Consider the following 72089-nt stretch of genomic DNA (forward strand, 5'->3'; position numbering starts at 1 on the left):
CGCTGCCCCCTTTTATGGACAAGGTGCTCTTAAAAGTTTTCCAAAGAGCACAGAGTAAGTAGAAAGTGGCTGAGTTCAAAATCAAACACAAATCTCTCTGATTCCAAAGCTCTTCCTTCATTTGTTGAAAATAAGTGAAGGAAGCCTACTTTGCTTCCTCATCAGGAATCTTGTGAGGGGGGCGGGGGGGGGGGGGCGGCGGATAACCAAAGAGTGATTGCAACATGTTTTGCAAAGTAAAATATGTCAGGGAAGAACTGATAGTATCAACAAGCTCCATAGGAATTGTGTAGATGATGAACTTTAAGACTCACTAAACTAGTTTTTCTGTTGTGTAATTCCTTTTCTTGTCACTCTCCTAAATATGCAATGTCATCATCTCTTATGTACTGTAACCTGTTCAGTGATAGCTAGTTCTAATTTTATTGCTACTTGGGTAAATTATGTTTAAAATTAAAGTTAGTAATTTTTAATGAAGAGAACATTTTCTATGACTAAGTAAAATATCAAAAGAGCATGTAACCTGACAAACACTACTTCAGCCAGGTGGTCAAGGTGATTATCAACAGTGATAAGTCATGGGATTAAATTGGCACTTTATGTCTGTGGTCTTGCTTCCAAAGATTGTAACTTCCATCCAATTGAGAAAAAAATTAGAAAAATCTCATTAGAGGGACATTTTACAAGATACCTAATATAGATATAGCTAAAACCGAAAGTACTCCTCAAACCTGTCAAGGTCATCAAAAACCAAGAAAGCCTAAAAAATTGTCACTGTCAATAGAGGCTTAAGGAGAAATGATTAAATGTAATATGATATCCTGGATGATATCCTGGAACAGAAAAAAGGACACTGGGTAAAACTAAAAAAATCTGAGTAGAGTACAGACTTTAATTAAAAACAATATATTGATATCGGTTCATTAATTGTGACAAATATACCATACTAAGGTAAGATGTTAATGACAGAGGAAACTAGTTGTGGGTTATATGGGATTCTCCATACTATCCTCATAATTTTTCTATAACTCTAAAACTGTTCTAGAAAACAAAGTTTATTAGAAAAATAGCTAAAATGAAAGATTATGTAAATAGAATTTTGCTTTGAATAAATTCCTTAAAATATATATTCTCCTCCCATTCTCATGGTTTTGTTATTTTGTTAAATTTTTTCTAATATTTTAGAATATTCTAAATAAATAAATATTTATTTTTGGGAGAGTGCAAGTGGAGGAGGGGCAGAGAGAGGGGGCAGAGGACCCAAACTGGGCTCTGCTCTGACAGGCTGACATCAGTGAGCCTGATGTGGGGCTCAAACTCATGAACCGCCAGATCATGACCTGAGCCAAAGTCGAATGCTCAACTGACTAAGCCAACCAGGTGCCCCTCATGGTTATTTTTTTTTTTATTGCAAGCACACAGGAAAAATAGCATTTTTTAAGTTCACAGTAAATGTGTTTATCATGGAAGTGTAAAAAATTACTTTTCCCTTGCTATCATGAACAGAGATTAAGAAACTCAGGGCTATTTTTCTTTAGCTTATCATTGATTAATTATGATCTTTAAAAAGTCATTTTTCCATTTGTAAAATAGATAAAATTCTACTTTATGGGAGGCTTATATAGTTTAGTGAAATGAAATAGATAAATAGTGCCTAAAAGAGAATTACTTTAGGGCTAAAGTTATAATATCAGAGCTTTTTAAAAATAATCAATGATCCATTTCACCCACTGACCAGAATATTTGACTTTCCTGTCAATGAATATGACTATAATGATTTTATTCCTTTGTTGAATTTTCTTCACACAAATCAGATGCACTTAAACTTGGCTTAAATACCAAAACATGCTGACACAAGTTGAGGACAGAATTGCATAGACAGTCCACACCCTGGCTCCTGCTCAGTTTTTAAAATCCAAGACACAGTATAACCCAGCAAGTCACTGTTTCATGAATCAGCCCCTCGATGTGAGGGGGAAAGTCCTTGGCAACCTGACTGTGCTGTTCTAAGGTAAGAGAAGTGATTGCCTAGGGAGAAGACATCAAGGCCACCACATGTACAGACTTGCTCTTCCCAGGATATGGGGAATTTTGCTTTGCTTGGAATCAGCCCCAGAATTCAGAAGTAAGCTAACTATAGCTTGCTTCTCTAATATCCTAAAAATTCATGCTTTTCATAAGACCCTATGTGCTGGTTTTCATATCTGTGCTTGCTTTGCTCTGCTCACCATCTCTGAGCCCTTGGAGTTGACACACCATTGCTTGATCTAGTCAGGTAATGTGAACTGGAGTGAGGCAATCAGCCATTCAATTCAGTCACAGGTGTAAGTGTAGAAACAACCTCACATGTAATCAAAGGAAGTCACAAGACAGCAAAGGCAACTGCAGGTTTTGAAAAGAGACCTGATTAGGTCTATACCAGAATCTAGGTAGCTAGAGTGGGGTATGGTCACCACTTCTGTGGTGTCTGTTGTTGTTATGGTCTATGCTATCACTGCTTAATTCAAGAGAATCTCACCTGGTGGGACCAACAGGAGATAGAGAGGCTACTCTTCTGTGGGGTCCAGTCTCTGACCTAAGGTTATTTCCAACTGCTCCTTTTATTCCCTCAAGTAGGCCCATGGAACTCATGTGATTAGACTTATGACTCATGGTAGTTACTAACAAGAATTTTATGGAACATAAATTCACCACATGACTTTAAAATTGTAAGACTGAATTTCATAGCCCGCATTCCTTTTCTCTTTATTGCTGTGCCTACTGCATCTATCCCTAGAGATTCCTCTTTTTTCTCATCTCCAAGACTGGCTGTGAGTGTATCATGTACTCTCTAGTACTTAGTTGTTAACAGTATGGACATGCACACCATTTCTGCTTTAGAAGTTTAGACCAAAGTACTATAGGAATGCTGACACCAGAAAAGAAAAGAATGTAGTAAGCATGGGGGAAGTTGTAAAACCAAAACAAAAACAAAAACAAAACAATAAATTATATAAAAGTCTTCCAGTCATAATCCCTAGTCTGAAGTTGTGGGATAACACCCATTGGTATTCAGTTCTTGTTCATAAGGGTGAAGTTTGAAAGAAATAAACTTATATTTCCTATCTAGGGGTAATGTTTATTTTTCAGAAACTTTCAAATAAATGTTACCAAATGTAGTGGGCATTTTCACAGGAATGGGTATTTAAGGAATTACCACCTCCTTAAACATACTGAGATACTTACATCCCTATCCAAAATTCTTTGAATGCTAAGGAGTTATTCAGTCAATATACTCAAAAAGAAGAACTTGACTTCAAATTTTACTTCTATCATTTGACTCATGAGGGTAACTAACCAGAATTTTATTGAATATATATGTGATTCTGAAACAAATGCAGAAGGCTCTGTGGCTTGGTTTCTAATTTCATTATCATCTCTCTACTCAGCAATGTTGCTTGGACTCAATGCTAGTCTAGGGTTTTTTTCCTCATTTAGATCCAGAGCTTCATCTGACAGAGTTTAGGCTTATGTTCGACAAAGTCACTAGAAAACTTTATTAATTTATAACACTAAGAACATTAATTTTTTTTTCTCTAGATACTGACCTCAGAAATGAACCAAGGACAGACACAGGCCTAATGACTATGGAGGTAGGGAATAAAGCAAAGAGAACGTTTTTTAAGCTGAAACAGCTTGAGGAAACTTCCCCTTACAATTATGGCACCACAGACTTATATCTGCCCAGGAGCCTAAATATTCCTGTCACTAGTCTGGGGGCCCTTAGTTTAGAGACATGCCCACAAATTCTTACTTTATAATTCCCATCTTTCTGGATGCCATATGTACCCACACTTTCTGTATCTTCACCCTCAATGCAACCCTCTTACAACCTTTGAACAATGTCTTCTACGTTCCATTTAGCTGACTTCTTATGGGAAAAAAGTACCTATGTATATTAATTGCTGTCAGTCCCACAGTAGGACTTGCCTTTTTTTCTCTCCTTTTTAAAAAAAAATGTTCTAGCATTCATCTTATTTTGGTCCGTTTTGTATATCCAATTATTACAATTGCATACAGCAATTAACTCACCACATTTCAAATTTGTAGTTGTATCATCAGTTGACTAGGTACCATAAGCACAAACAAGAGCAAAAATGGTATTATAAAATCACAAAGGAGAATCATATAGGATATACATTCCTTTTTTCCTCATCCTATATATGTGAATGGGGGAATTAATATAGGTTGACATAATGGTAGGGATCTTGGCACTTTAATACATAACAGTAAATGAAGGAGTGTAATTGAACAATTGCCAATCTTGTGTTCAGTCATTACTGACTTGAGGTTTTATTTTTAAATGTTTATTCATGTTTGAAGGAGAGAGTGTGGTAGGGGAGGAGCAGAGAGAGGGGAACAGAGGATCCAAGGCAGGCTCTGTGCTGACAGCAGTGAGCCTGATGTGGTTCATGAACCATGAGATCATGACCTGAGCCAAAGTCAGCCACTCAACCCACTGAGCCACCCAGGCGCCCTACTGACTTGAGATTTTAATTCAATGGACATTTGTTTCGTTCTAAATAGGAGTGTTTACAAATCTTTGACAGAATAGCAGAGAAGCACCCAGAGTGGGGAAATCGTATTGTAATTATTATTAATAAACACACTATAATTAATATAGCCTCTGAAGTATTTTTACCTAAATTTTGAAAGGATCCTGTGATTGGGTAACTGGATATGAAAAAGAATAAAATTGGACCCTTATTTCACACCATGTATAAAAATTAACTCAAAATGGATTACTGACCTGAATCTTCATGACCTTGGATTATGCAATTGTTTCTAGACGTAACCTAAATGCACAAGTGATAAAAGGAAAAACAGATAAATTGGATTTCATCGAAAAAAAATTTTTTAAGTTTATTTATTTGAGAGAGACAGAGACAACGTGAATAGGGGAGGGGCAGAGAGAGATGGAGAGAGGGAGAATCCCAAGCAAGCTCTGCACTACCAGCACAGAGTCCAACGCCGGGCTGGAAATCAAGAAACCATGAGATCATGACCTGAGCCGAAACCAACAGTCAGATGCTTAATGGACTGAGCTGCCCAGGCACCCCAAGCTTAAAAACTTTTTAATTGTAACTATGTGAGATATGTTAATTAGCTTAATTGCAGTAATCATTTCACAGTCTATATGTATACCAAATCATCATGTTGTACACTTAAATATATACAGTTTAAAATATATAAATTACAAGATTAAAAGCTTTTTGCTTCAATGGACACTGTTGAGAAAGTGAAAAGGCAACCCACAGAATGGGAGAAATTGCAAGTCATATATCCAATAAGGGACTTGTACCCAGAATACATAAAGAATTCTTATACCTCAACAATAAAAAGACAACCCAATTTAAACATGGGCAAAGATTTGGATAGGCATTTCTCCAAAGAAGATACATAAATGTCCAATAGCACTTGAAAAACTAAACATCATTAGTCATACAGCAATGCAAATCAAAACCCTAATGAGACACTACTTCACACCCATTGGGATGGCTATAATCAAAATGACAGACAATGACAAGTGTTGTCAAGGTTATGGAAAAACTGGAGCCCTCATACATTGCCAATGGTAATGTAAAATGGTACAATGCTTTGGAAATAGTTTGATAGTTCTTCAAAATGTTAAATATAGAGACACTATAGGAGTCAGCAATTCCACTCCTACTGAACTCATTCCCAGTTATATCCCATGAAAAAATGAAAACAAATCCACACAAGTTCATAAATAACCAAAAAGTGGAAACAACCAAAATGTGCATCAACTGATAAATGGATAACAAAATGTGGTATGCCCATATAATTTTATATTATTTGACCATAAAATGGAATTAAGTATCCATACATGTTATAACATGGATGAACCTTGAAAACCTTATGCTAAGTGAAAGAAGCCAGACACAAAAGACCACATATTATATTTTCAATTTGCATGAAATGTCCATAATAGGCAAATCCATAAAGAAGGTGATTAGTGGTTACCAGGACCTGGGGGAAGGGGTAATGGAGACTGCTAATGGATATTGGGTTTCTTTTTGGAGTGATGGAAACATTTTGGAACTGGATAGCAATGATAGTTGCAAAACTGAATATACCAAAACCCTGGAGTTGCACCCTTTAAAATGGTGAATTTCATGGTTTGTGAGGTAGGTATATGAAATATCCACACTTTAAGGTAAAGAAACAATGGTTCAAAAATGCTGAGGACTTTATTAGACTAATGGTTCTCAAAATGTGGTTTGCAAATCAGCAGCATCAAAATCACCTGGAAGCTTGTTAGCAATGCACATTCTCAGGTTACTCCCCAGGTCAAAGGAGTCAGAACTTTCGGAGGAGGAGCTCAGCAATCTGCGTTTTAACCAGCTCTGCAGGTAATTCTGATGACACTCAGGATTGAGAGTCACTGGGTTAGTTATAGCTTTAAAGCCATATTGCTCTCCTGGTCACTAGATGTATAGCCTTTGGCAAGTTTCTTGACCTTTCAGTGCCTCAAATTATTCATCCAGAGAAATCGTTCTTCACAGGGTTATTATGAGGATAAATGTTTAAACACAAGTAACTTGCTTGGAAGAGAGTTTGCCACTCAATGAGCTGAGTACTCAATAAGAATCAGCTTCTGTTATGTAACAGTACGGAGCTGATATAGGAAACAAATGTAGATCCCCTCACTTGGGGAAACTGAGTCACAGATATAAGTTTTCTAGTAGCCACATAAAAAAAGTAAAAAGAAATGATAAATTAATAACATATTTTATTTAACTCAATGTGTTAAAAATATTAGCATTTCAATATGTAATCAACACAAAGTTTTTGGATAGCTTACACTTTCTTTTTCAAACTGAGCCATCAAAATCCAGTGTGTTTTATACTTAGAGCACGTCTCAATCTGAACTAGCCACATTTCAATTGCTCAGTAGTTACCTGTGGCTGGTGGCTGGTGTACTGGACAACACAGCTCTTACTCAAATGCTATGCTCTTTTCCTTACCTAAAGTTCCTAAAAAAAATTCAGCATGTAGTCTTTGAGGATATTCAAAGAGTGGAATGATGAGGTGGGGACAAGCACAGAGCATCCTTTACTTACATATTCCATCTTAAAAGGTGATGTTGGGTTGCAGATGAGCTTTGAATCCATGTCCTCAATTGCATATTATTACACAGGAATTATCTGGTGAACTGCCTGAGAAGATTTTTTTTTAAGCTTTAATTCACTTTATTTTTCTTACAGCTGAAGCCTGGGTCCTCTGCATGGAGACTCTGGTGTGGATCTTTACAAGATGGTCAATAAATTCCTGATAAGGAGACTTGGTGAACACAGTCTCTTTCCAGAGGTCAGGGGTAGGTCTTGGAAATGGCATCAAAAGTGGCCTTGGCAAGGTTGCCCAGGGTGGCAGTGCAGCCCCTCGCTGAGGTATAGCAGTCGTCCATACCGGCCATCATCAGTAGCTTCTTCGGCACAGGGGCTGAGACAATGCCAGTGCCTCGGGGGGCAAGGATGAGGCACACGAGCAGAGACCCACAGTGGTCATGGGACAGTGTGGGGCTTGCTGATCTTGTTCCCTGAGTAGCCTCCTTGCACAAGGACAATGGAAAGCTTGGCCACGATGATGGCCCCACAGATGGCAGTGGCTACCTCCTCGGAGCAGTTAACACCCAGACCGATGTGTCCATTGTAATCTCTGATAGCAACAAATGCCGTGAACCTGATCAGGTGGCCAGCATGGGTCTGCTTTTGCACAGGTATAATCTTCAATACCTCATCCTTGAGGGATGCCCCCAGGAAAAAGTCAATGATTGATGGGCAGGGAGAAGACAGAGATTTCCTCCAGGGAATTGATCTTCATGTCCTTGACCAGGTAGCCCAGCTTGGTAATGGGGATCCACTCCTTGTCCTCCTTGAGGAGAATCTTACTGGAATAAAATAGTAGACTGCAGGCCTTTGCGTATTGTTTGTTCTTGTTCATTCTTGTATCCGTAGAATCTAGAAAACTTGCTAGGCACATTGCAGGCACTCAGCACACTTTTTTCAATTAATGAATGAACATTGAGAGTGATTTTCTAACTTAACTTTTAATTTTATTACAATTTTTTTCAAATATCTGAAAACATCTAATAATTCCTTTCATATTGTCTTTACTTCTCAAAAGCAAAATCCACTTTTTGTCTTCTAAATTGATTTATGCTTTTCCTTATGTTTAAATATTTATCAAGTCCCTAGTAAAGATTAGATTTCAAGAACATGAGCCTGTAACAGAATTGCCAATATTAAGGGTTTATTTTCTGTGACAGAAGACATAGTTCATATATGTGCAAATATCGTACAAAGATCACAAATGCAATTTTGTTTGGATTTTTTTATTGCTGGTCTAAGAATAAATGGAAGCAAATATCCAGAGTTTCAATATTGATGAGTCTTCCTCATTCTCAGTAGCAGTAATTATAGGACATACTTTTACATTAAGGGCCCACATCCCTGGATAATGCTGACATTAGTAAAACTTACAGACTTAAGTAACCTGAGGAAACACTATTGATATATGGGTGGAATGGTTTCCTAGGAAATTTGATACCTGGAATGAATTAGTTTCTTACTGAGTTCCTAGAATCCTAGAAGCAAGATATTGTGGGTAGTTAACTCAGATGGAGTAAAAGACAAGGTCCTGTTAACAACCTAGGCTTCCTTGACTCACTCTATGGTTTTCTTTATGCTCACTCCCCTCCAGCCACACTAGCCGCCTTCCTGTTCCTCAGACACACCAGGTTTGCTCTGACTTTCCTCCTATCCTTAATGTTCTTCCCCCCAAATTCACCTGGCTACCTCCTTTCACTTCCAGTCTTGCTCAGATGTCTCTCCTCCATGAGTTCTACCCCAGTTGCATTATTAAATACAGTCACCTGCTGGGATTCCACCCCCTGTCCCTCATCTTTTTACCCCACTTAGCACTCATTACTCCTTATGATACACCATCCTGTGTTGTTTATTGTTCATTGTGCTAGAATGTAAGTTTCACAAGAACAGAGATCTTGTCTGTTTTGTTCACTGATGTACCCTACCCTAGAGTAGTGGTTGGCTTACAGCAGGCACTCCACAAATCTTTGTTGAATGAATAGTTCACTCATAGACCAGATTCTTTAACAGATTTCTTTTCCTTTTCACTTTTTTAGCCTGCTCTAGTATTAAGATCAGCTGGAAGGTTTTGCAAGCCTAACTGTGAAGCTGAACTCTCCCAGCCTTCTAGTTGGGCTTGCTCCCTGAAGGGTCCTGTCTCTGGAATTCATTTCTCTGGGCAGGTTGCCAGGAGCCTGAATTTGTCGTCTTTAGTGTATGATGCAAGATTTAGGGTTTTTGTTTTTCTTTTTGGAGGGGCGTGTTTCAATTTTGGCTAACTTTATTGTTTTGTCTGGAGTTTTATTCTTGTGTTGAGTTTTGTTTGTCTGGGTTGATCAAGCAATTTAGCAACTATTCTTCACAGAGCTATGGAATACTAGAAATTAGAGCTGAAAAATACCTCATGGTTGATCCAGTCCATCCCCCTTGCCATTGAAGTCTTGCTCTGCACAATACAATGTCCACGGCTTTGTTCAATGAGGTTTTAAATGTCCTCAGAGATTCCTTTGGGCACCCACTCAACTAACCTAATAACTCTCAACAACTAACAAAAATTCCTAGTGTATGTCTAAACTCTCCCTTTCTATTTTCATTTTATTTCTATGTGTCCAAGATGTCAAGCCTTTTCCCTTGTGGGATTTTATATCTTTCAAAGAAGTGTGGACTTATATTTCTGCTATATCAGTTCTTTAGCCAACTATGCATGCATTCCTACCTTCATTCTCTTCAATTTTGGTTTTGCTTAGTGAATTCTTTCAAACTCCTTACCTTTTTATTTAGTATGTGTAGTTTTACTAGTCATCCATTGAATGACTGTAACATAATGCTTTTCCTTCTGAAACCTTGAGACAAAGCACTGCCATCTACCATAAGGAATTGCAAATATATCCAATTTGCTGCCATAATCAACCTAGGGTGTTTTTATTTTATTCATCAGACTATTAAACAAGTTCTATGCAATGCTCTTCCCTTGACTTTAAAATTTTGATGATAATTGTGTAATATCAGACATCTCACTTAAGCTCTTTGTACTTTTGTTTTTCCATCTGCAAAAGGAGAGAATATTGGCTTCAGCCTGCTTTGCTGTAATCTTATGAAAATAAAGATGTTATATTAGGGCTAAAGAGAGATCTTTCAGAGATAAAAACCTTTCACTTCCTAGCTTTCAGAATCACATGGAATAAATTATTGTCAATACTATGAAGTTCAAATGGCACTCTTTTTTTTCTGGTTTATAGTAATTTATGCTAGATCAATGCAGCTCAAACTAATTGTGGTAAAGGGCAGCTTTCAAAAATTTTCAAATGCCATGGACTGATTTTTTCAAAATACAAAATCACAGGGTTCGATGAAATAGGAAGAGTCAGTTTTTATATTTATCTTTTCCCAAATGGGCAATGGTTCACGGACCCTACTTTTAGTAGCCCTAACCATCATTGTCCTCACTTTCAGATTCGGATACTTTATAAGTATTTCTCTTATGAAGATTAACATAGTACTTGCTTTTACCTTTCAGCTTGTTTTCTGCTTCACTTGAAAATCAACTTTTAGAAAAAAGAGCCAATTAATCATTTCCCCAAAATATTTGGTTACATGTTTCCCATTTATTAATCTTCACTTTTTTTGAAGTGTAATAATCCCTAATTTATTTCATAAAATCAAATCTGAATGAAAAATATGTTTATGAAAGAAAAATACATCTCTTGGAGTTTACACCAAGTCAGCATCTTACAGGATAGTCTCTTGGTCACACAATGCCAGTTGCTTCACTGCTCAAACTGTCACTAGTCTCTAGCAATCCTGACCACGGCCAGGGCAACACTGTTGACAGCAGAAAACCACCAGACCAAGAAGGTAAAAAACAATCTCGCTTATTCCACTTTGTCTGGCACTCTGCCATCAACCTGCACTTTTTGGATTTAAGACGCAGATTATATGTCACCAATAACTGGAGTAGCTATTACATAAGCTGGTTATAAGATGCCATGTGCTTTCAACCGGCATCTTTTATAGTTTGGGCATAACAAAAATTTAGTTTTAGCACTCTTTTCTGAAATAGGCTTCTCTTATTTTTAGTGGGTTTTAATTACTTTGAGAGGGAATTAAATAAAAATATACTGAAATATCATTTCTCCAGGGAATTAAAAAAATAAAGTTTATGGGAAAACATGAAATGTAAGGAAATATTAAATATAGTAAACTGCACAAATGTAACATAAGTTACACATTTTTATGATCTAAAAATCTATTCCAAGAAAAAGAAAAAATGAAACTTGAAGACTTATGAGCTTGTTTCAAAAAACACTAAAAATAAGTTCCAGCTGGTGTGAGAACATGGTAAAGGTATAACATGGTACTAGGATAAATAATAGCACAGGATGGGTGAGGCATTGGCAGAGGAAAACTTTAAATGCATAACATTTTATACTGCTTTTTAAAGGAATTTTTACAAAAGTAAGAAAGCATATATACACACATCAATAGCAGAGAAAATGTATTGAAACAATATATCAGATATGTTTTCTTTACATAAGAGAAAGCACAAGGCCAACATGGATTAATCACTAATGAATTTAATAAAGTGAACAAATTATTAGCTCCTAAAGCTAGTTATTTTATTTTCTAATGTTTCAATGTGCCAGATGTTTCATAAAAATAGTTTTTATTATTTAAAATGATTTATGAAGCTAGAATGCCCAACTTTTATTTCTGTGTTAAAATTTAAGAGTTAAAAACCGTTAACAAACAGAATTTGCAGTTCAGTTAGCAGTCACTGAATGTGAAAAGAGTTCTTAAAATGCTCCTCTTCAGAGCCATTCTTGTTCCCATAGAAACCAATGTGAGATCCTGGAAAACAAGGTAAGTTCTAAAATAATCACCATTATAAATATCCATTATATAAATGTAAATACAGGCAATTGAAATGATTTAGATGATTTTGAAATTGCATATCATTTCCCAAACCATAATGATTCCTTCAGAGTGGTTCTTGTCTGTCATATAAATACAGCATTTACAAAATTTTTAAAATTCTTATGATTTACTTGTGAGACCATAATCGCCTTTTCAAACAAGACTTCGGCATGCAAATATCGATTTTTGAACATGTATTTTGGTGCAAGATGAGTATTTTGGCTGGGCTTTTCCTTTGGGTAGATTAAGTACTTACCATTATTAGTATTTGGATTTTATATAACCACTTCTTTATTCATTATTAATTGCTCTACAATGAGATTTAGGTATTTTAGAGTTATTTTGCAATTATAAGTTTTCACATTTTTATTTATCCAAGCATTTTGTCATGTTAAAAGAACCAAGAAATCTTCTTTTATTGGGATTGTAATTCTTTCCAAAGTCCAGAACCGATCATTGAGTATAGATAATAATATTAATAAAGATGTGTGGGGCGCCTGGGTGGCGCAGTCGGTTGGGCGTCCGACCTCGGCCAGGTCACGATCTCGCGGTCCGTGAGTTCGGGCCCCGCGTCGGGCTCTGGGCTGATGGCTCAGAGCCTGGAGCCTGTTTCGGATTCTGTGTCTCCCTCTCTCTCTGCCCCTCCCCCGTTCATGCTCTGTCTCTCTCTGTCCCAAAAATAAATAAAAAACGTTGAAAAAAAAATTAAAAAAAAAAAATAAAGATGTGTGAGTTGCTCACAGATATATATCCCTCTAAGAGATAAGCTTCTTAATGTTTAAGGAGCAAGAAAATTTCAGAGGTAAAGTTCCAATAGTAAGAAGCAAACATTTTAATTTAGTATGGCTGTTGAAGGAGTTCTGGATATGCTACCCCAAAACATGACACTTTGGTATAGTGATTATTTTGAGGTGAAGGCACTTGAAAAACAACAAATGCAGGGAGAGGCTTTCTCGGAACTTCCCTCAGCTTCATAAAAAAAGAGCCTTCAAAAGTAATTCAATTGTCATAAATTCCCTCCCTGGGATTGACTCCTACCATTGGGAGGAGACCAGAAGTCAACACCACAGCCAGACAAACTTTGTCACAAACTATTATATCTCCCATCTATTCTTCTAACGGCCCATTCATTTTCCCTAAAAATAATTTACTGTCCCCCAAGTTGCCTATGTCCTCTCCTTCCTCTGTTAAAGATGGCATATAAGTTCTCAAATCTCACCACTTTTTTGAGTTTTCACTTTTTTTTCCCTCTGTGATGTCCTAATAAACATAATATTAAAAATTAATAAATTATCATTTCTCCTGTTAATCTACCTGTTGTCAATTCATTTTATAGACTCAGCTATTGAACCTAGTAGAAGAGTGAATGTCTTTTCTCCCTTACACTGTTAAAGGAGCCACAAATTATAGACTAGTCATGCAATGTTGTTAGCTGGATCATTGTTCAGAAATTCGGATATTTTCTCTTCCATTTCATCTAACCCTTGCTTCTTAAAACTTAGTGTCCAGAACAGCAATCTGAAAGCTTGTTAAAAATGTAGAATTTCAGGGGCACCTGGGTGGCTCAGTCAGTTAAGCATCCAACTCTTGATATCAGCTCAGGTCATGATCTCACGGTTTATGAGTTTGAGCCCTGCCTCAGGCTCTGCCCTGACAGTGTGGAGCCTGCTTGGGATTCTCTCTCTCCCTCTCTCTGCTCATGCGTGCGTGCTCTCTCTCTCTCTCTCTCTCTCTCTCTCTCTCTCTCTCTCTCCTCTCAAAATAAATACATAAATAAAACTTAAAAAAATTGTTTTAAAGATGTAGAATTTCAGGCCCTAGGTAGACTAACTGATTCAAAAGCTGCATTTTAATGAGGTCACCAGTGGCCTGAATGCACATTAAAGTTTAGAAACACAGCTAGTCTCAAATATTTGCTCCAAACAAATTTTTGCTTTATTCCAGTTGGACTGATGGAAGGTACTAGGATATAAACTCTGAGAGGGGAGGGACTGTGTCTGCATGTGGCATCTGTCCATCATGTAGGTTTAGAATAAAATCCATAAACAACGTTAAGTAATTTTGAGAAAAGAGAATGAAAAAATATCCCTTTATTTCACAAATGACATATTTTCAAATTTTATCTTTTTAAAAGGAAATGTTCTTATATTTCATTTTGTTTTTACCCACTCCCCACAAATCAAACCATTAAACATATATCATGTGCAAAAATCAACTCAAAATAAATGGAATATTGAAATGTAAGACCTGAAGTTGTAAAACTCCTAGGAGAAAACATAGGGAAGAGCTTCAAGACATTAGTCTAGGCACTAATTTCTTGGACATGATACCAAAAGCACAGGCAACAAAAGCAAAAATAAACTAGTGGGACTAAATTAAACTAAAAAATTCACAGGGAAATAAACAATCAAGTGAAAAGGCAACTTACAGAATGGGAGAAAATATGTGCAAACTATAATGTAACTAATAAAGGTAATAAAGGGTTAATCTCCAAAATACATATGGAACTCCTACAATTCAATAGCAAACAAACAAACAAACAAACAACCCAATTAAAAAATGGGCAAAGAATTTCAATAGACATTTCTCCAAAGAAAACATACAAATAACTAATAGGTATCTGAAAAGATACTCAACATCCTGAATCATCAAGGAAATGCAAAAAACAAAACAAAACAAAACAAGCAAACAAAAAAACCCACAATGAGATATCGCCTCACATCTGTCAGGATGGCTATAATAATAGTAATAATAATAATAATAACAACATATATTGGCAAGGATATGGAGAAACCGTAACCCTTACATACTGTTTTTGGGAACGTAAAATGGTGTAGCCACTATAGAACACAGTATGAAGATTTCCCAAAAATTACAAGTAGAACTACTATATGAACCAGCAATCCCAATTCTGGGAATTTATTCAAAAGAACTTAAATCAGGATCTCAAAATGATATCTGGATTCCCATGTTTACTCTGCAGCATTATTCACAATAGCCAAGATACAGAAACAACCTAAATTCCCATTGACAGATAAATGGATAGAATATTACTCAGCCTTAAAAAAAGAAGGAAATTCTGACATATTAAACAGCATGGATGAACCTGGAGGACATTATAATAATAAAATAAGACACTCACAGAAGGACAAATATTGCCCTTACATGATTCCACTTACATGAGGTATATAAAATAGTCAAACTCGTAAAAACAGAAAATAGAAAGGTGATTTCCAGGGGCTGGGAGGAGAGGGCAATGGGGGAATTGCTGTTAAATGGCTATAAAGTTCAGTTATATAAAATGAGTAAGTTCTAGAGATCCTCTGTATAGCATCATGCCTATAGTTAACAGTAATGTATTATGTGTTCAAAAATGTAAGAGGGTAGGGGTACCTGGGTGGCTCTGTTAAGCATTTGACTTTGGCTCAGGTCAGGATCTCACGGTTTGTGGGTTCAAGCCCTATGTCAGGCTCTGTGCTGACAGCTCAAAGCCTGGAACCTGCTTTGGATTCTGTCTCTCGCTCTCTCCCTGCCCCTCCCCCACTCACACTCTGACTCTGTCTCTCTCTCTCTCTCAAAAATAAATAATAAAAATGTAAAAGGGTAGATATATTAAGTGCTCTTACCACAATTTAAAAAAAAATAGATCACAGCAGGGTATAGAGCTAGCTGCACATGTTCAGAGTCTGACTTCATAATTATAGTTCACTTTTCTTAAAGACCTTAAAGATCTGTTTCAGGGGAAAGTGAATAAAATTTAAAAGTCCAGAAAGAATGAAAATGTGAACATGGAGCTATAGATTTATATGAAATAAGAGATGTTCTATAAACTATATCCCAAAGACTTTCTAAATCTCATCCTTTCTACATTTCCCCTGCTTTATTTCCATTGCTGAAAATTACATATGGTTTAGTTTACCCCACCCTTTCAAATTTTCTCCTAACAGAGTTACACCTACATTTACCACAAATTTATGTAAGCTCTGTTGATGGTGTTGATAGTTGTCTAAATGTTGTGACCTGGTGTGTAGAGAAGGGTCCTAAAAGTGTGCTTTACAGATTTAATTTCATCTAGGACCTGTCCCTCGGAGACTGAGAGAAAAGCTGAAACAAATAGTTGTGTTCTGGATGTTAGAAAGGGCAGATAAAAAGATAGATAAGACATAGGAAAAGTTCAGTACTTCTTGATGACAAGCATGGATGCTGTTGGAAATAAACTCTTGAGGAGTTTTATGCATTGCTAGAGGGCAGAAATCAGCATTATCATTCTCTTTTCTACTTCAAACTATTACTATTTACTGCCTATTTACCACATGCCTTCTGAGTGTTTTACATGAAATAGTTCATTTAATCCTTGTAACAACCTCACAAGGAAAGTAATTATTCCTCCCATTTCAAATCTAAAAAATTGAGGTCCAAGAGGGAAAGTAATTTTCTAGGGTCCCTCAGCTGGTAAGTAGCAGAGTGTGTCGGGTAGAGTGACTCTAGAACCAAAGCTTTTTACATACCCTGAAAGGATGTCTTACAAACTTGATATGTAGACATGCCTCTTCAGTCTTCATGGCTGGCTAATTAGCTGTGACCCCCTGAAGAAAAAAATGAAGGTGCATTTGAAATCATTCCTTCCTCCAGCTATCACTCACTTAGCAGTCACTCACCATTTCTTCCTGGATAGAGACAGATACAGAAAGGTCAATCTTGCAGAATCCATTCTGCCTCATTAACTAAATGGTCACTCTATAGCAAACTTAAGGATTCAGGTATTTGTGGTACAACTAAAACTATGTAGATCCTAAATGAAACTTAAGGGGGGGGGGGGAGATTTGCCAGAGACAAATGGAATCATCTACTAAAAAATCTGCTGCTAGCTTGATTTCTTCTGAAGTTAAATATAATTAACCAATTACAGATATGATATGTAAAGGCATAGTTTTGACTATAAACAATGCTTCTCTCTCACATTGTGGAGGGTTTCCTAGCCATACACAGCTAAGTCAATATTAAGATTTTATTTTCTTCTTCATTCTACCTCTTTGCCTTCTGCACTTCTGTCTACATTTACATCTTTGTTATTTTCCTATATATGTGTATGTTCAGCAGTGTAGAAATGATTCCAGGGGTTCCTGTGTCAACTGTCTGCCTGTCTACACACTGAGATGCTTTTTTTCTTATCCTTTTAAAAGCCCTTAGGAAATACAAATCAAAACCACACTGAGCTACCACCTTACACCAGTGAGGGTGGCTAAAATTAACAACTCAGGGAACAACTGATGCTGGCGAGGATGTGGAGAAACAAATGCAAACTGTTGGTAGGAATGCAAACTGGTACAGCCACTCTGGAAAACGTGTGGAGGTTCCTCAAAAAATTAAAAATAGAACTACCCTATGACCCAGCAATAGCACTACTAGGAATTTATCCAAAGGATACAGGAGTGCTGATTCATAGGGGCACGTGTACCCCAATGTTTACAGCAGCGCTTTCAACAATAGCCAAATTATGGAAAAAGCCTAAATGTCCACCAACTGATGAATGGATAAAGAAGACGTGGTATATATATACAATGGAATACTACTTGGCAATAAGAATGAAATCATGCATTTGCAGCAATGTGGATGGAACTGGAAGGTATTACGCTGAGTGAAATAAGTCAGAGAAGGACAGCTATCGATAATATGTTTTCACTCATATGTGGATCTTGAGAAACTTAACAGAAGACCATGGGGGAAGGGAAGGAGAAAAAAAAAAGTTACAAGCAAGGAGGGAGGGAGGCAAACTATGAGACTCTTAAACACAGAGAACAAACTAAGGATTAATGGGGGGAGGTGGGAGAGAGGGGAAAATGGGTGATGGGCCTTGAGGAGGGCACTTGGTGGGATGAGCACTGGGTGTTGTTGCATGTAAGCGATGAACTATAGGAATCTACCCCAAAAACCAAGAGCGCACTTTACACACTATATGTTAGCCAATTTGACAGTAAATTATATTAAAAAATAAAATAAAAAGCCCTTAGAATACAATAGCTCCGTCACTTCTTAGCACTGTGACTTTGGCCATATTACAACCTCTCTGTGCCTCAGTTCCCTCAAGTATTAAATGTATTTCATTCGTACTCACTTAAGACACGGAAAAGGCTTGGCACGGTGACTGATACAAAGTAAACACTAAATACATGTTAGCTATTGTTAACTTGTGGAGGAACTGACTTCTTCCTTGGAAGGAAGGGAAGGAAACAGAACCCACATTTAAAGACTTTTACGGTTGGTATAGAGGGTCTGAGATATTTAAAATTGAAGTCCCTTATTTAATAAGAGCTAATATGTATTTATCAATTATCACATGCCAGGTATTGTGCTATGCCCATTATATATATCTATAATGTACATGTATATCTATATAGAGATAGATACAGTCATTTAATCTTTGTTATCTCTTCAAATCACTAAAATATATTTTGGAGAAATTAAGCAATTTGCCTAAACCCCCTATTTAGTAGGAAATGAGCCTAGATTTATATGCTGGTTCATCAAATATGTATTCTTATGCACTTAAGTTAGCAAAGCAATAATGTCTCTTACACTTTAATAGCTATCATTTTCCAGAGTTTTTCCATGTGCCATGACCATTTAAGTGAGAAGTTGCTCATTGTGGAATGTGCCACATGATTAAAATAAGTTTTTTCAGTGGTTCCAACATTCTGGACTTAACAGATCAAAAATTGAAAATTTAACATAAAATTGTTATTTGTAAATTATTCCTTTACATTAAATATATTCAGTTTTAGGGGGGAAATCACTATATTGCTATTGTTTTTTTTCTAAGAATTCATACAAATATCAATTATATATCAAATAAATTAAATAATACACACAGGAGTTAGAATTTGGGACCCCTGACTTCTTGGCCAAATTTTTAATAACATTTACAAAAATTCAGATATACTTCACATACCATAAACTTTATCATTTTGAAGTGTACACTCAGTAGTTTTTAGTACATTCACTATGTTTTTGCAACCATCATCACTATCTAGTTTCAGAATATTTTATTACCCCACAAACCCTCTATCTATTAGTAGTTTGTCCCAAATTCCGCCCTTCCCCATCTCCAGGTAGCTGTTAATCTTTCTGTCTCTATGAATATGTCGTAAGGCAAATCTTTTATCTCTGCACAAAAATGGCAATCTCAGACCTGTGATTTGTTTTTTATTCCTTGCTGCCTAAATCAAACTGCCTGCCCAAAGCTTTACCTTGGTATGTTGTTCCCAGTGGCATATGTAATATATATATGATAGAAGGCATGAGAGTGTGAAATTCTAAGATAGCTCATCAAGGTTAGCAAATGCTGCCATATGTATGGATTTTATTTTATTTCATTTCATTTATTTATTTTTGAGAGAGAGAGAGCGAGCGAGCAGGGGAGGAGCAGAGAGAGAGAGAGAGAGAATCCCAAGCAGACTGCATGCTGTCAGCAGAGCCTGACCCAGGGCTCAAACCCATGAACTGTGAGATCATGACCTTAGCCAGTATCAAGAATCGAATGCTTAACCGGCTGAGCCACCCAGGTGTCCCAGTATGGATTTTAGTAAGAAGAAATATACTACATTCTTTCTACATTTCCACTGTCTACATTTACTTACAGTTTTAGTTTACTTCCAATTTACTTCCAATTTTAGATTTTCCTCATCTTTTCTCTTCTTTCTCTTCTTATGGCATCTATTTATATAATATGTCAAATTACATACACTTTGAACTTGAGGACTGCTAATGTTTTTAGTAATGAATAGAAATCAAAATAGTATTATAATACTCATCTTATTTTCCCCTTAATTTATATCTAATTGTAGGATCCCAAATTCTAGTCCAAATTTGTGCTATATTTAGTTGATCTGTACACCCATACACTCTGTTCATTTCTCAGATAATTTCCTTTTAAGGTAGACATTCAAATGTATTGCTATGTTCCACTGTGATTTATCTGTTTACATGTCTCTGAATTCCTGGAGGGTAAGGACTTTGTCTATACATCTTTGATTTCCAGTATAATGCCTAGTGCATGACCTAAACTATTGTTGTTGAATGAAGGAATAGGATTGAAATATACAAACACTGTATCAAAATTTATAATACTCAATTACATGTTATATTACATAATGTCCATCTAGAATATTACATACCCATGTAACAGATCTATATAGTTCACAGCTACATTAAAAAGTTTTTAATATTTGAAAAATTCAAAATGATACATTTTGAACACCATAAAATGTTACATGTATCGAATTTTACATAGTATTATGTTATAATAACCTGTAAACTAGTTATTACACACACAGAAACACACTGTTTAACACAGTATTCACTGCGTAATTATAAGATGGAGACACTGAATAATGTAAAAGTTTGTGGAGATTAAAGTCAGGTAAACAAACCTGTATTTGGATTGTCTAGCACTGCCTTACTGATTTTGCCTATTTCTTTCTGAACCTGAATTTTCTGTGACTGGAAATATTTAATATCAAACCGCTTAGGGAATTGGTTTAAGGATGGAGCTAATCCATATTAAGGGCCTGACCTTTAGGCACTTCAGGAATTTTAGCGGCCACTTTATGCCTCAGACGTGAACTAAGTAAAGGTGTTTAATTTTTTAACACGAGTCTCTCTTCCAGTGAGGAAAACCTACCCGGACGCCAAATTTGTCAATTCAGAGAGTCCAGATAAAACGGTAAATGCTCAAAATAATCCGCCTCTAACTCTGACGGACTGCTAAACCCGCAGGTAGCGCTGGGCGGACTTCCACTATCCCAGCATTCCGCGCGCCGCTCCCGTTACTCTTCTATCCCGTCTCTATGGTAGAGCCGGTTTCAGAGGCGGCAGTGGTGTTGGCGACTTCGGTGAAGAAAAGTGAGAGTTCCAACTTTGCTCTTGGCCCGGGAGGGTTTTGGCGCGGAGCGTTGTCATGTCAGAGAAAAAGCAGCCAGTAGATTTGGGTCTCTTGGAGGAGGACGACGAGTTCGAGGAGTTCCCTGCGGAAGGTAACTGGCTGGGCCCGGGCCTCTGGGCCGCGCGGACGGTGACTCAGGCCTCCGGGTAGAGTCGGCGCGCTAGGCGCGCCGGGCGCTTGGGTCGGCCTCGAGGCGCCCACGGGAAGTCTGGACCCCTGCGGCCGGCTCTGTCGAAGCTGTGCACGCGCTACCCTCCGTGAGAGCTGCTTCGGGTTCGGAGTGTCACGGTGGGCCTCACCGGTGAGCGTCACCGGTGAGGCTGAATGCCTTCTGCTTCCTCTTTGGGAGGAGCCACGGTGACCTGGGTTAGCGCCGTGTCTGGGATGGTTGGTCCTTCTGCTCTTCAGTCGGGTGACCCGCCACCTCGTTCCTGTCTGTATAAACCTCTTTGCTCTTTATTTTCTCGCAGTGTAGCAGCCTGCCTTTGTCCTTAGACAAGCCAGAATTAAATTGTTGTTCCCGGTTAGGCCAATTTTGCTTACTTTTAGGACTTTACAAATGAAGGCTGTGAAGAAGGATGGGAGGATCAAGTGTTGGGTAATACACGTTATTGCCTTATCCTTGTTCCTCATTTTGGATCACTTCAAACTAACAGAAGTTGAAGGATCTGTAAGACCCTAAAACGTGTACGTTTTTATTAGTTTAATGGTTACTAAGAGAAACTGTAGGTTTTTCATTGTAAATAATAGCAAATAGCTAACATTTATTCGGTGGTTACTTGTCTAAGTGCTTTGCTTGTATTAGTTCATTTTCATAGTTCTGGCAATTATTAGGTACTGGTGCTACCATTTTTCAGATAAAGAAATTGAAGTTTGGAACTATTTAAAGAAACTTGGCCAATGCCATAGCTGGCTAGAAATGATGGACACCTGGCCCAGTTGACTCCAGCACTCTTAAATCTTTTGATGTACTGCTTCTGTTTCTTTACCAGATCGTTGTTACCAGGTGTGTTTTCAGAATTATTTGCTTTATCGGCTGGTTACGTATAGGATAAATGCTTGTAAGAAAAGACTACTGTTGGGTAACCTTTTTGAAGGTGATGGGAAGAGAATTGGTTAATGGTGTACAAATCTGTTAAGCAGTTACTGCTTCACTAAAGTTGTGTTTAATTGTACCCCATCGTGATTCTATTGTGCATAAAACCACATAGCTCGAACATTTGTTCTTTTTATTTATGATGTACTCTATTATTTTCCTTAGAGAAGAAGACATTAGTGTGCATAGGACATAAACTAACCCAAGTCACATTTCAATTATGGGATTCATTATATATTGAGGGGATTGTTTTGATAGTGGATTTATCTGTCCAGACATGTTTTCTGTACCTCACTTTAATGTTGGTTCATAATCTAACATAGAGCCATACAGTAAAAAAAACTCACTTATTGAGGACAGGATCCACTTTTTACTCAAACTTCATATTTCAAATAGTATTTATCCATTGTTTATCACATACAAGGTAGAATGTTAGGCATTTTATTTACATTTTATAGTCTAATTATCACCATATCTGGGAGGAAACTGTGGCTTAGATTTAAAAAGTTTCCATTAAGTAGCCAAGCCAGAATCTGAAAGGTCTAAGTGACTCCCCAACACAAGCTTTTATGTTTACCTTTAGCAAAGTACGTGTCACATAGTAGGTGGTTAATAAATATTTCTTGAATGAATGAAGTTGAGAATTTACTACATCGCAAGCTCTAGAGATAACTGTGTACCTAATGATACACATGATTTTTCTCAGCAACTTTCATCAGTTTTGCAGAATATGTAGTTTGTTCTTATTCTAAGTTTATGTTGTGTGAGCAGCAATTTGTTCAGTTTGGTAGCTACATAGTAAAAAAGTCTCATTGAGAGGAAAAGCAGAGAATGTTTTTGTTTTTGAAGAGGAAGGCCTCTCACAACAGACTAGTTTATTAGCATTAAGTAACTCACCATTTATTGGTCACCTTATAGAATATTTGCTGTCTTCAGGTTTGAATGTGTAGAACCTAATTCATTTAGGAATTTTTCCATTTAGAATGAGAAATAACATTGCAATGCCATTGTTCTGTTCAGTTTTCTATGTTTCTCTTGTTTATAATTTAGACAGGTTTTCTTTTCATGTTAATTTGAATTGAGATTTTGCTGGATACAAAATTACCCCACTAGGTGAAATCAATCAATATTTACTAATAAAAACTGCCCTTTAAAAAACAAAACTAAAAGAAAGAAAAACTTGGAGAAATATCATCAAAGAATTATTTCTCTTTTGAAACTATGTGTGTGTGTGGCGGGGGGGGAGGGGGGCACTTAGCCATGGTTTAATCTCCATTGCTGCTTAGTGTGATCCATGCAGTTTTGGCATTACCCGGCAGCTTATTAGAAATGCAGCATCTCCGGGCACCTGGATGGTTCAGTCGGTTAAGTGTCCAACTTCAGCTCTGGTCATGATCTCACTGCTTGTGGGTTGGAGCCCTGCATCTGGCTCTGTGCTGACAGCTCAGAGCCTGGAGCCTGTTTCAGATTCTGTGTCTCCCTCTCTTTCTGCCCCTCCCCCACTCACTGTCTCTCAAAAATAAATAAATGTTAAAAAAAAGAAAAAAAAAGTGCAGCATCTCAGTCTAGAACTACTGAATTGGTTTAGACTTTTGCAGTCTAAATCTTCCTAAAAGATTTGTATGCATTTAAAGTTGGAGAAACACCCAAATGGCCTATTTTGAATATTTTAGTATTTAAGTTTTCAGTTCAACTATTATGTCCACTTCTCAAGTTCTCTGCCTTTTTTGGAAATTGTCTTTCTTGTGATTGTCCTTACAGGAAATGTACCATTGACAAACTCACTAACAGATACAACTTAAAATGGCCTGTAATCATCTTTTCTATGTATAGGAGGTCTGATTTTCAGGGGCCTCGTTTCCTGTCTGATCCAGAAAGTGGATGATAACCATTGTCTAGGGCAGAGACTGTTACATGAAAGCCATTACTGATGTTTGATTGGTTTGACTAATGGATTGTCCATCTTTTTGGGGAGTGTTGTTGGCTACATCTCATCCTGGATAAGAACTTGTTTGGTAGAGTGTCATTCAGTCATTTTAAGAAAGGGGAATTTCTATTTTAAAAAGGAAACTAAGATAATATGTTTTCATGGAGGGCTCTTTGTTTCTTCTGAACAGTTCTTCAATGTGAGGTATAGCTGTGGGAGGAGGAGGGTAGGGGTGATTCTCTGAAGGTACAAAGAAACAATTGCTTTCTTTTTTTTTTTTAACTTTTTACTTTTAGTCTGTAGATCTGTGTTACATTGGCAGTTCACAGTTATTCTAATTGATGGGTGTGTAATCTGGTCCTTAAGCAAAAACCGTTTAAAAATCCTGTTTAGGGGGCGCCTGGTAGCTCGGTCTGTTAAGCCTCTGACTTCTGCTCAGGTCAAGATCTCAAGGTTTGTGAGTTTGAGCCCCATATCCGGCTCTGTGCTGACAGCTCAGAGCCTGGAGCCTGCTTTGGAATCTGTCACTCCCTCTCTGTCTGCCCCTCCCTCCCTCTCCCTCTCTCACTCTCTTTCTCAAAAAATAAATGTTAAAAATTTTTTTTTTAATCTTGTTTAGGATCTTTGTGAAATGCATTCTGCAACTTTTTGACTGTTTAAACTGATTGAGAATAGGCATATATTAAGAATTTCAACGGACTGGGTGTGATTGATTATAATTAAATTGGAAGGCTTTGGCATGGTTAGAATTTTAGAACTGGAAAGCAACTTAAAGTCTAGAGAAGATAAAACTTGTCAAGCTTATACAGCTAGGTTGGTGGTAGTAGAGCAGGATCTAAAACTGAAATACTTTATAATTTATTTGAAACTTCAAACAGTTTTTCATACCAGATATTGAAAGGGTATTAAAAATATTTTCATTAATCTCCTCCCTCTGACAATTTGAAGTGGGTGAGAGTAAAAGTGGGAAGAACAAGTGGGTGGGCCTTTAGGTTCTTTTATTCTCTTCTTTCTGTGCCAGAATTGAGAGGGTTTTTTTTTTCTTTTTTTGAGGAAATAACTTTTTAGAATATTTAAAAGGAAACTGAGTTTGCCTCCAGAAGCAATGGTATTTACAAGAAAATTCTGTTAGATTCTAAGTATTCTGTAATTTTTCTACAATCAGTGAAACTGCTCTATTATTTGATAAAATCAAGAGCAGTATGCTACCTAACTTCCTACCCTCCTTGAGAAATTGCTGACGAAGAGACTGTTATTGATGGTGATCCCCTCTGGAATAACTGAGGTACTTCACCTAACAAAGTAGAACATCTTATAGTGGTTCTTATCCAGGGAAATATTTTTGGATGTCACATTCACTTGACAGATGCAGATGTGAAATCATGATCATGACCAGAATTTAGGGGTAGAGATGAAGGATTTTAAAATGCTTGTTGTGCATAGACCAGTCCTGCACAAGAAGAATTGTCCTATGAATAATGTCACTGAGGGGCACCTGGGTGGCTCAGTCGGTTAAGTGTCCAACTTCTGCCTGGGTCATGATCTCACAGTTTGCGAGTTTGAGCCCGGCATCAGGCTCTGCACTGACAGCTCAGAGCCTGGAGCTTGCTTTGGATTCTGTCTCCCTCTGTCTCTACCCCTCCCCCGCTCATGCTCAAAAATAAATAAATGTCAATAATGCCACTGAAAAATATTTACATGGACATTGGATACCAACTGGACTAAACCAGCAATAGGATTCCTTAGAATCTTTAAAATTTTTTTTAATGTTCATTTATTTTTGAGAGAGAGAGAACCCAGAAGGGCAGAGAGAGATGGAGACACAGAATCCGAAGCAGGCTCCAGGCTATGTGCTGCCTCACGAGCCATTGGATCATGACCTGAGCTGAAGTTGGATGCTTAACTGACTGAGCCACCCAGGTGCCCCCTTAGAATCTTAAATGTAAAGGTAGATAGAACTGATACTATGTCAGATAATATACTAGTTAGTTAACTAGTGCCAAAGGGACTCTGCTATTTTCAGTTATTAAATGTAATATAATGGACCTATAAATAATACCATCACACATTTAAATTATTTACATGGTGGTAGCAAGAAATAGAGAAATCACTCCCTCTCTCTGCCCTTCCCCCGACTCACACTCTGGCTCTGTCTCTCTCTCCCTCTCTGTCTCTCTCAAAAATAAATAAACATAATAATAAAAAAAATTTTTAAAAAGGGGCGCCTGGGTGGCTCAGTCGGTTAAGCGTCCAACTTCGACTCAGGTCCTGATCTCACACTTATGGGTTCAAGTGCCGCATTGGGCTCTGCTGACAGCTCAGAGCCTGGAGCCTTCCTTCAGATTCTGGGTCTCCCTCTCTCTCTGCCCCTCCCCCACTCTCACTCTGTGTGTGTGTCTCTCTCTCAAAATTAAACATAGTAAAAAAATTAAAATAGAGATATCATTTTTATTAAAAATTAAGAAAAAAGATAAATACAATGAATGGCGGAGTGCCTGTTGAGTGTCCATTCATGGTAATCATATGCAAGAAGAAAGTTTTTGAATCCTGAGATGGAAAAAGCACAATGAGTCTAAGATCAGACCTAGGTTCAGAATCCGTCTTTCATCAACTTTTTTTAGCTTGTCAACTAATGCTGGTTACTTAACTTCTTTAAAATACTTTTATAGTATAATATATAGCATAAAAGGGCATAAATTAAAAAATAAAAGCACTGTTTCTCCCTGCCTTCCCCCCAAAACATTTGTTATGCTCCAGGGTAGCCACTGTTAAATGTTTTTTTTTTTTTAGTATCCCTCCAGAAATTATGTATATATCGTGTGTTTGTATATATTTTAAAAATACAGAAGACTATATTATATATACTATTTTTCATTCTAGAGCAGTTCTCATTCTCAGTTGGTCTTTGACTTTCATGATTTTGACACTTTTGAAGTTTACAGGCCAGTTATTTTGTAGGATATTCCTCAACTTGGGTTTGTCTCATGTTTCCACTTGATTAGATTCAGGTTCTACACCTTGGCAGGGATATCATAGTTGTGATTCTGTGTTCTCATTGCATCCTATCAGGTGGAACATGATTCACATTTGTTCCATTACTAATGATGTTCACTTTGATCACTTTTCTAAGGTAGTGTCTGTGAGACTTTTCCAACATGGCTCATTTTCCCTTTGTAATTAATAGACATTTTGTGAAACTACAGAAATACAATATTCATTAGCAAACTTTCAATTTATTCACTTGGTCACGTATATCCGCACAAACTCATGGATTCTCATTTAATGGGTTATGATTTTTTGCTATTGTCTATTTTGATCCTCAAATTGTCCTATCTTTGAACATGGAAAACCCCTTCATACTGTCTTCTGTGTCCTTTTGACATATCACCATCATTCTTTGTGTGTTTTCAAGCATTCTGACACAAAAAGGTTCCCCTCATCTAATCCTGGAATTAGCCATTTCTCCAAGGCTCATTTCTTTTAGTGGAGAATGATATTCAGAAGGCAAGATCTTAACTCCAGTTGTGGTCATTGCTTTGGGGACTGGAAGGAGCTAGGAAATACACAAATGTGTGTATACATATATACACTTTTACATTTATGTATGTGTGTATATAAAATCATGAGTTCACACGGTATCTCCATTTACATTTCAACACTACGGAGTTCATTCTCATTGATTTCCATATTTGTAACTCCCTTCCCAAACAGTGAGAAACCTGGCTTTCTTATCTTAAATATATCGTCTATTTGTTATCCTCTTCCCTAGCCAATTTTTGTTGCCCTCTCTGCCCACAGATACCTTCCTTTTGTCACTTGGGCTTCAGCATTTTTCGCCAGGCCACCCACTTCCCTCCTAACTTCAGCACTGTATGACTTCTTCACCCTGTTCAGGTCTGACACACCAGTCACGTTGTGCTGCCTCTCTATAGGAATGCCCTCTTGGCTCTCCTTTGGGCACTGACACCTTACCTGAGATGAGGTGCATTTCAAATTTTGACATACATCTTCACATTGCCTTTTAGAATGGATATACCAATTAATATTTCTATCTACAATTTCCCTTTTCCCTCGTAAGGTTGCCTACACTCCATATTAAGCGTTTTAGTCATTGTGAACATGAAATGAAAAATGGATGAAAAATGAAATCTCATCATTTTGATTTGTATTCATTTGAGTGAGATTGACCATTATGTTTTTCCTTAAACTGTTACCATCTTAATCCTAAATTTCTTCATATGTAATTTGTGGATAATAGAGTCATACAAGTACTGCATGAATATGTTAATCTATTCAAACTACCATAGCAAAATATTGTAGACTAGGTGGCTTAAACAATGGAAATCTATTTTCTCACAGTTCTGGATTCTGGGAAGTCCAAGGTCAAGGTGATGGCTGATTCAGTTACTGGTGAGGACTTTCATTTTGGCTTGCAGACTGCTGGCTTCTCACTGTGTCCTCACAAGGTGGAGAGAGAGAAAGGAAGCTCTGTAGTGTCTCTCCCTGTAATGGCACTAATCACATTATGAGGACTACACCTTCGTGACCTCACACAACCCTAATTACCTTCCAAAGATCCCATCTCCAAATACCATTACATTGGAGGTTAGGGCTTCAACATAAGTATTCTGAAGATGGGGAAAGGAGACACAAACATTCAGTTCATACCAGTGATAAATGTAGAATGCATAGGACAGAGTTTGGCACAAAGTGGTAACTTATTCAATAAACATTAGTCCTCTTTCTTTTCTTCCCTCAGATCTTCTTGGGGAATTGGATTGAATATTTGGTATTTACTTAGAATTTGAATTGTTTTTGACATTTTATTTGTAATTTTAGGTATATCCAAAATTAAGCTTGTGTATTATTTAAAAATTGATTTATTGTTCAGTATTAAAAACTTTTAAATAATATTGCTAATTTTCTTTCCAAAAGTATGTTAAAAATAGTTTTATTATTCATATAGAATATAAAAATATTTATAAAACAATAGCATATATTGTTTAAGGATGCATACAGATGTATAAGAGGTATAAAGAAACACAGGGGAGTGAAAAACCCCCAAATCAAAATACTAGTGTTTCGCACGGGATAGTGAGAGGTGTGCCTCAGGGATATTAAACAGTAAAACTTACTTTGAAAGCCATCTGATTAGCTGTTTCACTGATTTTATAGAATGAACAAGCAATAAGCAATTGCGACTTCGGTATTTAACCTTATTACTGGTTTGTTGTTAAATATTTCTCATTGAAAGATGTGATGAATTGTTAAAAACACTGAGGGGAAAATAAAAGTTTTGAAAGCTATATTTACACTCTTTTTCTGAAGTATTAAAGATTCATCAAATATTTTTTTTTTCCTGTTTTGTGTTGTATATGTAATTATTTGGTAGAAATGGTATTGTCTTTATTATGGAACATATTTTTCTTACTTTCTTTACCCCTCAAGTTGATGTGAAGTGATTAGCACCCAATAAATGATTTATTCATTCAATATATGCTTGTTGAGTGCTTCCTATAAATCTGGCACTGAATGGTGCAGAAAGAATGATGTTAGCCGCCATTTATCAGTGGTAAGTGCTGTATATACATAGTTTTATTTAATCCTCATAGAAGCCTTTTGAAGGTTTTATGCTTGGGGCTCAGCAAAATTCAGTAGCTTACCAGGTCACAGTTAACTAGAGGCTGCACTGGGGCGCCTGGGTGGTGCAGTCGGTTAAGCGTCCGACTTCAGCCAGGTCACGATCTCGCGGTCCGTGAGTTCGAGCCCCACGTCAGGCTCTGGGCTGATGGCTCAGAGCCTGGAGCCTGTTTCCGATTCTGTGTCTCCCTCTCTCCCTGCCTCTCCCCCGTTCATGCTGTCTCTCTCTGTCCCAAAAATAAATAAATGTTAACTAGAGGCTGCACTGAGGCAAATTTGACTCCTTAGTTAGATACATGTCTTTGAACTTAGAAATATCAATGCCCAGGGAGCTAGGGCACAGTGATTTTCATAGTCAGCTTGAGCTTTTTAGTATTGTAGAGGTGCTTATCCTGGGAGGTGGGGCTCCAAGCTTTTCCTTCTCCGTCCCCAGTTAAACCAGAGCAACTTTACTTTTGCCTATCATTATCTTTTGGGCTTCTTCTGGGTGAGATTTTATTGAGTTTCCTTTCAGTGGTGGGGCAGGGAATTAGACAATGTGGTAGTAAAGTGTAACAGCAGCTAAAAAGAAGGGAAAATTATTTCCAGTTCTGTACAACGTGAGATAGCGACATTTGAACAGAGTTTTCAGAAGATAGAAATGTAGAAAAAGGGTTTCCAAAGATAGAAATGTAGAACAATGGTTTCCAAAAGAAGGAAAAGAGTAGATACTTGGAGGTAGAAAAATAATGTGTATGTGTTTTTAATTTGTCTGTGAAATAGTGATTGCAATTGCAGGTAGTTTGGGGCCTAATACTGGAAGGCTTTAAGCCAAATGGCCAGTTTGGACTGTATCCTTAGATACATGAAAAGACAGTTTTTTTGGGGTTTTTTTTTTTTTTTTTTTGGTTTGATGTATGTGAGCTTCCTTTACGCAGTAGGCAGTTTAGGAAAAATCAACCCAGCAGAATTAATTTGAAAAGATAGAAAAGAGTCAAGGAAGCTGATTAGCAAGTTGTTAAAATAGCTTAGCTGAGGACTAAGGGCCTGAAATAGGTTGTTATTAGGAAAGAAGTGAAGAGAGTGATGCAAGAATAGCAAGTGAGCTTTTTGGCAACTGGTTTGATAAGGACTGTTGGGAATAGGAAGAAATCAGAGGTTGATTTTGCATTTGTGTGTCTGGTGGAAGACAGGTGGTGGGGTTCACATCTTAATAATATGGAGGATTAGAATGAGGGAACTGAGACGTGTTGGTCATGAGGGCTTGCAAAAAATGAGAATAATGGCTTTTGAGAATTCTGTAAACGTAAGAGACAAACACTAAGCACTAACAAACAGCGTCAGCATGACTTTGTAGTGGAATCATTCTCCCAGAGGTGTGTATTTTTTAAGTTAACTGATGAAAAGAATTGTGTCTGAATTTCCTTTTTTTTTTTTTTTTTTTGATGTAAGAAAAATTATAGAGGTGCCTGGGTGGCTCAGTTGGTAGAGCATCCCACTTCGGCTCAGGTCATTAACTCATGGTTCGGGAGTTCCAGCCCTGCATCGGTCTCTGTGCTGACAGCTCAGAGCCTGGAGCCTGCTTTGGATTCTCTGTCTCCCTCACTCTGTTCCTTTCCTGATCACACTTTGTCTTACTGTCTTTCTCTCAAAAATAATTAAGAAAAATAAATAAATAAATAAATAAATAAATAAATAAATAAATGTAAGAAAAATTATAAATGGTTATGTAAGTTATTTTGAGCCTCTCTTTGAGCTCAAATAACTGTTGACCACAGATAACTGATAGCTCATGAGTAATCTGGTAGCAGCATCATTTATGACTTGCTTTCCACTGTTTGGTCTAAAGTTCCTCACTGACATTTTTGGTCCTTGTTGGAGAAAATACAGTAGTATTATGGTTCTCTCCTAGGTACTAATTTTTTAGCCACTGAATAGACATTAGATATGTAGGGTATAGTTGTTTTTGTATCATGGTAACATATAGAACTTTATTTTTTAAGTTTTAATCTATTTTATACAGTTTAAGCAGGAACACATGTATTTCAAAATGACTAGATTTAGTGTGGCTTCATTCTCATATTCATAAACATAATGATGTTGCTGTTGTCATTTACACTTAACCTATGATGGTGAGTATACAATTAAGAATTTTTCAAACTTTCATCTGTTTTTTAAAATATTTTTCTTCATGTAATGTTCTGTATATAGATGCACATTTTTTATTTGAAGAAACTTTATTGAAGATTAGTTTGTTTATAATCAGAGGAGTTTTACTATTAAGGAATGAATGAGAATTTGATCTTCCTGAAAATCATTAATAGAATAGGGCATTTGCAGGGACCCTGGGTGGCTCAGCCAGGTCGAGCTCCCGACTCTTGGTTTTGGCTCAGGTTGTGATCTTAACAGTTCATGAAATCGAGCCCATGTGGGGCTATAAGCATAGAGCCTACTTGGGATTCTCTTTCTCTCTCTCTCTCTTCCCACCCCCCCCCCCCCCTTGCTTGCCCTCTCTTTCTCTCCCAAAACAAATAAATAAACTTAAAAAGGAAGAATAGGGCATTTGCAACACTATTTGCTGTAAATGTAATTTCTTCTTTACTTTTTTTCAAGGAAGTATATTTCATACTTTTAAGAAATTTTAGAATGTTTATTGAAGAGTAGGGAGAGTAATTTAAAAAATAATTGAGAGAAAACCCTTTTCCATGTCAAGGTGATACTTAGATTAAGTATGTGGGATCTTTGATAGTTCAGATTTGTGAAATTTAAAGCTAGTCACAGATGTAATTCTCACTGGCAAATGTGAACAAAGCCAAATTTGGGGGCAAAGTCTTAAATAATGTAGAATTCCTAGAAACTTATGTATTAGGCATCTGTTATTGGTTATTTCCAATTCTGACTTCTTAAAATATGGTAATTTTTTTTTTACCATTACACATCTGGAGGCCTGCACACTGAAGTAAACACAGCTGTGGTTATTTAAACAATTAATCACAATCCTGGAAATGCATTTCATGTTGAAGATAAAGTGTGTATACTTTATAAAGTCATCTACATATTGAAGGAAAGCATTAGATATGAATCAGGTATCCTTTGATTTTATTATTTGCCCTTTTCAAAAATGGTGTTTTGGAGTTAAGTCTTTAAAAAGGAGTGATTGAATAAAATTGCATAGTTATCAATGTAGAGTTATAATTGAAAATTAAAACACAAATCAGGGATATATTACACGAAATGTCAAATACCATAGATTATAACAATCATGGCTTTTTAATTTACACATTCATTTAGTATGAGCTTGCATATATTGTAATTTATATATATTGTAACATATGTACAGTATGGGAATTTATAAGTGTTGGAAATAATATTTGGGCGTATTACATCTTATCACTTAAAATTTTTAAATAATATTTTTTAAGTTTATTCACTTACAGAGCATGCACAAGTAGGGGAGGGGCAGAAAGAGAGAGGGAGAGAGAATCCCAAGCAGGCTTTGCACCATCAGCACAAAGCCCAGTGTGGGACTTGAACTCACGAACAGTTCAAGGCACCCCTAAACTTTTTTGTAATATGTTCAGTACATTCTTTGTTAATAAAATATTTTAAAGATTTTAAAGAATCTCAAATAAATTATGGATTCTGGTTTGTCAGTGTGAATGAACAAATACTTCTTAATGGTGCTCTTGTTAATAATTTACAATGCTTATTAATAAGTTGTAATTCAAGAGGTTATTTATTGTCTTAGATTCTTTACCTGTGATAGTCAGAAGGCTAGTATGTTCAGGGCATCTCACTCCCAGGATAAGGCATTAAGGTTAAAGAGTAATACATTGAAATTCATATGATGATTGGTGAAGAATTTAAACAGCTTTCCCACTTTTTCTATCCTTGTATACTCAAAAGTGTCAATCATAAAGTGCTGTATAATACTACTAAAGAAATACAGAGTTAGCATTATGAACCTTTTTGTGTGTTCTCTGTAAAATTTTGCTCACAGTACTGTCCCACTGCACCCTCATGAGCACCTTTCTTTCTCTTGGGACTTTATTTCTACCTTCCTTTTCCTGTCCTTGCTACATTGCAGTTTAATGATATAGTTGTATGTGATTTTTTTTATACTGGAAAGCCTTAGTAATTAGCACAAAACAAGAAGCATAAAATCCTGAGCTGTACACAGCTCTAATAGCTAATACTATTAGATAGCTACAGAGCTCTAGGTTACAGTAAGACTGGAGGGAATGTGGAGGAAATAGCATTATAGTCATTGTTTACTTGCTATAAAAGGGATTGTGGATTTAGTTGTCCCAATACAAGTTCAATATACAAGAATACACATTTTGGGAAAGTTAAATTTGAGATTATTTGAAGTGCTTTTTAAGATAAACATTTAAAACATTAAAACCATTCAGTATCTGAGAGAAATAGATCTACTGTTTGAAATGAAGCTCCTTAATTTACAGTTTGATCTTAGCTGCACCCAGTACCACCTTTACTTAATGTTTCTCTCATGTACTTAACATTGCCATTTCTGTCCCCTTATTTGTTCCTTAGAATAGCTTATTCTTTCTGAAATTTCTCTTATAAGGAAAGAAAGTTTATACATAACATTATAATGTATATAGTAAATAGTTCATTATTGATTGAGATGGCAATATGAGAGTTAACAGTACTGTTTTATCCAAATAGCTAATGATCAACTCTTGACTTAACTAAGTCACTTGTCTAGTCTATGAAGGTACAAAAATGTTATTCTTTCAGTTTCTTTTAACTTTGGGAGTGTATAGATATATAAAAATGGGTTGCAGTAGCTTTCTGATTGCACTTCTATAGACTAAGGGAAATCCTTAATGTGATTCCCTATTTTTTTTTTTTAACTATCTTAATCCACTCTCATTATAAAGTATAGCTAGTTTCACAAACAGAATAAAAATTTTCAGCATGAGCTTCAAGTTACTATAAGAAAGGAGAAAATGTAAGGCTGTCTCTAGCCCAGTCAAAATTGAGATGTAATTAATACTACTATTAAATATTACTGTTGTTAACGACCTCAGAGAATAGTGTAGGATTTGAATTTAGGTAATTACAGTATTTTCTGTTTGAGAATAATATTGCTAAGGGATGTAAGAAAATTTATTTGGGTAAAAATACTTCTGATTATTGAGAGTTTTTATTAATGAATATACATTCACTGATCTATATCCAGTGATTAAAGTTGGGTATACATTGTGTGTGTGTGTTTTAAGTAAGCTCTATGTGCAACTTGGAGCTTGAACTCATGACTCCAAGATCAAGAATCGCATGCTCTACCAACTGAACCAGCCAGGTGCCCCTAAAGTTTGGTATATATTTGAGCTTCCTAGCAACCTGAAATAAATTGCCTAAGAGAAACTTTTTCATCTTTTCAGGTACTGGGATCTTAAATTTCCCATGATCTCTTTTTGAGGAGCATTGAGTGAGGTGATCACTATTCTCAAAAGAATTTATAATAAATGAGAATTCTACATGACCCATTCATAATACGTGATATCATTTATCTCTTCTATCTTGAAATATATACTTTTGGCTTCACTGAAACTACACTGACCTCTGTTTTCTTGACATTGGCCACTTGGAGGGCACTTGAGAAATGTAGTTCCATTTACCCGGTGTTGAGTGTCTACTATGACCGCAGAACTCAGTGCGGGGCATCAGAGTTGCAGATTTAATAAAATGTGGTTCCTACCTGAAGGTTTTGAATAGTAATGGACAAGAATGGTGGTGGTATTTTAGACATCAGTGGAGGATGGGTATAAACTATGTAAGACTGGGGAGGAGGGGACAGAAAGAAGACTACAGTAATATTTACAAGGAGAATAATTCTAAACTAACAAGTGGCAGTAAGAATAGGGAAGGGGAGACTTAACTCTGGAGATAATTGGGAGTTGAAATGGAAGGGACATAATGAGGAGAAAGTAGCTAAGATGCCGCCTAAGTTTCTGGTTTGGGGGACCAGGTAAATAAATGTACTTCTATTCTTAAATCGTGATGATGACATATACTGCATTTAAAAATTTTTGTCAGTGACACAACATAATACCATGCCCATATCATGAACCATTGTTGAATAGATTTAAATTTATATGTACATTATATAAGAAAGCCTAAATTATACCTTTTGTTACTTAGTTACTTTTCTTTTCAAGTTGAAATGTTCTTAGCCATGTTTCTAATAAGCAATTACTATGGTGAAGCTTATGGCTAGGACATACTTAAGAGAGAGTGTAACTCATAATTACTGTTTTTGAAAGGGAGGGGGTCATACAAAAATACACAAGGCCTGATTTAGAGTTTTGTTTCATCTTTCATAGCCATTTGTTGTGCAAATGCTAGGTACTGTTTTTAAGAATACAAAGGTAAATAAAATAGCTGTTAGTCTTGAGCTCAGACACTAGTAATGAACAAAGACATACAAATTGATAATTATGATTGTACAGTATGTAAGTGCTATAATAGAAATAGACACAGAAGAGGGAACCTAATGTCTGAAGGTAAGGAGGAGAAATGGGAATAGGGAAAGCTTCCAGAGATGATTCCAAACTGATTTTTTTTTAAAACTATCTTTCACACCTTTTAATTTTGAAACTTTCAACCTACAGAAAAGTATAAAAAAAGAGGACAAGGTGGGGGATGAACAAAGTGGGTGAGGGGTCAAAGGTGCAGACTTCCAGTTATAAAATAAATAAGTCATAGGATGTAATGTTTAGCATGGTGCCTACAGTTAATAATACTGTATTGCATATTTAAAAGTTTATAAGAGAGTAGAGCTTAAAAGTCCTTATCACAAGATAAGATTTTGTAACTATGTATGGAGATACATGTATACTAAACTTATCATGGTTATCATTTTGCAACAAAATGTACAATTATCGAATCATTATATTGCATACCTCAAACTGCTATAATATGCCAGTTGTGCTTCAATTAAAAAAAAAAAAAGCAACATGGGGTGCCTGGGTGGCTCAGTTGATTAAGTGTCTGACTTTGGCTCAGGTCATCATCTCACGGTTTGTGAGTTCGAGCCCCGCATCGGGTCTGTGCTGATGGCTCAGTACCTGGAGCCTGCTTCAGATACTGTGTCTCCCTCTGTCTCTCTGCCCCTTCCCTACTTGTGTTCTGTCTCTCTCTCTCTTTCAAAAATAAATAAACATAGAAATTAAAACAACAACAAATACCTGAGTTTTGTCAGTTGCTAACATTTTCTTGTGTTTATTTTTATTATCCCTCATGATTAGATTAAGGGTCAACATTTTTAGTGAGAGTACTGTACTGAATGGGTGATGTTTATTTCTCACTGCATCACATCAAGAGATACATGTCAAGTTGTCACAATTTATTGGTGATGTTAAGTTTCATCATTGGTTAACATTGTGATTACCAGATCTCTCCATTTTCCTCTCGTAAGAAGTATGTAATCTATCCTGTAGTCCCAACTGTTTTTTACTTAACAGTTTTAGTATCCATTGTTGACCCTTGCCTAAATTGTGCTGAGGGTTGCAAAATGGTGATTTTCTAATTCTGTTATTCTTTCTTCATTTATACACCTGAGAATTGTAAAGAGGATCTCCTCCCCAGTGTCCATCTCCCAACATATTGCTATGAATGCAAGTATTTTTAAATTTAATTCAGTGTGTCATTCTTTGTGATTATCAAGTTATTCCAGATTTGGCCAGTGGAAACACCTTTAAGCCAGTTTTTGCACCTTTTGACATGTTTCTAGGCATTATAAAAAGGAATCTCATACTTACCTATTAATTGCCTTATTCCAGATCTGAGATCAGTCCTTTTAATGGGCAATGGTATTTTAACTAATTAAGGTGTTTTAACTAAGTACAAGTCAGTGCGAGTGGTAGGTTTGAAAGATGGCAAAAAGACGAAGAGATGAGGAACAGCATGTTTGATGAATAGAAATTTTAAGCAATTTCAAAACATGAAGTAAAGTTAGGGCTGAATAAAAATGAAGAGCTTGTGGATTGTTCTTCACTGTTAGTTTCACATTGAGGAAATGTGTGTGAGTGAGTACTCAAGCCATATGACTAACACGAGTGAATTGTCCAGTGGTTTTAAATTTAGATAATTTAAAAAATTAGATAATTAAAAATACATATTTTAAATCAAATATATAAAATCGTAATTTTTTGTGATAAAAATATAAAAACCTAACCTAAAGCTAAATATAAAAACAAACCTAAAGCTATGTCAAGATTATAGTAGGTGGTCCATCTTAAGTAAGAAAGCAGAGTATGCATAAACTCTCTTGCTTCTGGGATGGTTTGATGTCATTAAAAAAAAAAGAATATATAATGATATTATTACCCTGGAGACTAGATTTTTATCAGGACCAAGAGAGTAGAAGGAAGAAGACCTGATAGAAGAATATTGCCATTGTATAGGTAAGAAATGATAATGGGAAGGTCTGAAGTAATAGGGAAGGAGATGTTAGTTTACATACATGTTTTCTATGTTTTCTGAGTATACTAAATAAAAGCTAAAATCTAATCCATCCCCCTGTAACCAGAAGGGAAGGAAGAAAAAAGGAAATTGAGAAAAACTAAAAGCTACAGCATTACTCTTTGAGCATATTTATACTTGTGCTTCCTTTAAAAATAAAGATTTTATATTAATAGTAGGCAAATGTTAATGATACTTACATGTTAGTGATACTTAACAATTTCTTTTACTTTTCATTTATGTATGAGTTATCCTTTTTTTATGTTTAGCAGTTTTGAATTCCAGGCTGGTATCTTCTTGCTACTCAACTTGCTTTAGCAGTGTTGGTGCTGTTTTGAAAGATTATAAAATAGACCTTATAAAAATCAGCCCAAGGAAAAATCAGGAAAGTAAACATCCTCCTGAAATTATATTAAATTGTCATGGCAAATAGAATGTATTGTATTAACTTCTGTTTTAGATTATCAGCCAATATAAGAATTGAGAACAAGACAGTAAGTATAAATTGAGATTTAAAGAGGAAGATTACCATTATTGTATAAATATAAATATTTATTTTCTATTTATATATATTATATATTATTTATATATTTATATATTTTTTATATTTATATATTTATATTTAGATGTTTTTATAAATATTAGATGTTTTGGATTGTGAGAGTCTTCAGTGGACAACTTTCTGAAGTTTTTGTATTTATGGAAATAACATATGAGAAGTATTTTGACAGTGTCTGTTTCTGTTTTTAGACTGGGCTGGTTTGGATGAGGATGAAGATGCACATGTCTGGGAGGATAATTGGGATGATGACAATGTAGAGGATGACTTCTCCAATCAGTTACGGTAAGTTTTAAGCCAGTTTTTACATAGCTTAGTATTAATTATAAGGACGGAATATGTAGCTTACATATGATAGCTGACATCTTTAAAAAAAGATAATCTTTGAAATATGTTTTTGAATTATGAAAAGGAAAACCTATTACCTTCATCTCCTATGTTTCTAAACATGAATACTTTGTGTAATTGTGCAGAATTTTTATTCTAGTTGCTTTACAAAGGTAGTTAAATAGAAGCATATTTGCTATTTTTAATTTCTGTAGGTTTAATTCTGTCAACGTTAATATTCCACCAATATTGAATAACTCAGCAGAAATTAGAATCACAGTGTTAGGACCTAATAGATTGGTAATTCTCAAACTGGAGTGGAGATTGGGGTGATATGAGTGTACTTTTTCATATTCATGTACAAATTTACCTAATATGATTGATTGAAGTAAAATTCATATATCATTAATCATTTTAAAGTGTACATTTCAGTGGCATTTTGCATATTCACAGTGTTGTACAGCCATCATCTGTGTGTAATTCTGAAGCATTTCCATCACCCCAAAAGAAAACATCATACCTATTTTAAGTTTGTTGATTTATTTTGAGACACAGAGAGAGAGAGAGAGAGAGCAGGCATGCACATGAACAGGGGAGGGACAGAGAGAGAGAGAGAATCCCAAGCAGGCTCAACATGAGGCTCAGTCCCGTGAACCGTGAGATCATGACCTGAGATGAAATCAAGAGTCATGCTCAACCGACTAAGCCACTCAGGTGCCCTGAAACACCATACTTATTAAACAATCGCTTTGTGTTCCTCTCTTCCCCCAGCTCCTGGTGACTGCTGATTTGTTTTCTGCCTATAGATGTGTCTATTTTAGATACGTCATAAAAATGGAATCATGTAATATGTGATCTTGTGTGTCTAACTTCTTAGAGTTAGCATAATATTCTCACATTTCATCCATGCTGTAGCATGTATCAGTACTTCGTTCCTTTTAATGGCTAAATAATGTTCCATTGTATGGATATGCCATAGTTTGTTTATCCATTCATCAGTTGATGGACATTTGGGTTTCCAACTTTTGACTACTGTAAGTTGCTACTGTGAGCATTCATGTACAGGTTTTTGTTTGAATACCTATTTTCAGTTTTTGGGATGTAATCCTAGAAGTGGAATCTCTGGGTCATATAATTCTGTTTAACTTTTTGAGGACCTGCCAAACTGTTTTCCACTGCAGCTGCACAATTTTACATTATTACCAGCAGTGTAGAAAGGTTCTAAATTGTCCATGCCCTCATTGAAACTTTTTTATCTTTTTTATTATAGCTATCCTAGTGGGTGTGGACTGGCTTTATCTTGTAGTTTTGATTTGCATTTCCCTAATAACTAATGATGAGCCTTTTTCCATATATTTGTTGACAATTTGTATATCTTCTTTGGAGAAATAATCTGTTCAAGTCCTTTGCCCGTTTTTAAGTTGGGTTGTCTTTTTGTTGTTGAGTTGTCAGAGTTCTTTATATATTCTGAGGACTAAGCCCTTATCAGACATATTACTTACAGATACTTTCTCCTATTTGTCTTTTGGGTTTCCTCATCATGTTCTTTGCACAAAAGTTTTTAATTATTTTGTTTGTTTGGTTTCTTAGCATTTATTTATTATTGAGAGACAGAGACAAAAAATGAGCAGGGGAGGGGCAGAGAGAGAGAGAGAGAGAGAGAGAGAGAGAGAGAGAGAGAGAAAGAGAGAGAGAATCTGAAGCAGGCTCCAGGACTCAAACTCACAAACCATGAGATCATGACCTGAGCCGAAGTTGGGTGCTTAACCTACTGAGCCACCCAGGTGCCCCCAAAAGTTTTTAATTCTAATGAAGTCCAGTTTATCTACTTTTTATGAATTTATTGCCAAATTCAAGGAAAATGTATCCCTATGTTTTCTTCTAACAGTTTTAGAATTTTAGATCTTACATTTAGGTTTAAGATCCATTTTGAATTAATTTTTGTAGATGGCTTGAAATAAGGGTCCAACTTAATTCTTTTGCGTGTGAATATCCAGTAATAAATACCAGTTCCATTTGTTGTAGAGACCATTCTTTCCTCCCTAATTTTATTCTGATTCAACCCATATGTATCTGTCTTGGCCACAAAGTTATCTAAGTGAGCTGTCACATACTTTGCTCAAATCAATGTCTTGCGGTTCTGCAGTCTTCTAATTTTCTAGTCTACTATATTTGTTCAAAAAGAAAGATGATTTATAATAAATTAAATTTTTAGTAATGATGCAGTACCTTTTGTTCTATACTGCCTTTTTTATGGCCTCAAAAACCCTACATTCTGAAGATGTTTTAGTATTTTGCTGGAGACTAAATAACAATTGTATCTATCACCTTTCTCCTCTTTTTGGAAATAGCACAATTTACCTTTCACTGTTAGTCTGATACTTTTACAGTTCCTCATGATTTCTCAAAATGGCTGACTGTTTTTTTGACTATATCTTTTTGTTTTTTCAGTACCCTGAGATGTAATTATGCAGAGCCTAGAAATTTTAAACTACTTTAATGCAGTTTAGAGTTATCTCACCTGTCTTAGTTTTCAATTTTGTGTTAATGATGTTTTTCCTGTTGCAGTTTTATGAGCAAGGTAGGAACAATAGCTGTTGAACAATAATTCTGCTTTTTCTCTAAATCTGTTAATATTGCATCTATTCCAAGCATTGGATGGATCTGTCCTCATTCTTGTTTATTCATGTATGGATTTCAAGGCACTTTTTGTTCTTTGTATAGCTCTTGATCCATTCTGCGATTAAATTCTGTGTGTACAAATTCTTGCCACTTTTCTATTTGCATTTATTTTTGGTTTATATTGTTTTAAAACTAGGCAATATCAGAGAACACTCTGCTACCTTTAAAAAAAAAAAAGCACATTCCCTCCTTTCTTCCCTCATTAGAATCATATTATGCTGTTAGAATATTTTCAGGCTTCCCACCTCTGTTGATCCCGTTCTGAGTTCTTAGTCATATATCAGTTTTTTTCTTTCCTGTTACCTAGAAATTTTTCAAGTTGAAGCTAAATGAATTTTATTCCTTTGTTATTCACAAAAAAGTCAAATTTCTCCAAAATTTTTTTCTTTTTTGTCTTTCAAAGTCAGACCATAGCACTTTTCTCTTAAAAATTAAATCAAGATATTATTAAATACAATCATCAGGAGACTTTTAGTAGTAAATATATTGGTAATTGGAATTTTTGTCATTACTCCTTCTTGCCTTTTTACTGGTTTGGAAATAGAACATTATTCCTATATTATTTGTGGCTTGTTGTTTGTATAATACACCTTCACAGTGCTCTTATGTTCTCTTGTGTTCTGCCTTTAGGTTTGTGGATTTCCTTAAGAGTATAAATCCTGACACTTTTATTAGTGAATAAGATTTTTCTTTTTATTTTTCTGTTTGAGTCATGAGTTTTTTCTGCATGGGTATTGATACATCACCAGTGCCAAAAAATAAAACTTTCTGTACTGATAAAAATGTTCTATAAGCTGCCCTATCCAATATAAAAGCCACTAGCCACATATGGCTATTGAGCACATGAAATGTAGCACAGCTGGTGAACTGAGTTTTTAATTTAATACATAGCCACATGAGACTACTGTATTGGACATTGGAGCCTCAGATAATATTTTTATCTTTGCTTTAAAAAAATTGTCATGGTTAACAAGTTTCCTGCAGAGATGGTCTTCTCAGTCTTTGTTAAACATATAGATGTTTAATGTAATATTATAAACGATGGTAAAGAAAATATTTTACTGTGTACTGATATTGTATATAGGTCTTAATCCCTTTAACTTTGGAGAGGCAGTACATTTTCTAGAGTCCTTCTGGTTCCCTGGGTTTCAACTCCAGATCTGCCTTTTGTTAGCTGCATGCCTTAGCAAGGATTTAGCTTTCCACTTTCCATGTTTTTCTCTTCAGTCTAATTACAACTAACAAGTAGAAGTAGAGAGAAAAAGGTTACCTGTGTCTCCAAGTAACCAAAAGTCATTATAGAGAAACAAAGGTATCAGAAACACAAAACAGAATTACCTCTTGGAGTTACTTGGAGACATATTTAGTAGAAATAGGCAGGATTATGAGATTTTCCTAATCTTGCATCACATGTTACATGAGAAATACAAGAAGCCAATATCGTTTTTGATTTGCTGTGTCACATATAGCTACCCTCCTATAGCAGAGTCGTTTCTTGGATAATAAGAGGAGTTCTCAAACCTACCAGTGGCTACTTGTCTTGTTCTTGTTTTGTTGAAAAAGGTATGCTGCCGTTTTTGTTTCAAATAGTGTACATTCATAGGAGTGCCTGGGTGACTTGGTTGAGTGTCCAACTTCGACTCGGCTCATGATCTTGCGGTTCATGATTTCGAGCCCCGCATCAGGCTCTGTGCTGACAGCTCAGAACCTGGAGCCTGCTTTAGATTCTGTGTCTCCCCCTTTCTCTGCCCCTCCTCAGCTGTGTTCACTCTGTATCTCTCTCAAAAAAAAAAAAAAAAAAAAAATCAAATAGTGTACATTCGCTATGTGGGTTCTGTGATGATGTTCCAGTTGTGCTGGACTTCTTTCCTCTTTCATCTCCTTGTTGGATTTTTTTACTCAACAGGCTGATGATGCTAGTGTGTTTGTGTTATTTTGTGTTTTGTACTTGGTGGCCTCAACTTACTTTCATTTCATTTTTTTATGTCCTAAGTTCTCGCAAAAACTTTTCATCTTCTCTAAAAATTCAGCTAATAGAGAAACGTATCATAATCTCCTTTGTGTTTGTAAACAGTTTATAAATGTGTAGTCACTATCTCCTGACAGGAAGGCAGGCACAAACCTGGACAGACTTGGTATACTTGTTAATTAAACTGTAAGCTGAATTTCAGGGATGTTTTGTTGTTATTAAGAGAAAGTGAATAATCTACATCGATTCTGTTACAGGCAGCAGAAAACTATTGTTTAAGAAACTTTTAAAGTTATTTCCATTTTCAGTAGAAAACACATAATCTTCAATTTCCTGAAAAGGGGCAGAGGGCAAGGGAAGCATTTTGTGCTAATCTTTTGACTCCTCAACAGGTATTTTACCACCAGCCTCTATACCTGAGCAGAAGACAAAAATGTCTTATATTAGTAATCTCTGGCTTTAATATTATTCATAGACTTTAGATCAGTATTTGTATCGTTAATAACTGTACACTTATACAATGTTTGGTCATATGTTGGCCCTGAAATAATTTTGTTGTGAACTTCTATAAAATTGAATTGTGGCAGAGACATTATTGGTGATATTTGGAGTGGTAGTTTAAGTAGCTGAAATTGATTACAGGGCTAAACTTTTTTGCAGTTGATATTTTCGAAGTGTGACTGAAACTTGTGATTGAATAAATTACTTAAAATTATAAAAAGTATCTTTTTGAAGTATGTATATTTATAATATAAATTTTTGAGGTTTTTATCCACATTTAAAATTTAAAAAGTAAAGTGTTACTTAATATTTTATAACTTATTTGTTATATATATTTTGCCTATATATAGTTAATGCATAAAATTCACATGTACCTTTAAATTTGATTGATAATATTTGTCTTGGTTAGCACAATGGATACATGTCAATATGGGAAGCAGTCTGTTTATTCTTTAGGTGTAAATAACAGTGATACCTATTATGATTATAAAATTCCTAAAAGTTTGGTACCAAATGTCTTATGTTAGCCATATGGCTGATAATTCTTAAAATTTGTTTAAAGATTTATTACAGATAGGATATCTGTATGGTATTTAGAAGATAATTTGGAAAATAGTAGCAAATCTCTCATATTTTTCTATCAATAGACTTATCAGAAAACTAAGGAATTTAAAATACAAGTTTACTAATGGGAAAGCAGAATTTTATTAGCATTATGTTGATTCACATTCAGTTTTCTTAATACAGATTTCTTTTAAGGGAGTGGAGTAAAACTATTTGGTAGTATTTTAAATTGGTGCCTAGGCTTAGCTCATTGTTTTTATTAATTGTATTATTTGTAAAAACTTTGTTTCTTTATCATAAAGAATGTCTAGTGATTTTGTTGTTTTGTGTTTTCTTATAGAGCTGAACTAGAGAAACATGGTTATAAGATGGAGACTTCATAGCATCCAGAAGTATTGAAGCAACCTAAACTTGAACTGTTTATTAAATTCTAGGATGGAGAACCCAGGATGGGACACTTAAAAAAGAAATATGTTTATTTCATTAGCAGCTTGGATTTATTTTTGTTTTTGTAACACACAAAATAAATGTTTTGATCTAATCTTGATTTGGTTCAGAAGTCTTGATCTTTTGCTTCTAGTCATTAATTTTCTCATCCTCTTTATGATTTTCTAAGACTTTATTATAGAGAGACAGTAAATTCATCTGATCCCCAATTGAGTACTTTTATTTAACCACATCAATTTAATGTCGATCTTATTTATAAGGTTACTTCTTTTAAGTTACATTTAACCTTAATCTCATCTGTATTTTGAAAGCTTAGGAAACATTTGCTGACATCTCTAAGGTGACCCTTCAAAACCTATGTTTTAAAAATATTAATCATTTTCAATTGCTGTAATTAGCTCCTGAGCCATTAATAATAGTATTAAAAGTTGATAGAGTATTATTAGTACTTAAAATCAAGCGGCTTGATCACAGTTCTAAGAACAGTGTCCTGTGTCAAAATTGGGGAAGTATGGGGGCACCTGAGTGGCTCAGTCACTTGAGCGTCTGACTTCGGCTGAGGTCATGATCTCACAGTTCGTGAGTTTGAGCCCCACGTTGGGCTCTGTGCTGACAGCTCAGAGCCAGGTGCCTGCTTCAGATTCTGTGTCTCTCTCTCTGCCCCATCCCCACTCATGCTCTGTCTCTCTGTCTTAAAAATAAATAAAACATTAAAACAATTTTTTTTAAAAATTGGGGAAGTAGGATCAAGATACTTTGTTAACAGGCATATTCTCAGGTACTACATAGTAGATCCATTGAATGTAATTAAGTTTCTGCAAGATGATTGTTGTTGCCACATCTACTTTTGTGAGTGAGAGATACAATTTAGTTGGTAAAAGATTCTGTTAAGACTTAGAATGAAGGTGGGGCGCCTCGGTGGCGCAGTCGGTTAAGCGTCTGACTTCAGCCAGGTCACGATCTCGCGGTCCGTGAGTTCGAGCCCCGCGTCAGGCTCTGGGCTGATGGCTCAGAGCCTGGAGCCTGTTTCCGATTCTGTGTCTCCCTCTCTCTCTGCCCCTCCCCTGTTCATGCTCTGTCTCTCTCTGTCCCAAAAATAAATAAACGTTGAAAAAAAAATTAAAAAAAAAAAAAAGACTTAGAATGAAGCTAATGTACAATTTTTATTAGTAATATTTTCAAACTCGTATGTGTTACTTATTTAGAAGGAGAATTTTCAGAACTGTTGAGTAATTTAAAGTGTAAAATTTCTGTAACCTGATGTAGTATTGACACCAAAATAGAGTTGGGTTCCTGAAATATGCCTCAAGATGATTTTGAACCTAAGTAAGTTTTCTTCTCCTAAGACAAGCATAATTCTGCCTTGCCTACCTTACAGGTGGTCAGATAAAGAGTAAAAAGAACTTTGGAAAGTATAAAGGCATCTTATATTTTTGTAATCCTGTAGTGTAGAACAGGAAATCATGCTATTTTTGAGGCATGTGCATGAATACTTCAATGTGTATATTCTCAGTACTCTAGTAGGTGACTATCTTTAGACCGTATATCAGTGGTCACCTTGACAGTGTCAGATAATTACCCCGAGGGATGACCACCTCATGACTTTAAATTGGTGCAAGGTATGATTTTGAAAACTTACAGGAATTGGGGAGAGGCTTTAATGGGTTATCACTAGTTATGTAGTGTTTTGTCCTTAATGAAATTTCAAAATTCAGGCGTTTTCTTCTGTTAAGGATTGAGTGCCTGGAAATTGGTGTTTGGCATCAGGATGATGAAGCCATCAATGCAAAAAGTGAGACTAGTCAAGCAGCTGAAGAAAATTGTTTTTATGGGATTTTACAGTTAATAGACTTCTTGAACTTTTGGACTTCACAGTAGTCACAATAGCCCTGCCAAAGCAGGCAGGAAGGGCCTGTCTATTGTAAACATTCTGTCAAATAGAAAACAGCCTCAGAGAAAATAAGGAAGTGAATAGGTGTCAGATAAATACGAGAATCCAGGGTTTTCATTTTTCCTTCCTCATGTTCCATAATCACTTAATTCCATTTGAGATAGTTTTGAATTCAAATTGTAGATGTAATAATGGTCAGCACTTTTCATCAGGCCTTGGATCAGAATTGTTGCCATTGGATGCCATGTCTCTTTAGCCTATTTCCACTAAATGTTTAAGAGAACGATGATAGTGAGCCAACAACTGTCTTTTGAAAGACTGTAAGGTGTTAATAATGCCTTTTTATGAAATACCGTGATCTGCCCTGTACCTTTTGGCAGAGAGCCAAAATTTGCACTATTCTCTGGCTACCCACACATATTGTGCTGGGGAGTTAGACTTGAGTTGTCTAGCTGCCTTAGTGACTCTGGTTGTATTCCACCTCTAAATCTTGGCATGCATCTAGATTCTGTCCTGCATCTACTTCTTGCTCTATCCGTACTACAATCTCTTTAGTAATTTCATTCAGTCTCAGTTGCATAAAAAAAAAAAACAAAAAACAAAAAAAACAAACTCTGTATGTGTGATTTCATTCTCTATTTTCAGTCTTGCCCTCTCCTTGAAATTGCAAACTTTTATATCCACTAACAACTTGATCACCTCCCCAGTATCCAATGGATATCTTAAAGTTCAGTGAGTGAAAACAAAGACTTATTCTCAAACGTGATCTTTCCTCCAGTCTCTCCCATCTCAGTAAATACCCCACCTCCTTCCCAGTTGCTGAATCCAACACTATAAGAACTGCTCTTGAATCTTCTTAGTATTTAATTTATTGGCAAGCCTTGTCAACTCCACCTTCAAAGCATATCCCATGTCGTTGATATCACTGCTTGTTGTTTACCCAGCATCTGTTCCCCCCTTCCTCTTTTCTAACAAATAATCATTTTTTCCCTTAAGTATCCATCCTCTTTTCACATAAGCCATGTGACTCAAGGCAAGTCAACCCCATTCCCAGTTAGGGAGGGCTCTGCTTGATCTTTAGTCAGTTTTAACTCCATCTCTCATACAAATGAATGGATGAGGGATGGGTAGGCTTAAAGAAATAAGGGTCAATGAACAGGGCTAGGGGCATCTGGCAGGGACAAATCCTGGCTTTTGAAATAGCCACATAAAGTAAGCATCTCCCTCTAGGTATAAATAAGGAGCATATAGTCTCAATTGTTAGTAGCAGTCATCTAACAACTATTCCACTCTAAGGCTTAAGATGATTAGAAAGTCTGGAAGAATACACTTCTTTGATAATATTGAGGCTGCTCTGGCCCTAAGCTTCCTGTAAAATAAGCATACAATTGTCCGTATGTCAGAAATCTTAAGTTGGGTATTTGGTTACTTGTATCCAGAAACAACTGATAAATTCAGAATCTATCTACTACAACTTACTAGCATCTTAATCTAAACCATTGCCATCATGCACTAGGATTGACTGCAGTGGTCACCTAACTAGTTTCCTACTTTTATTTTTTTCTACCCTACAGTTTTTTTTCTGTAAAAAACAGGGATCTTGTTAAAGTTTAGGTCACGTCACCCCTTTCTTGAAATGCTGCTCTCGGGTGCTCCTTAAGGCAGCCTAAAACTGCTATTTATAAAGCCCAGTATGATTGGCTTCTGCCTATTTCAGGTACATCACTTGGTTTTCAGTAATGTCTTATTTTGGTGACTTCTGAAGAGTAAATTAAAGCTAAATCACTAAGCAGAAAGCATTATACTCAAATGCTTGAACACACCAGTGGTCTTTCCACAGGTTGGTCCCTGGAATGCTTGCCCTCATCTCCTCACGGGTCTGGACTTCAGAAGGATTGGCAGAGCCAGTATAGACCAGGAAATAGAGTAGAGACTGTTTTTGTTTGTTTGTTTTTTTAAAGCAAACAAAAAAACAAAAACCAAGGAGGACTTCTGCCTTCTTGGTTATAAGGCACAAATCCGTGTAATAAGTCATGTCATCTCATTGGTTGTACCTGGACAATTCAAACCTTGTATCCTGCCAGAAGAGGTCAGTAGGGTCACCAGTGATTGTGAAATACACTTTTTTTGTTGTTGCCTGCAGTGAATGTCTTGCAAAAAAATCTTCATAACTCTTGATTTGACCAAAATATGACACCATTGTTCAATAGCTAGTCAATAAACCAATCACATGAATCTTGTTTGTATTTTCAAGAGTAATCCTTAAGGTAAAATGATTTGCTTTTGTATACATTAGTATAAATAAGTAAAGATAAATTAGGATGTTTGAACTTTGCACATCTCATACTCAAAGACTCATGGTATTGTATGTATAGAAACGTGTGGTCCAAGTTAATAGAATAGGTCTTCATGATTTTGACGGTAATATCTCCAAGTAGAGGAATGGACAGATTTTATGAGAAGAGCAATAGCTTCTTTTTGCTAGGGCTAAGAAGGTCACTATCATTAACCACAAAGTTGACAATTTGTGTTTATGTCATTTAATATTTTTCAGTAATTTCCCCTTTGGTGATTAAGAACAGAGCATATAGATACACTAAATTTGGCTTTGGAGACATGTATCTTTCCTCTGAAGCAGGACTGCAGGAAAAAAAATCTTACAAAGGTGTCTTGCTATAATGTGTAAAAATTATCAGCTAAGTTTTAAGTGCTATTGATTTATATATGAGAGGTTTCTTTATAGTTTCAGTTTAGTTTGTTAAATAAGCTTAGTAAAACTTTTGGTGGCTAAGTTTTCACTGATAAAATAGTCTCAGTCTATATATTACTAATTGACAGTAGCATAGGGGATTAACTGCTGTTAGATTTTATTTTGTTTTTCAAGTTAAAATTGTTGATAGACTAAAAATTGTCTCTTTTTTTAAAGCCATCGAAAGAGAGCTTATGTACTTTTCCATGTAAAGTTTATTCCTTAATTTTTCTTGTCTGAATGAAATTGGTAATCTCAAGGTACAGAAAAGTCAAAATATTTGGGAATTTGATGAGTAATGTCTAATAGTATTCCTAGGGAGCTTGTGGATGAATGTGCAAAGATGGGGTCCACACATCCCTCTTTGTTTCATTTGAAGCTTTTTGACCTTTATTTGTGTTAGAAATTGGGATTCAATGTAAGATTTCATTTGAAAAAATCGATGTGGCTGCCTTTCTTTAAAGTTTGATAACAGTGATCTAGATTTTCTATGATATTGGCAATTTCTCCTAAGTACTACCAGGTAAGTTAGGTTTTGCTTTTTGTCCAGATTCAGGGTAAAACCACTACATACTGTGAAAATTATAAACATTTTTTTTTTCTAAATTTGCTGAGTCTTTGTCATCTATATATTTGTGATCATGATGTTAGATTTATAGAAGTGGATATATTCTTAAAGAGCATCTACCTCTACCACCTCATTTTGCAGTTGAAAAAATAAACCCAAAGCAGTTATGACCTGTCCCCAAGGTCACATAGGGCAAAAGCAAGAAGATTCTCTACTCCAGTACTCTTTCTACTGCTTTTAACTTTCTCTTTTGGGGGTTCTACTTCATCAATCTAGAACAAGGAATATTTGTTAAATAGTAGGAAATATAAATGGCATAAAGGAAAGGATAAGAACAAATAACATTGAAGAAGAAATTCATTTATTCTAAAAAACATTGAGCAGCCACCATATATCAGGTACTGTATATTTATTGAAAGTAAGCTGTTAGCTTACATACAAAATCTATATGTGCCCTATACAGTGTTAATGTAAGTTGAATAGATGGTTCCTGGCCTTTAGGATTAAAACAATTTCTGTTTTAACACCGTAGTGGACATTGGTTGCAACTCAGCGACCCACAATACATTGCCCCTTATGTTGATAACAATATCCAGATATCCTTATGGGTAATGAACACCACCATCTCCGCACCACCCCCATCCACTTTCATTTTTCTGCGGTCTTCATGAGGCCAAAAGTTAAGGTTCCCTGTTCAGCCCTAACCAAAAGGATGAAAGCATATGGCCAATTTTAAGTCAATTAAACTGTTTTCTCTGGGACTTGCTGTCTCAAGCAGAGAGATAAAAAGATGGGGAAAACTGTCAGAATTCATTTCTGCTTCTGAGACCATCTCCCCTCCCGAGCATCTTGGATTCTTTTTCAAGCTTGGCACTTAAGCATCATCTTGGATTCTCTTAACTTACTTCCATTAAAGTCCCTTTTCACTTAAGCAAAGTTGGTTTCTGTCATTTACAACCAGTTAATCCCAACTGGTATCTATGTCTGTGAAAGATTCTGCAATTCTTTATTGGATATGACAACACAAATTGCTAGAGAAGAACAGGACCCGTGAAAGTTTAGGCTCTTTGTCTCAAAGTCCAAAACATGAGTCACTTCATTGAGAGAATGTGACCCTAACGCCCAAACAAAACTTTTAGCTCTTTTAACAAGCTTAGTATCAGGAGACCTGTTACATAATAAAGATAATTTCCTTCCTTTGATCATCTTCTCCCTTCTTGCTTAGAGGCAGCTTCCTAAGAAGCCACGCTGGACCTCTTAGAACTGTGAAGCACTGCCATCTTTTTCCCAGTCTTCATTTTGATCTGCTGAAGTACTATTGCACTGGCCCTCTGTGGAGTGCTAGTGACTTTACTCGCTGATTACTTTTAGTGATTCCTTTCAGTGGTTGATGAAATGACTATACAGTAATGAAAACAGAGCTCATTCACTTTCTTTTATCAGGATTAAAACTGAAAACAAATCTAATTTTCTTTTATGGGGAGGAGAAGTAAGACCAAAAGGTTTGATCAGCATCTTAAAGTAACATGAAAAGAAGACTGCAGGATTTAAGATGGTAAAGGAAAGGACACATAACTGTTAGGTTCCTAATGGAAGAACTGGTGATGCTTTGATTTCCTTGTTAACAATAAATTCCATTTACATACCAGGCCCAGTATACATACTAGCCCACATACCCTCCAGATAGATTTGTAATCGAAGTTGGGGGAAAAACACATGTGGGAAATGTAAAAACTATCATGGGAAAATTGAAGAGATTAGAATTAGAGCTTTGGACAGTGCAATTTGAGATTTTTCCCTTTCCACGATATCTGTCTATCAAGTTGGGAATATTTAGTTTATAGGAAATTAAAGATACTTGGAAAGTTCTTGACTTCTTTGAGATTTTCTGCCAGTGGTGAATATGAAGGGTTAATTTAAAAATTATTGCACAGAATGTTAGATATTTGTAAATTAATTAATTTACATATTAGCACATGTGGGAGGGAGGGGCAGAGGAAGAGGGAGAGAGAGAATCTTAAGCAGGCTCCACTCTTTGACGACCCTGCAATTATGACCTGAGCTGAAATCAAGAGTTGGACTTTCAACCAAATGAGTAACCCAGGCACCCCTAAATATATTTTAAGTTAAAATTCCAACCTTTTAATACTTGAATGTAAATAGGTTGGTGCAATTATAGAAGGATGGACTGTACACTAACATTCCTTGTTCTTTCACATTTTTTCCTGAAGGAATAAATACGTGGTACAATCTATAGGTAGAGAGAAAGGCAGAATAGCCCAATGTAGTATCAGTGCATTATTGTAATCATAGTGTATATGTCAATGACTTAATCTCTAGGCCTCTGTTTTACAACTGAAAAATGGGGGTTTATTAGTCAGGGGCAGGGCCACTGTCCACCTATAAATGTCACTATGGAAATTGGAAAATGCCACCCCTTTCTTCAGCAGAGTGTAGCCCCACAAGTTTGACAAGTGAAGCACAGGCTAGATTTCAGCCACCATAGTTTCTTTTGCTGGGTTCTCTTTTACAATGTACAACTCAACTGCATATAGCTGCCTTGGTCTGAGTTCTTGGTTGCCTGCAACAAAGACCAACCCTAAATATCTTAAGCCAAAGAAGAATTCACTGGCAGGATATCTGGGGCTGTAAGAATATGAGAAAATGACAAGATGTGGGGCATCTCCGGCATCAGGACCTTAGTTAACCAAGGTTTCAACTCAGGAGCTGCCTGGTTCTTGGGCCTTGAGTGCTGCTGCAGTGAGTTTGGCCTCTGCTTGTGCCCTCTTCCTTTGTATTCCTCACCCACTGGGATTTGCAGTCCTAGGGGTGCTGTTTGCTTGCCTGGTGTTAGGGTATACCAGGGAGCTAGTGAAGGAAGGAATGAAGGAAATGCTTCCCCTTCTGAAGTTGGAAATGGTAGTGAGAGGTGGCACTTGATACCCTCCCACTAAGACTACACACCACTTGAATCTCCAAGGGGAGATGCTATGAGGAAGGTGTGTGTGTAGACAGTTGGGTGCAGGATAAATAGAAAATGTTAAATGTCTGGTATAGGACTTAGGTATTTATATTTGCTGTTTTTACTTAATGTATTGTCTAGTCCTAGCTCCTATCAGATCAAGAGCCTTCTACATGACCCTGTCCCCACTCCTTCCTGCTGTGAAGGACCACTGGTGCTTCTGGACAGGATTACCAGAATGGCAGAGTATAATAGTAATTCTGGTTTTCAGTTCTTTTCCAAGACTTTGCTGATTTTCCTTAGATGTGAATTTTTTATGCCCTTGAGTTTCTTCTGTGTACAAAACTTTTGTAGTCAAGTCTGTGCAGATCTCTAGCCTAGCAATTAGTCCAGTGGAATTTGTCTTTCTCCTAATGCTATTGTCTATATTATGGAACAATAAACTTCCTTCTACTTATATGTAGTTCTTTTGATGGACCAATGTTCGTTCATTAAAGAAATAATACACTATTTTAAGACCTAGTGATGTTCTAAGCCCTGGTTTATCTTTTTTTTTTTTTTTTTTGGTAAGTGAAACTTAGATGATCTTATAGATTCCTTGTATGTTACAGATAAGTGGTGGAGACAAGGAAAAAACCAAATGGACATATTTGTAAATATGTAATTATAAATTATGAGAGGGAATCATTTTAAAGAAAAAACAGGGCTCAATAATAGAGGGTAGCAAGGGTGACACCTACTTAAGAAGGGATGACTATTAGGCTACTCTGAGGAACAGATGAGTCATGATATGAAGATTGACAAGAAACCTGTCAAACAGATGGGTGGGGAGGTGGAGGTCAAGGATGTAGGAAGTAGATTTAGGGTGGGGTTGGGTGTAAATGGTGTATATTACTCAGGATGGGCAAGGCTTAAGCTGTGGTAACAAGCAGCCCCCAAATCATAGTGGCTTAACATTTAAAGCATTTCTTGCTTATACAGAGTCTTTTCTCTGGAGCAACTATACTCTTTTGGTGACTCAAGTCCATCACAGGGCCCCTATCTCCACACACGACTGCCATATTCTCCACCAAAAGGAAAGAGCAAAGGGGAATGTTATGCAATGCTTTTCTCCACTGTTAACAGACCATTGACCTGAATGAGTTCACAGCCCTTTCTAACTGCAATGAGCTGGGATACTGAGGAAGGAATGGAAAGCTGTATATTGTTGAGCACTAGTTATGCCTTCCTCGTGGAGTGTGGGAATGAAAGGGGAGCTAAAGCATTCCAGGCAGTGAGAAAAGCCTGGAGGAAAGTCTGGAGGTAGGATTATTATTAGCATACTGCAGTACTTTGGGTTGTAAGAGATCATGCCACCTTCTGTAGCCATGTAGAAGATGCACACTTGAGTGACACCACTTATTGTTCCCGTTACTGGAGTTCAGTGGAAAGTCATGTCTTTCATAGAAACATATGGCTTCCAGGACTTCTGGGGAAGATGTCAGAGTAGAAGGATCCTACGCTTACTTACTTTGTCCACAGATACACCTAGATAACACCCACATTAGTGTAAATAACCCAGAAAATGACCTCAAAACTGGAAGAACAGACTTGACAGCTAAATGTAGAGAAGAAGCCATATTAAGAAGAGTAAAAAGGGTGGAGGTAGTGGTTGGGAACCAAGCTGGACTGTGAGAATATACAAGGGAGGAGGGACACCACAGGCACAGAGAAAGAAGATGAACAGACACCACACTGGGACCCCACTCCAGGAATACCTGTATTGGGAAGATGAATCCCCGTAACGTCCAGGGATTAAAAGACAGAGTGGCTTCACATCACAAGTTCTTACAATCAGTGGGACTTAACACCTAGAACTTTAAAAATCAGCAAGCTTGGTTCTGGGAAGGCCTTTAGGAAACTGAATCCTGCCTTTAGAGAGACAGCAAAACAAATAGCCCCACTGAGATACAGCATAGAGGCAGCAGTATACAGGAGGGAGATTTGTTTACTCATCTTAGACTATGTGTTGGAGGGGCAGGGATCATTGGGAGACTTCTCCAAGAACAAAGGAGGGTGCCATTTCCCTCTTCCATCCCCCAGGCTAGATACATGGACATCTGTGGGAACAGCACAGTGCAAAAACTTTCTACCTTGCTTGCTAACAGCATGCCCTGCCGCTGCGCTGTTCTATGGACCCATCCCCTCCAACCTAACCTCAGAAAGAGTTCTCCAAAGCAGCTACAGGTCCCTTCCTACAACAGACCAGCTCAAATCTTGTTAACGCATGGTGCCTTCCATCAGTGTATTCTTCTGTGGACTTGCCCCCTCCAACACACCCTTGGCAGGACACACCCAAAAGCACAAGAGAGTTCCAACACACCCAATATAAAGTGGTTCCACAAGCCTGGCAGTGTGCAAGCAGTTACAACAGGGGCCAGCACCATTCCAATATGACTCCTGTCCTGGGGGAAAGAGAGGATAACCACACACCCCATTTTGACTGTATTGTGGCCCCAACAATGGGCTGGAGCAGACATCTGGTCTGACTGCAGGCCCCGCCCACTCACAAAAGCTTTTCAAGGTACAACACAGGGAGAGCTCCCGGCGTTCAGTGCGATGTCAGTTCTGGCCAATGCCTGTTCTGACCCAACTCAAGCCCAAGGCAGCCCCAGACTGTCCCACTAACAGCACAGAAACCAAACCCTGGTAACAACAGATAAAAAGAGCCATTGTAGATTATTGAACTGAAGGCAAACACAGGTCAGCCACAGCAATAGGGCACAGGAGACACCCTGAAGTGTGAGATTCTGGTGAACAGGGGATATTGCACTGCAGGGAACTACAGGACCTCTATTTCATAAAGCCACTATTTTCAAGAGCAGGAGACAGAGCTGATTTACCTAACACATAGGAACAGACCCAGAGAGACAAAATGAGGAGACCAAGGAATATGTCCCAAGTGAATAAAAACAGGATAAAATCACAAGAGAGTTAAATGAAATGGAGATAAAGAATATGCCTAATATAGAACTTAAAGTAATGGTCATAAATATACTCACTGTACTTGACAAAAGAGTGAAAGATCTCAGTGAGACTCTCAACAAAGAGATAGAAAACATAAAAGAGAGCCAATCAGAGATAAATAACTCAATAACTGAAATTAAAAATACACCTAATGAAATAAATAGTAAACAAGAGGATGTGGAAAAACAGATGAGTAACCTAGGAAGATAGAGTAATGGAAAACAAACAAGCTGAACAGGAGACAGAAAAAGAATAATAAAAAATGAAAATAGATTAAGGGAACTCAGCAACACCATCAAATGTAACAACATTTGCATTATAGGGATTACAGAAGGAGAAGAGAGATAAAAGGGGGCAGAAAATTTATTTGAAGAAATAATAGTTGAAAATTTTCCTAATCTGGGGGAAAAACAGAGATCCAGATGCAGAAGGCACAGAGAGCTCCCAACAAAATCAACCCAAGGAAGTCCATACCAAGACACATAGTAATTAAAATGGCAAAAAGTAGTGATAAACAGAGAAATTTAAAAGTAGCAAGAGAAAAGAAAACAGTTACAAGGGAAACACCATAGGACGATTAGCTGATTTTTCAGCAGAAACTTTGCAGACTAGAAGGGAGTGGCATGATAAAGTGCTGAAACTCAAAGGAAAAAAAAAAAAAAACCTGCAACCAAGAATACTCTATCTAGCAGGGCTATCATTCAGAATAGGAAAGATAAAGAGTTTCTCAGACAAACAAAAGTTAAAGGAATTCATCACCACTAAACCAGCTTTATATGAAATGTTAAAAGGGACTCTGAGTGGAAAGGAGACACCATAAGCAGGAGTAAGAAAAATAGCAAGCACAAAAGCAATTAAATGAAGTATATCTATAAAAATCAGTCAATGGGCTCACAAAATAAAAGAATAATGTATGACACCATATATTTAACACATGGGGAGGGGCAAAGAAGTAAAAATTTAGTACTTTTAGAATGGATTCAAACTTAAGCAACCATCAACTTAACATAGGCTGCTATATCCATAAGATGTTATATATAAACCTAGTGATAATCACAAATCAAAAATTGGTAATAGAAATGCAAAAAAATAAAGAGAAAGGAATCCAAGTATATCACCAAGGAAAGCCAACAAACTGTGCAAGAAGAAAGCAAGAGAAGAAAGAAACCGAGAACTACAAAAAGAAAATCATAAAACAAATAACAAAATGGCAGTAAGTATATACCTAACTATAATTGAATGTAATGGACTAAATGCAATCAAAAGACATAGGATGACTAAATGAATAAAAAAGTAAGACCTAACTATATGCTGCCTACAAGAGATTCATTTCCAACCTAAAGACACTGCAGATTGAAAGTGAAGGGATGGGAAAGCATTTCTCATGCAAGTGGAAGTGAAAATAAACCTGGGGTAGAAATACTTACATTATACAAAATGAACTTTAACAAAAGACAAAGAAAGACACTATATAATCATAAAGAGAACAATCCAAAAGAAAGTTATAACAGTTGTAAATATTTATGCGCCCAACATGAGAGAGCACCCAGATACATAAAACGGTTTATAACAAACATAAAGGAAGTAATCTATACTATATAATAGTAGTAGGGGACTTTAAACCCCACCCAGATCAATGGATAGATCATCCAAAGAGAAAATCAACAAGGAAACAGTGTGGCTTTCAATGTTACCTTGGACCAGATGGATCTAACAGATATATTCAGAATATTTCATCCTAAATAGCAGAATACATATTCTTTCAAGGTCACATGGGACATTCTCCAAAATAGATCACATATTAGGCCACAAAACAGATTGAAAAATATTGAAGTCATACCATGCACCTTTTCTGACCATAATGCTATGAAACTAGAAATCAATCACAAGAAAAAAGTCTGGAAAGAACACAGATATATGGAAGTTAAATAATATTATACTAAACAATGAATTGTCATCCAAGAAATTAAAGAGGAAACAACAACAAAAAAATACATGAAGACCAATGCAAATGAAAACACAATGGTCTAAAACTTGGAGATGCAGCAAAAGCTCTTCTAAGAGGGAAGATTATAGCAATATAGGCCTATCTAAAGAAGCAAGAAAAATCTCAAACAACCTAATCTACACCTAAAGGAGCTAGAAAAACAACAACAAACAAAACCCCAAACAAGAAGATGGCAGGAAATAAAAGATTGGAGCAGAAATAAAAGAAATAGAAACCAAAAAAACACAATAGAGAAGATCAATGAAACCAGGGGTTGGTTCTTTGAAATGATCAATAAAATTGATAAGCCTTTACCTAGACTCACCAAAACAAAAACAAGAGAGAGAGGACTCAAATAAACAAAATAAGAAATGAAAGAAGAGAAATAACAATGAACACCACGGAAATATAAGGACTATAACAAAACATTATGAAAAATTATATGTCAAAAATCGGACAACTTAGAAGAAATGGATAGATTCCTGAAAACATATAACTTTACAAAACTGAAACAGGAAGAAATAGAAAATTTGTGCAGATAAATTACCAGCAATGAAATTGAATCAGTAATCAAAAAACCCCCAACAAACAAAAATCCAGAACCACATGGCTTCACAGGTAGATTCTACCAAACATCCCCCAAAACATCCTGTACCAGACCACTTAACAGGTAAATTCCACCAAATATTTAAAGAAGGGTTAATACCTATTCTCAAATTATTCCTAAAAAATAGAAGAGGAAGGTAAGTTTTCAAATTCATTCTATGAGTCCAGCATTACCCTGATACCAAAACCAGATAAACATACAAAAAACATGAACTACTGGCCAATATCTCTGATGAACATAGATGCAAAATCCTCAACAAAACATTAGTGAACTTAATCCAGAAATGCATTTAAAAAATCATTCACCATAATCAAGTGAGATTTATTCTTGGAATACAAGTTAGACTCAATATTCACAATTAATCAACATGATACATCACAACAAAAAGAGAAAGGATAAAAACCATATTGATCATTTCAATCAATGCAGAAAAAAGCATTTGACAAAGTGCAACATCAATTCATGTAAAAACCTCCAACAAAGTAGGATTAGAAGGAACATATCTCAGCATAATTAAGACTATATATGAAAAACCCACAGTTAACATCATACCTAAAGGGGAGAAACTGAGAGATTTTCCCTTAAGATTAGGAACAAAACAAGCCCACTCCCACCGCTCTTATTGAATATAGTTCTGGAAGTCCTAGCAATAGCATCGAGAAAAGAAAAAGAAATAAAAGCATCCAAATTGGCAAGGAAGAAGTAAAACCTTCACTATTTGGAGATGACATGACTCTATATACAGAAAACTCCAAAGACTCCACCAAAAAACTACCAGAATTGATAAATGAACACATAAGATTGCAGGATACAAAATTAATATACAGAAGTTTGTTGCATTTCTATGCACAAATAAGGAGCAAAAAGGGAAATTAAGAGAACAATCCCGTTTATAATTGCATGAAAAATAATAAAATGCCTAGGAATAAATAAATAATCCTGAAATTTGTATAGAAACGCAAAAGACCCCAAATAACCAAAGCAATGTTGAAAAACAAGAACAAAACTGGAGGTACCACAATCCCAGCTTTCAAGATATACTACAAAGCTGTAGTAATCAAAACTGTATGGTACTGCACAAAAATAGACACATAGACCAATGCAATAGAATAGAGAACCCAGAAATAAGGCAGTTTCAACAAATGGTGTTGTGAAAGCAGGACAACAACATGCAAAAGAATAAAACTGGATCACTTTCTTACACCACACACAAAAATAAACTCAAATGGATTAAAGACCTAAACGTGAGACCTGAAATCATAAAAATCCTAGAAGAGCGCACAGCCAGCAATTTCTCTGACACTGGCCATACAACATTTTTCTAGATGTGTTTCCTGAAGCAAGGGAAAGAAAAGCCAAAATAAACTATTGGGAGTACATCAAAATAAATACCTTATGCACAGCAAAAGAAACCATCAGCAAAACAAAAAGACAACTACTGAATGGGCAAGATATTTGCAAATGATAGATCCAAAAAGGAGTTATTATCCAAAATATATAAAGAACTTATACAACTCAACACCAAAAAAGCAAATACTCCAATTAAAAAAGGGTAGAACACATGAACAGATATTTCTCCAAAGAAGACATACAGATGGCCAAAAGACAAATGAAAAGATGCCATACATCACTCATCATCACAGAACTGCAAATCGAAATCACAATGAGATATCACCTCAAACCCGTCAGAATGGCTAAAATAAAAAACACAAGAAACAGCAAGTGTTGGTGAGGATGTGGAGAAAAATGAACCCTTGTGCACTGTTGGTGGGAATGCAAACATTTGCAGCTACCCTGGAAAACAGCATGGTGGTTCCTCAATAACCTAAAAATAAAAATTACCATATGATCCAGTAATTCCACTACTAGGTATTTACCCAAAGAATAAGAAAATGCTAATTCAAAAAATAGATGTGCTCTGATGTATAATGCAGCATGGTTTACAATAGCTAGGATATGGAAGCAACCCAAGTGTCCATCCATAGATGAATAAAGAAGATGTGGTATACATGCGCACACACACACACACACACACACACACACACACACACACACACACTGGAATATTACTCAGCCATAAAAAAGAATGAAATCTTGCCATTTTCAACAACATAGATCGATCTAGAGAGTATAATGCTAAGTTAAATAAGTCATAGGAAGACAAATGGCATATGATTTCACTCGTGGAATTTAAGAAAGAAAACAAATGAACAAAACAAATAAAAATAGACTCTTTAAAAAAATTTTTGTTAATATTTATTTTTGAGAGAGAGAGAGACAGAGCATGAGCAGGGGAGGGGCAGAAAGAGAAAGAGACATAGAATCCGAAGGAGACTTCAGGTTCTGAGCTGTCAGCACAGAGCCCAATGCAGGGCTTGAAATCACAGACATGAGATCATGACCTGAGCCGAAGTTGGATGCTTATCCACTGAGCCACCCAGGAACCCAAATGTAGACTCTTAAATATTGCAAACAACCTGGTGGTTACCAGAAGGGAGGTTGGTGGAAGGTTGGGCGAAATAGGTGAAAGGGATTAAGAGTACAGTTATCATGATGAGCACTGAGTAATATGCAGGATTGTTGAATCACTATGTTGTACACCTGATGAAAACTGATGAAACACTGTGTGTTAATTATATTGGAATTAAAAAAAATTAATTAAAAAAACAGAAACAGAATATGGCTTCCAAATTTTGGAGTCCTAGGTGGGAAACAGATAACTATTAATAATTATTAATCATAAACTGTATGTGATAAATATAGCACATACATTGTCTCATTATATTCTAAGTACTATTACTATTCCCATTCTATAGGTGAGGAAGCAGACACAAAGAAGGTAAGTACTTTACTTACGCTCACACAACTGGTAAGTGATGGAGTTGATGTTCAAACGCAGGCAGTCTGACTCAGGGCCTCTTTAACCAGCACACTCTAGTGCAGATTGAGAATGTTTTCTTTGTCTGGGCCAGGAAGGGCCTTGGTGACCAGATGCCTGATCCTGTAGAATAGAAAGTGTTATTGCATCTCACAGGGTCAGGACAGAGGACAGGAGAAAAGAATGAGTGTAGGGTACTAATGAATTTCTATTGCCTTTTGGAGTTAGTGTTTATCCTAAGAATCAAGTTTTGGATGGTGAGAAGCCAGTACTTAACTGGCTGATTAACTTAACTACTGTCAGTTTAACTACAGGTTGTTCTGCCAGTGTTGTTGGTTTTGTTCTTCTACACTAAGTGTTTTTGGAAGTCTCAGCCTATTGAAGTTAGAGAAAAAAAGGTACCTTGTATCATTCTAGTGCCCAAGTCAGAAGACACCATCCAGAGGATGGTTCTACCCATCATCAAAGCATAGAAATGAAGGGACAAAAAATCAATGGGGATAAAGCTAGATGTTCTTGGGTAACTGCCTTTTCCTACCTGGAGTGGCTTCACTCAGGGATAAAACCTAGGTGGGTCTGAATTTATATTAATAATGGAATTTGTTTCCTTCAAACTTTTGGGTGACTGCTTGCCAAATTCCACAGCTTAACACCCAACAGTGACCTTGGGGCAGAGAGGGCACTCTTCTTGGTGTCTTACCCACTGTTGTTCTTTGTTACTCTGGGATAGAAGTACAAAGTACCACACAGAAGCCTGGGAAGAAATACTGAGTGTGCAGAATGTTCTTCAGTAAATAATTTTCAGGGAATTACACTTGAGAGGCCCGCCCTTGACTTTCTATTTGTCTTGCCTGGTGTCACAGCAAGCTTTCACCCAATCAGGGCACTGACCTGAGAGCAGACCAACCAGGAGACAAAAGGAGTATTTTGGTTTTCTAAAAATAAATCAATTATTTTAGAAGTTCCAAGACCAAATTCTTCATCCTGACGTGGGCATAATATAATAGCAATGATTTCCTAGTTACAGTTTACGCTGTGAATTTAAAAGCTTATAAATAATATTGTCCAGACACATAATTTTTTGTGTTTAGGAAGGCCAAGAATTGGAGTTTTCAGGTCAGTAGTTCTGGTTCCTCTACTTGAAGCACATCAGCATTCTTTGGTGTTTCCCACCTCTTCACTTCACTCCTGCAGTTTCCCCACGCTGGGATACCCTTTTCTCCTTTCTTCAATTGGCCAAATACTCATTACCCTTTAGGACTCATTTTAGGTGTCATCCCCTCCTGGAAGCCTTATTTGGACTCCCAGGTTGTGTTCAGTACCTCTCCTCCACCTTCCCATGGCCATTCAGTACCTTTATCTCATTCTTCAGCTTCATTTAAATGAAATTATCTGCTTTGAGGATATTTCCTTCGCCTTCATTAGAATCTCAACTTCTCATGGGTAGGGTCTGTCTTAATTTAGCCTTTTCACTTCTAGATCTAGTAAGGTCCTTAATAAGCATCAGTTGAGCCATATTAAATGAGTAAATCTGGTTTTCAATAAAATGCAGTGAAAGTTCCATAATTCTATTGTGGCTTTGGAAGTGAGAACTGATTCTATATAGCAATCATTGAAACAATGGAACTAAAATTAAGCCCCACAATCTAGACATCCCAGAGAAGGTAAATAGAAGACGCTGAAGTTGGATTTGAATCCTATTGCTGACTTTAATTCTAAATTGTTTTGAGACAAGTTGTTTATTCCATGTATCTTAATTTGCACAACTACAAACTAGCTCTGAATATTGCCCAAAACATAGCCCGCACAGCTTCATCAATACAGAAGTGAAGACCAAGAGTCTTGGGTCAGTTGTACTAATTTAACATTTTCCTGGAATCGACAAGGAGGATGTGTTTTCATGTGGCAAGCTACTAGATCTGCTTCCCCTTCCCAATTTCAAGTTATAAACACTTTTCTTGCTGACGTTTATTAGAAAGTAACACAAAGCACATTGCTGGGTTTGCACTCTGCAGACATTTTATATTGGGCATATCATATGCTCTCTGTGTGCCAAGCATGGTGGCATCCTTGGAGGTTAAGCTTTGAATCCTGTTCTACCACTTTAATAATTTCACTGACTTAATCTTTATATAGATGAAGTGTATAATTTCCTCCAAGAATATTTTGCTGCTCTGTTCTTGCTGAAAGAATGCTTCAGGTTAGAACTTTGGTCTGTGATCTGTCAGGTGATGATACAAAAGGTTTAACTTAAACACAAACACTAGGTCACAGAGGGACAGGATCCAGATGGTTTTGTATTTGATTACACCATCCTCCCTTTCCCTGGCATCTCTATTCTTCTTTCTCTTTTCTGCCATCTGTCAGTGTACTTGAGTGAGGAACTTAATCGCATACGGTATTAACAAGTTAGGTGGTTTTGGTTTTTTCCTCTCAACTGTTCTTTCATTGGGTGGTAAGAAAAGACTATATTATAAAGTAGTATCTAGTTTTACATCTATATTCTGTTTTCCCCAAAAATGAGTAGTTTAAAATAAGTAGTTTAAGACCAAGGCTGGGCCATTTGTTCCCATGTAATTCCAGTATTTGAGGCAGAGAAATAAAATGTTTTATTTGATTTAATTTAATGAGAATGAAGTACACTTCTTCCATTCTTTGTTGTTGTTGTGATTTGTAGATTTGATTACTTTTTAAAGTTTTTATTTAAATTCCAGTTGGTTAACATAGAGTGTAATATTAGTTTCAGGTGTACAATATAGTGATTCAACACTTCCATTCAATACCCAGTGCTCATCACAACAAGTGCACTCCTTAATCTCCATGTAGATATGATTATTATTGGTTATTATTTATTTGTTATTAATAAAATTGTGAGTTCTGTTATTAATTATAATAATAAATTATAATTTATTGTAGTAAATTATGTTTGGGAGCTAAACATATAAAATTAACCTTAACAAGTAATTAACAACAGTATATAAAGTGGTTGAAATCACAAACCTTGTAGTCAGAATCACCTGACTTATTCCTGGCTCAGTTATACAATAACTGTGCGGCCTCAGGCACATGACTTAATCTTTGTAAGCCTCATCTGTAAAGGGGATAAAAGACTGTGTAACTTAATGGGGTTATTGTAGGATTAATGAGATCATTGTGTACAGCATTTACCAGAGTGGTTGGCACTCTGTAATTGCTCAATAAATGGTCATATTTGTTATTATTAATATTTGTTCTATTGAAGTAACTTTTATTAGTAAAGAGATACAGTAATGAAATATGGTTTAAAACTTATTATGTAGACAAATTATGGGAAGAGCCCAAATGTCCATCAATTGATGAATGGATGAAGAAGTGGTATATATATAATATATATATATATATATATATATATATATATATATATATATAATATATATATGGCTCAGCCATAAAAAAGAATGAGATCTTGCCATTTGCAATGACATGAATGGAGCTAGAGAGTTTTATGCTAAGCAAAATAAGTCAGTCAGAGAAAGACAGATACCATATGATGTCACTCATATGTGGAATTTAATAAACAAAACAGATGAACATGGGGTAAAAAAAAAAAAGAGGCAAACCAGGAAACAGACTTTTAACTATAGAGAACAAACAGGGTTACTGGAGGGGAGGTAGATGGAGGATGTGTCAAATAAGTAATGGGTATTAAGGAGGGCATTTGTGATGAACACTGGGAGTTGTATGTAAGTGATGAATCACTAAGTTCTATACCTGAAGCTAATATTACACTGCATGTTAACTGCAGTTTAAATAAAAACTTGAAAAAAACACTATTATGAATTTTAAAAGGTGATAGTTTTATAAAAAAATACCTTATTACAGGGAAATATACCTCAGTGAACACAATTATCAGCATCCACAGAAAAGTCATGTTGCATAGCTCAAGTGTCTTTGATAAAAGGCTGCATATTGATTTTCTATTATGCTGTCTACAAAGTCAGCTGAACTTGTGTTAACAACTTGAAACAGGGTTTAGCAAACTGCAGCCTGCAGAACAAATCTAATCACCTGCCTGTTTTTGTGTGGCTTGGGAGCTAAGAATGGTTATTATATTTCTAGATAGTGAGGAAAATTTTCTTTTAGAGAACAGAATTTTGTTACATAAGGAAATTATATGAAATTCAAATTTTAGCGTCTAATAAATAAAGTTTTATTGGAACTCAGCCACACTTGTTTATTTATTTATTGTCTATGATGTTTTCTTTTTTCTTTTCTTTGTTTATAATGTTTTTGATCAACAGAGTTGAGTATTTGTGGCAGGAACCACATGACCTGCAAACCTTAAAATATTTATTATTTGGCCCTTTACAGAAAAAGTTTGTTGACCCTTGACTTCAAATAATAAAAATATATTTATGGATGAGGCTTGCAGAGTCCAGCCCTCTCTTTTTAAAGATTGTGTTTTAATTTCCTAGGGCTGTCATACAAAGTATCACAAACTAGATAGCTCAAGGCAACAGAAACTTATTGTCTTACAGTTCTAGTGGCTAGAAGTCTCAGATCAAGGTGGACAGGGCCATGCTCCCCTGAAACTTGTAGGGAAACCCTTCCTTGCCTATCCCTAGCTCTTAGTCGTTTGCTGGCAATCTTTGACATTTCTTGGCTTGAGACTACATAAGTCCAACCTCTGCCTTTATCATCACATGGTGTTCTCCCTGTGTTTGTCTTCATTTTTTATTATTTAAAAAAAATTTTTAACGCTTATTTATTTTTGAGAGAGAGACAGACAGACAGAGAGACAGAGAGCATGCGGGGGAGGGGCAGAGAGAAAGGGAGACACAGAAACCAAAGCAGGCTCCAGGCTCTGAGCCGTCAGCACAGAGCCGGATGCGGGGCTCAAATTCATGAACCATGAGATCATGACCTGAGCTGAAGTCAGATGCTTAACCTACTGAGCCACCCAGGCACCCCACCTGTGTGTTTGTCTTCAATGACTGTCTTCTTATAAAAGGACACTAGTTATATTGGATCAGATGCTCATCCTACTCCGATATGACCTCAACTTAACTAAATACATTTTCAAGGACCCTACTTCCAAATAATATTATGTTCTTAGGTAGTGAGGGTTAGGATTTCAATATATCTCACTTATACAGGGTTGAGAAGTACACAACTGAAGCCATAACTATTGGGAAATTGGATCCTGAAAATGTGAAGGGATTCACCCAAAGTCACAAAGACAATTAGTGATAGAACCAAGATAAGGCTTTAAAGTCAGATAGACTTTAACCAGAACCTGGGAAGCTGAATTTCTAATTGAAATACCATAATGGGTTCAAAGTGAATTAATCTTCCATATCTAATGTATATGCAATACAGAATGGTTTTGAGTCTTTTAGGACATATATATTTAAGCATTAATAATGAAACACTCTATTTAAAGTTGTGGACTGTAATTGGCTAAAATTGACAGTATTTTAAGTTTTATTTATTTATACCAAGAGAGGTGAGTATTATGAGATTTTTTTTTCTATTTCAGTTGTCAGCTAGACATTCTAGAAAACAGAAAAGATTGTATTCTTAACCTACATTATGTGGTAACACTTTAATATTCTGCTAGCCTGTCAAAGTTTATACCCTTATTCAAAAGTGACATGCATACAAAACAATATTAAAGAAGGAAAATCAGTAATATAAATAATAATTTAAGTTCTGTTAGTAATAATGTATCTGCTAACTACATAATTTTTCTTTTCCCAATGCCATCACGTTTATCAACTATAACAACTCAAGCTTAAAGTAATGTCTTTCTCAAAGCATTCTAAAAGTAGTATTTGTAGGTGTATTCTTACTTCCATAACTCTGTTAATGGTTGTATGCAAGGAGCTAGTAGAATTTCTCAGCATTATAAGATCACTAAAATATGTAGTGTAGGAAATAAGATCCCTGTAGGACCAAAAGTAATAGAAACACGGGGGAAAAAGACATATATTGGTGTTACACTAGGACTGGAAGCAGAGATGGGACGCTTTTCACTAGGTTTTGTTTACCTGTGAATATCAAACAAATATTCTTTAGGAAATCTTTAAAATGGTACCAGATTTTTATATTATGGGGAAGCCTGGGCATTTTAAAGAGAGCTACCAGTGTGACTTAGCAGTGCTATTCTCTTGAGCTGAATCCAGGCTTTTTGGTCTAATATTTTGGAAGATGCTACTGCCTCTATCAGCCAGCACTAAAGCATTTGGGTATGTGGCTTAGTAACCCTAGAGAAAAATACCCCTGAATGGACCTCCAGCTGTAATGTTCAGACATCCCAATTCTAAAGTATCCTAAGATTAAGTTATTATACTTTGAAGGAAAAAGCTGACAATAGCTTTGTTACTGCACGCAAAGTTCCAAGTTTACTATGGCCATGGGTTAATTAATTGTCATAACATATGCCTTTGAAGTAGCTGGAAGAAAAGAAAAATTACCCCATTTGACTGATAGAAAAACTGAGACAAGGGCAGCTAACTTGCTTGTGGTTACCCAGGGAATAGTTGGCTGAGACTCCAGGATTCCTGACTCCAAATTCATTGCTGTAACCACCAGACTGAAACCAGCCGCCAAAGGCTGTAATTTGGTCTTGAGGCCGTGGCTATAGTTTAGAACCACAATAGTGAGGGAAACACACTTTAAGGAGGACCTTGAAAAATCTCTCAAGGGAATTATGTCTCTTTATGTTGATTATGCAATGATTGGAATAAATGAGGATTCTGGCCCCACCAGGTTTGTGGCTTTGGGTTAGACTGGGGTCCCTCTTAGGAAACTGGGAAAGTTTGCCTCACCCTTAAGCCCAAATTTTTAAACCAATTGTGTTGAGTTTATGATGCACAAATCAATGTGTTAACACTATGCTTTTTATTTGACAGAAGTTGTAAGATGAGTTGCTGTGGATACAGCAAGATGAGCCAGAGAGAAGAGGATTGACTTGGAGACTGAGAGAGCCTACTTCTTGGGGCCACAAAGTGTTCTGGAACAGCCTTGAGGTGGGTGATCTGCAGGGATCTGAATGGGCATAGTCTTTGCATTTAGATGCCTTCAGTATCTCCAGAAGACAGAGCATAGCAGAAGTGAGTTCTGACCATGGGTACCAGGCTAATGTTCTGGAGGGCAAGGTTCAGGCATCATAGGGGTTGGGCTATATATCTTTGAGTTAAGGCTCAAAGAATGGGTTTCAATGACAATATTAAAGCTATTTTTGAAAGAGTGAAATAACACTCTTACTCCATTATTATAGGGATCATTATATTTGTATCAATAGTAACTATACTAACTCTTTATTGAGCACCTACTGTGGGTTGAGTGTTATGGTAACTTTTTATATTTGTTATCCTGTTCATTCCTCTCTATAGCCCTGAAATATAGATGTTTGTTTGTTTTAAATATTTATTTATTTTGGGGAGAGCACATGTGGGGGAGGGGGAGAGAGAGGAGAACCAAAGATCCGAAGCAGGCTCTGTGCTGACAGCAGCAAGCCCAATGTGGGGCTTGAACTCATGAACTGTGGGATCATGATTTGAGCCAAAGTCAGATGCTCAACTGACTGAGCCACTCAGGTGCCCCTGAAACATAGGTTTTATTGTTTACATTTTATAAAGGTAGAAATTGAAACTTGGAGAATTTAATTGACTTGCCCAAAGTCACAAGAATACATGGGAGAGGGAAGAGATTTGAACTCAAGACTCTGATCCCACTGCGCATGCTTTATACTCATCCGTAATAGAAATAGGGGACATGTTGGGGTGCCTGGGTGACTCAGTTGGTTAAGCGACCGACTCTTGAGTTCTGCTCAGGTTATAATCTCAGGGTTTGTGAGATCAAGCCCTGTGTCAGGCTCCTTGCTGACAGTGTGGGATTCTCTCTCCCTCTTTCTGTCCCTCCTCTCTCTCTCTCTTTTTCTCTCTCTCCAAATAAATAAATAAAACATTTTTATAAAAAGAAAATAGGGGACATGTCACTACATTGGTCCATAAGGCAAGAACCCAACTACCAGATCCAGGGGCAAGGCTGACAGATGTACTGGGTGAACTCTTCATATTTCTTTTAAGAACAAGATTGGTCCTAGAGGTTAGGCTTTGGCTGAGTCTTCAAACTAGGAATGAAATGGCTTTAGAGTAAAGTTGCTATGCAGGTCCTTATCCATATTTAACTGTTCTTCCCTATAATGACAGCTCTTCCTCACTTATTAGTACTTTAGTACATGGTCTTTGAAGTCATACAGATTTGATTTCAAATCTTGTTTCAGACCCTTACTAGCTGTGTGGTCAGGGGTAACTTACTTAACCTCTCTGAGCCCTCGTTTCTTCATCTGCAAGGCTGGCATCTCACAGGATTGTTGGGAAGAGTCAGTGAGTAGCCTGAGTAGCCTGTGAGTAAGCTGTGAGAGGTTGTCAGCAGGCCTCAATCTCAGCTGTACTTGGGCACCTGGTGGGCTATAAACCTCTGATGGCTAGATACATTCCAGATCACTGAAGTCAGAATCTCTAGGCGTGGGACCCAGACATCAGTATTTTGTTTCAAAGCTCCCTATACAATTATGAAGTACAGCAAAGGTTGGGCACCAATATAATAATATTTTTCTCTTGTTGAGGTGAAAAGTAGTTTTCTTTCTCAGTCTAAAAGAATGGACAAAATTCCTGAGTGAAAGTAACTATGGCTAAACCTTAACCATAAAAGGGTATCTTCTTATTTATAAGTAGAGAACTAACTTTCCATGTTTACTCACACAGATGTTCAAAGTTGCTACATTTCCCTTATTTTATTGGGTTTCCAGTTTAACTATTAATTTAGACAATGACCAAGAATGAGTAACCAAGGGCATGTTCTTAAGGATAGGTATATACCTCAAAATAGATCATCGTCTATCTCTCCCTTACTTTCATACCCCACAAGCACACACACATTCCTCCCCCCTGACCCCACTTTTTGGAGGGTGGTAGGGGTTGTTGGATGGTGGTGAGGGGGTCTGTAACTAAGTTATGTCTAAAACCTATCTCTGGGGTTTGGCAGGCCAGGGGGCAGCCCGACCTGAAGGTGGGTCATGGGCTGGCTTCTAGGGGGAGGCTAGAGTAGAGATGCCTTTCTGGGGTAGAAGATAGTGGGGACAGCAGGTGGGAAGTTTAGAACCGGATGGCTGCAGGGGCACTGAGAGTTTAGACCTGAGAGCCCAGAGGCAAATGCTGACTGTGCTGAGTAGGTGTGGGTTTGTAAATGAGGGAGAACTGAATGGGAACTGGGTTGAATCAGAAGCAGGTTGAAAACACGTTAAAGAGGTTGCAAAATGATTGTCTCAAGTACCACTGTGTATCTACTGCTCAACTGTGGGTGTTGGGCTGGTTTCATGGTCAAGCAGGGCTCATCATAAAAAGATATATCATGGTCCTTAAATAATTCTATGACCAGTACTTTTTAACAGCTATCAATCGGCCTGGAAATAGTTGGCATAACTGATAGAAGAAACTGGTTGTTAAAAGAGCACAGAATGGAGTGAAAGCTGGGTGGCTATTCATCCTGGTTTTACATGTGTAATTTAGTTCTAAATAGGACTCCTCATTCTCAAAGATGTCCTGATTTGGCCCCCAAAATTATGTGGCCCCCTCTGTATCATGATCGTGGAATTCCATATTCTTCTAAATTGGAACTGGCTACAATAACTATAGCAATAGACTTAATTCAAATTGCAGAGATTCATGTCTGACCACCTGTGAGGAGAAAGGTGAAAATTATTCAAATTTTTTTTATATTTTGAGGGAGCAACTGTTCCACAAGTTGAAAAGCTTTTTATAGTTAGAATAGGTGGTAGCAGCAAGGTGGTAGCAGAAATTAGGTTTAGTTCCTTTGATCAAATTTATCTGTTGCTGTGCCAACACCATACTACTCTAGCACAGTATATCATAAGTCTAGTGGGCAAGCCATTCTTCTTCTCCAGGAATGTCTTAGCATTATTGACCATTTGCTCTTTCAATATAAATTTTAGCATTATTTTATTGAATTCCTAGAAGTAACATGTTGAGATTTTGATTGAAATTGCACTGAATTTAGAGAGTGATTTTGGAGAGAACTGATACCTTAATGATTTGGGGTCCTTCTAGCCAGAAATGTATATGTCATTGATTTATTACATATGAGTATCTTTCAATTGAGCTTTATGGATTTCCCAGAAAAATCTCACATGTCTTTAGAGACGTAGCAAAGAATAGGGGCTAAGAGTATGGAATCTGGCACTGGACTGC

General features: G+C 36.5%; 3 long non-coding RNA genes and 1 pseudogene across 3 annotated transcripts; 2 read left to right on the forward strand and 2 right to left on the reverse strand.

Moving 5' to 3' along the window:
* Window positions 1–6771: 6771 nt before the first annotated feature.
* On the reverse strand, window positions 6772–8435 carry LOC112866336 (small ribosomal subunit protein uS5 pseudogene; annotated as a pseudogene).
* A 3192-nt stretch (window positions 8436–11627) lies between these two features.
* Window positions 11628–20872, reverse strand: LOC147583258 (uncharacterized). The gene is made up of 3 exons (XR_015246938.1): window positions 20744–20872; window positions 16572–16649; window positions 11628–11997 (listed from the first exon to the last, which is right to left on the reverse strand). It is a non-coding gene; the product is annotated as an uncharacterized LOC147583258 (long non-coding RNA).
* Window positions 20866–45121, forward strand: LOC112866924 (uncharacterized). Its single transcript, XR_015246939.1, has 3 exons — window positions 20866–20964; window positions 38887–38980; window positions 45079–45121. It is a non-coding gene; the product is annotated as an uncharacterized LOC112866924 (long non-coding RNA).
* Window positions 45118–50431, forward strand: LOC147583259 (uncharacterized). Its single transcript, XR_015246943.1, has 2 exons — window positions 45118–46090; window positions 46335–50431. It is a non-coding gene; the product is annotated as an uncharacterized LOC147583259 (long non-coding RNA).
* Window positions 50432–72089: the final 21658 nt, after the last annotated feature.

The sequence above is a fragment of the Puma concolor genome, chromosome A2, assembly GCF_028749965.1.
Source record: "Puma concolor isolate L17-30 chromosome A2, mPumCon1.1.hap2, whole genome shotgun sequence".
NCBI lineage: Eukaryota > Metazoa > Chordata > Mammalia > Carnivora > Felidae > Puma > Puma concolor.